The 65,703-nt window shown below is 40.9% G+C and overlaps 2 protein-coding genes across 3 annotated transcripts; one reads left to right on the forward strand and one right to left on the reverse strand.

Moving 5' to 3' along the window:
* Positions 1 to 6,880: 6,880 nt before the first annotated feature.
* LOC124267506 (ankyrin-2-like) lies at positions 6,881 to 15,324 on the forward strand. 2 transcript variants are annotated; one of them, XM_046702428.1, is made up of 4 exons: positions 6,881 to 6,962; positions 10,381 to 10,682; positions 10,851 to 11,431; positions 14,595 to 15,324. In XM_046702428.1, the coding sequence occupies exons 2-4, from the start codon at positions 10,417 to 10,419 to the stop codon at positions 15,176 to 15,178; spliced, it is 1,431 nt and encodes a 476-aa protein (XP_046558384.1). In that variant the 5' UTR covers positions 6,881 to 6,962; positions 10,381 to 10,416; the 3' UTR covers positions 15,179 to 15,324. The 2 variants fall into 2 exon arrangements, with proteins under 2 accessions (XP_046558384.1, XP_046558383.1); XM_046702427.1 differs by having other exon boundaries at positions 10,381 to 11,431.
* Positions 15,325 to 52,268: 36,944 nt separating this feature from the next.
* LOC124267514 lies at positions 52,269 to 60,257 on the reverse strand. The gene is made up of 2 exons (XM_046702437.1): positions 60,207 to 60,257; positions 52,269 to 53,141 (listed from the first exon to the last, which is right to left on the reverse strand). The coding sequence occupies exons 1-2, from the start codon at positions 60,255 to 60,257 to the stop codon at positions 52,269 to 52,271; spliced, it is 924 nt and encodes a 307-aa protein (XP_046558393.1).
* Between the last annotated feature and the right edge of the window lie 5,446 nt (positions 60,258 to 65,703).

Consider the following 65,703-nt stretch of genomic DNA (forward strand, 5'->3'; position numbering starts at 1 on the left):
AATCCAATATGGCCGCCAAGCAATACACATTTTGACATGCACCCAAGAACAAAAATGTTCAACATACCAAGTTACTACGTACTGCTAGATTCTAGCTGCATAGTTGAAATAGTAATGACGCTGCGATTTTTGAAAATACATTTTAGTACAAAATAAACAACAGAAGTAAACATCTAGATATCCGTAACTAATAAAGATATCGCAATATAACCTATGAGCATTAATATTTGAGGTATATTATGTATATCTGCACATTTACAGCGTTCTGCAGTTCATACATTCAGAGTAATGGATTGCGAAAAATGCCTACCCCACAAAATCTGCAAATCTCGATAAACCTCTTCAATCCAATATGGCCGCCGCATCACGTGACTTTTGACATAGGACCAAGAACAGAAAATGTTTAACAACCAAAGGGCCACTTCAGAACAAGCGTCTAAACTGTTGTATGTGCTAAGTTTGGTTTGGCACAAAATGGCAAAGAAGCCCGTGAAAGTTTTTGAAGACAACTTTTGCCCAAAAGTAGCGTCCAATATGGCGGCCATCATATAAAGATAGGCACATTTGACGATGCTACTGTGTAGAAACATGCATAGACACAAAGTATGCAAAGTTTGAAAGCAGTAGCCCTTGTAGTTTTAATGCAGCACATTTTGGGAGGTATGCAGTCAGGATTTTGCTGAAAAACATCTCAAAAACTTCAATCCCAAATAGCGTCCAAACGGTGCATTTTAGCGACTTGAGCCGTCCAGGCGAAATTGTAGGCATTTTGATTGCGCATCTGCTCAAGAACTTTGGTAAACATTGGAGCATTAGTTTTGGAGATTTTTGCATTTGCATTTGAAATTTTTGAATTAATTTTGAATTATCTGCCCTTTGCTATTGGGCCTACAGCCTAGGGATTTTAAAGCGCGATATGTACCCCCTCGGTGGGCATCTGGGTGAATTTTTTCAAGGCATTCTGTCCAGCGGTGCTCTCTGTAGGTCTGGTACAAAATACGGCGGAAGAATAAATAATAATAATAATAAAAACATTAACGATTACAATAGGTCTCCTGCCTAAAGGCAAAGGAGCCCTAATTAGAAATCGTTATTTTTGAGTTTTTCGGGGTTTTGACCCCGGAACTTGATAGTATGTCGAAAATGCTTTGTAATGGTCAAGGTCACCAAGGTCACGGGGGGTCAAGGTCATTTGACCGGTCCGTCACAAGACAAAAACAAGTTTTTTGGCGAGCTAAGACGCCGTTGTTATTACCTCTAGGGTGAAAGGAATTAGTGTTTCTGCTTTGCCCAGACCCGATGTATCATATGCGCAGGTCAGATTTGGTGACAAATATGTCCGCCGTCTGTCCGCAAGTCTGTCCGCCAAATTACTGTATAGCCATTTTCTCCGGAACTATTAAACATACAGAGTTGAGATTTTGCAGACAGCATCCCATTCATTGTGTCTAATGATGCCGTAAAAATCAAGTCATTTGAATTTCAACTTCTGTTCCCATGGCAACCTGAAAATGAAAAAACTTCAATCCAAGATGGCGGCCAAACGGCTAGAGGTATCGATCTGGGACTACCAGACAAAAATGATCGGCATCTCATGACCAACTCACATACCAAATATGGATGCGATTGGGACAATAGTGGTGGAGTTATATGCTGTTTTATGCCGTTTTAGACACATAATGCATTTGTGCAATTTTCAATGCCATATGGCCGACAAACAATCAAATTTTTGATATGCATGTAAGAACACGAAATGTTAAGCATCGTATGTTGATGCATACTGCCAAGTTTTACTGCCTTCTGTGCAGAATCTGACCAGCTATGCTGTTTATAATGTAGTATCATCAGAATCTGACGAAATCCAATATGGCCGCCAAGCAATACACATTTTGACATGCACCCAAGAACAAAAATGTTCAACATACCAAGTTACTACGTACTGCTAGATTCTAGCTGCATAGTTGAAATAGTAATGACGCTGCGATTTTTGAAAATACATTTTAGTACAAAATAAACAACAGAAGTAAACATCTAGATATCCGTAACTAATAAAGATATCGCAATATAACCTATGAGCATTAATATTTGAGGTATATTATGTATATCTGCACATTTACAGCGTTCTGCAGTTCATACATTCAGAGTAATGGATTGCGAAAATGCCTACCCCACAAAATCTGCAAATCTCGATAAACCTCTTCAATCCAATATGGCCGCCGCATCACGTGACTTTTTTTGACATAGGACCAAGAACAGAAAATGTTTAACAACCAAGGGCCACTTCAGAACAAGCGTCTAAACTGTTGTATGTGCTAAGTTTGGTTTGGCACAAAATGGCAAAGAAGCCCGTGAAAGTTTTTGAAGACAACTTTTGCCCAAAAGTAGCGTCCAATATGGCGGCCATCACATAAAGATAGGCACATTTGACGATGCTACTGTGTAGAAACATGCATAGACACAAAGTATGCAAAGTTTGAAAGCAGTAGCCCTTTGTAGTTTTAATGCAGCACATTTTGGGAGGTATGCAGTCAGGATTTTGCTGAAAAACATCACCAAAAACTTCAATCCCAAATAGCGTCCAAACGGTGCATTTTAGCGACTTGAGCCGTCCAGGCGAAATTGTAGGCATTTTGATTGCGCATCTGCTCAAGAACTTTGGTAAACATTGGAGCATTAGTTTTGGAGATTTTGCATTTGCATTTGAAATTTTGAATTAATTTTGAATTATCTGCCCTTTGCTATTGGGCCTACAGCCTAGGGATTTTAAAGCGCGATATGTACCCCTCGGTGGGCATCTGGGTGAATTTTTTCAAGGCATTCTGTCCAGCGGTGCTCTCTGTAGGTCTGGTACAAAATACGGCGGATGAATAAATAATAATAATAATAAAACATTAACGATTACAATAGGTCTCCTGCCTAAAGGCAAAGGAGCCCTAATTAAAAAATCGTTATTTTGAGTTTTTCGGGGTTTTGACCCCGGAACTTGATAGTATGTCGAAAATGCTTTGTAATGGTCAAGGTCACCAAGGTCACGGGGGTCAAGGTCATTTGACCGGTCCGTCACAAGACAAAAACAAGTTTTTTGGCGAGCTAAGACGCCGTTGTTATTACCTCTAGGGTGAAAGGAATTAGTGTTTCTGCTTTGCCCAGACCCGATGTATCATATGCGCAGGTCAGATTTGGTGACAAATATGTCCGCCGTCTGTCCGCAAGTCTGTCCGCCAAATTACTGTATAGCCATTTTCTCCGGAACTATTAAACATACAGAGTTGAGATTTTGCAGACAGCATCCCATTCATTGTGTCTAATGATGCCGTAAAAATCAAGTCATTTGAATTTCAACTTCTGTTCCCATGGCAACCTGAAAATGAAAAACTTCAATCCAAGATGGCGGCCAAACGGCTAGAGGTATCGATCTGGGACTACCAGGCAAAATGATCGGCATCTCATGACCAACTCACATACCAAATATGGATGCGATTGGGACAATAGTGGTGGAGTTATATGCTGTTTTATGCCGTTTTAGACACATAATGCATTTGTGCAATTTTCAATGCCATATGGCCGACAAACAATCAAATTTTTGATATGCATGTAAGAACACGAAATGTTAAGCATCGTATGTTGATGCATACTGCCAAGTTTTACTGCCTTCTGTGCAGAATCTGACCAGCTATGCTGTTTATAATGTAGTATCATCAGAATCTGACGAAATCCAATATGGCCGCCAAGCAATACACATTTTGACATGCACCCAAGAACAAAATGTTCAACATACCAAGTTACTACGTACTGCTAGATTCTAGCTGCATAGTTGAAATAGTAATGACGCTGCGATTTTTGAAAATACATTTTAGTACAAAATAAACAACAGAAGTAAACATCTAGATATCCGTAACTAATAAAGATATCGCAATATAACCTATGAGCATTAATATTTGAGGTATATTATGTATATCTGCACATTTACAGCGTTCTGCAGTTCATACATTCAGAGTAATGGATTGCGAAAATGCCTACCCCACAAAATCTGCAAATCTCGATAAACCTCTTCAATCCAATATGGCCGCCGCATCTGCGTGACTTTTGACATAGGACCAAGAACAGAAAATGTTTCAACAACCAAGGGCCACTTCAGAACAAGCGTCTAAACTGTTGTATGTGCTAAGTTTGGTTTGGCACAAAATGGCAAAGAAGCCCGTGAAAGTTTTTGAAGACAACTTTTGCCCAAAAGTAGCGTCCAATATGGCGGCCATCACATAAAGATAGGCACATTTGACGATGCTACTGTGTAGAAACATGCATAGACACAAAGTATGCAAAGTTTGAAAGCAGTAGCCCTTGTAGTTTTAATGCAGCACATTTTGGGAGGTATGCAGTCAGGATTTTGCTGAAAAACATCTCCAAAACTTCAATCCCAAATAGCGTCCAAACGGTGCATTTTAGCGACTTGAGCCGTCCAGGCGAAATTGTAGGCATTTTGATTGCGCATCTGCTCAAGAACTTTGGTAAACATTGGAGCATTAGTTTTTGGAGATATTTGCATTTGCATTTGAAATTTTTGAATTAATTTTGAATTATCTGCCCTTTGCTATTGGGCCTACAGCCTAGGGATTTTAAAGCGCGATATGTACCCCTCGGTGGGCATCTGGGTGAATTTTTTCAAGGCATTCTGTCCAGCGGTGCTCTCTGTAGGTCTGGTACAAAATACGGCGGATGAATAAATAATAATAATAATAAAAACATTAACGATTACAATAGGTCTCCTGCCTAAAGGCAAAGAGGCAAAGGTCTCCTGCCTAATTAAAATCGTTATTTTTGAGTTTTCGGGGTTTTGACCCCGGAACTTGATAGTATGTCGAAAAATGCTTTGTAATGGTCAAGGTCACCAAGGTCACGGGGGGTCAAAGGTCATTTGACCGGTCCGTCACAAGACAAAAACAAGTTTTTGGCGAGCTAAGACGCCGTTGTTATTACCTCTAGGGTGAAAGGAATTAGTGTTTCTGCTTTGCCCAGACCCGATGTATCATATGCGCAGGTCAGATTTGGTGACAAATATGTCCGCCGTCTGTCCGCATGTCTGTCCGCCAAAATACTGTATAGCCATTTTCTCCGGAACTATTAAACATACAGAGTTGAGATTTTGCACACAGCATCCCATTCAACTGTGTCTAATGATGCTGTAAAAATCAAGTCATTTGAATTTCAACTTCTGTTCCCCATGGCAACCTGAAAATGAAAAACTTCAATCCAAGATGGCGGCCAAACGGCTAGAGGTATCGATCTGGGACTACCAGGCAAAAATGATCGGCATCTCATGACCAAGTCACATACCAAATATGGAAGCGATTGGGACAATAGTGAGTGGAGTTATATGCTGTTTTATGCCGTTTTGGACACATAATGCATTTGTGCAATTTTCAATGCCATATGGCCGCCAAACAATCAAACTTTTGATATGCATGTAAGAACACGAAATGTTAAGCATCGTATGTTGATGCATACTGCCAAGTTTTACTGCCTTCTGTGCAGAATCTGACCAGCTATGCTGTTTATAATGTAGTATCATCAGAATCTGACGAAATCCAATATGGCCGCCAAACAATTCACATTTTGACATGCACCCAAGAACAAAAATGTTCAACATACCAAGTTACTACGTACTGCCAGATTCTAGCTGCATAGTTGAAATAGTAATGACGCTGCGATTTTTGAAAATACATTTTAGTACAAAATAAACAACAGAAGCAAACATCTAGATATCCGTAACTAATAAAGATATCGCAACGCATAACCTATGAGTTGTACATATTTGAGGTATATTATGTATATCTGCACATTTACAGCGTTCTGCAGTTCATACATTCAGAGTTATGGATTGCGAAAAATGCCTACCCCACAAAATCTGCAATTTCCGATAAACATCTTCAATCCAATATGGCCGCCGCATCACGTGACTTTGACATAGGACCAAGAACAGAAAATGTTCAACAACCAAAAGGCCACTTCAGAACAAGCGTTTAAACTGTTGTATGTGCTAAGTTTGGTTTGGCACAAAATGGCAAAGAAGCCCGTGAAAGTTTTTGAAGACAAGTTTTTGCCAGAAGTAGCGTCCAATATGGCGGCCATCAGCATAAAGATATAGCCACATTTGACGATGCTGTGTAGAAACATGCATAGACACAAAGTATGCAAAGTTTGAAAGCCGTAGCCCTTGTAGTTTCAGTGCAGCACATTTTGGGAGGTAAGCATATTGAACTAGACACTGTGTCTATTTCATCATTCATCAATTTGAAAATATCAGTCCTCAAAGCAAAAGAATGGCTTGACTACCCTAGGAAATAGATTTCATTTGGAGAGACTGAAATACAGCTGTGGAAATCATATGAATGGACCACCAATGGGGACACCAGGTGTTTGAAAAAACTGTAAGCATGTCCTGCCCCGATATAGCACTTGCTAGACACCATATTTGTTTCAGAAAGGTGAATATTGAAGGTCTAGCCCCACACAGAAGTACTCCGGCCATACCACAGTGGCCCATAAACAAACAAGATAATAGAGAGAGCGAGAAACAGAAAATCGTGAAGCCCAGAGATACGGCTGCTTACACCAAAGGAAAAATAATTTGGAGTGAGATCTGTTTTACAACAGTTTAAATGTATTGAATCAATCGTTTTCTTTCTGGGAAATGTCTGTCAAACAAATTAATTGTTGCCTGGAAAACTTCCTCAACTCGATCTATTTACTTCCTCAACTAGATCTATTTACACGACTTTACAATGAAGTTGTCCGGAGTGAAACAGGGAAAACCCGCCCCTTAAATATAGAATGATATGCGTTACGAGAACTATTTATAGCCGTATATGAACAAGCTAAGCGTTGTATTTCATCACTTTCAGAGTCTCCCTGGACAGAAGAACACCCTCGCACTCTCATTTCCGATGCGACGTTTTCACAAGGTAGGATAATTCTATATTATCGACATTGTCTTGTCAAAAAGGGCAAGATATTATTATGGATAACTTCTGTATTCTATTTTTCATCAACAACGTTCTGTTTTCATAATACTGATGTGGACTCGATTATTGTCACTGTTTTGTTTGTTTGTTTGTTTGTTTGTTTGTTGTTTGAGGGGCGGTGGGGTAGCCTAATGGTTAAAGCGTTGGCTCATCACGCCGAAGACCCGGGTTCGAATCCCCACATGGGCACAATGTGTGAAGCCCATTTCTGGTGTCCCCGCCGTGATGTTGCTGGAATATTGCTAAAAGCGGCGTAAAACCAAACTCAGTCAGTAAGTCAGTTGTTTGTTGTTTAACATTTCACTAACATTAATACTCCATATATATGACGGTGTCTGTGAATAATTGAGCCTTGGCCAGTCAACCAGCCTGACCACCCGATCTCGTCAGTCGCCTCTTATGACAAGCAGGGGTGGTGGGATAGCCTAGTGGTTAAAGCGTTGGCTCGTCACGCCGAAGACCCGGGTTCGAATCCCCACATGGGTACAATGTGTGAAGCCCATTTCTGGTGTCCCCCGCCGTGATGTTGCTGGAATATTGCTAAAAGCGGCGTAAAACCAAACTCAGTCGTCAGTCAGTCTTATGATAAGCATTGTAACCCATGTGTAGTCCTATAGTACACGGTTTATGTGTGTTAAACAAATAGTTTATTTCATTGTCTTTATCGTCTTTATCGCTTTTACAGCACAACAATAAAGAAGTTGTTCATCCATATATTGTTATCCTCCCTTTAATGTTACATACGCCCCAAATTCCAATAAAACAGTTTATTATCTTGTCAAATTATTCTTGTGGGTACAGTTGTATGTCCCTGTGGTTGTACCGATGTACAACACGACCGATGGCTATCATTTTGTACAACCATAGTTACTGCTCGCCTTGTTTCAGGTCAGTGATATCGACTGGCCTCACAATAGAGAGGACAAAATTGAGTTGACGGTTAGGTTACATTTTGACAGGATCGGATTTAAGTACAGCGAAAACTAAATACATAAGTGGATTATATAACCATAACATAAGTGTTGATTTTGTGAAACAGATCGGCTGACCTTGGAGACAGTATACAGCTTAAGTCTCACCTTCCATACCGCAAATATACACACGTTGGAGTGAGTGAGTTTATGTTTACGCCGCACTCAGCGGCGGTCTGTAAACAATCGAGTCTGGACCAGACAATCCAGTGATCAACAGCATGAACACACGTTGGAAAATATTATAGAAATTACTGAGTGCGGGATTAAAAAACAATTACACAATCCTAAAAATAAAATATGATCACGGATGTTGGGTTATCGGCTTTTCCCGGAGTTGAGCCGAGGGCGCTGTGAAACGCTACAATGAGATTCAGTGAAGTGTGACAGTTTCCACACATGCTGGAGTCGAATCACAAATGAAGCCACGCCTAATGGATAGTCCATCAGCATCGTACAGATACTCTTTACAGTTGCAGTGTATCGGAATCTGACAGTTGCTGTTTAACAGTATCATACAATTGCTGTTTATTAATATCATACATTTGCTTTATCGGTATCATACAATTGATTTTTTTTCTCGGCACCATACATTTGCATTTTATCGGTATCATACAATTGATGTTTATCGGCTCCATACATTTGCTGTTTATGGGAATCATATATTTGCTGTTTATCGGTATCATACAATTGATGCTTAACGGCACCAATACATTGGCTGATGAACGGCACCGTACATTTGCTGTTTATCGGTATCATACAATTGCTGTTTATTGGTATCATAGTTTGCTTTTTATTGGTATCATACAATTGCTGTTTATCGGCACCATACATTTGCTGTTTATCGGCTCCATACATTTGCTGTTTATTGGCACCATACATTTGATGTTTAACGGCACCATACATATGCTGTTTATCGGCACCATACAATTGATGTTTAACGGCACCATACATTTGCAGTTTATTGGCACCATACATTTGATGTTTATCGGCACCATACATTTGCTGTTTATCCGCACCATACATTTGCTGTTTATCGGCACCATACAATTGATGTTTAACGGCACCATACATTCGCTGTTTATCGGCACCATACAATTGATGTTTAACGGCACCATACATTTGCTGTTTATCGGCACCATACAATTGATGTTTAACGGCACCATACATTCGCTGATGGAGGGCACCGTACATTCGCTGTTGATCGGTATCATACGTTTCCTGTTTTTCTTACACACCCGTGGGTGAGAAACCCATGTGAGAAAACTGTTATCCCACATATGTGTGAGATCGATTTCTAATCCCGTGATTGGCTAATCCATGGTGATGACCTGTTTTATGACGGTACTATTTTGCTGATTAATCGGTATTCATAAGTTTCTCGTTTCAATCGGTATGCCAAACATCTGTATTCGCCTGTATTTGTGCGATCTTGGTATATGCTTATAGTATTTGCATTTATGAAATAAATCGAACTTAATTTAGATAGTAACATGTACATATTTTGCTTTGTCGTCTGCTACCGTAGTTGCTGCAGATTATGCATAGTCACGACTTCAAAATGGCTTCAGCAATAAGTAACATATGTGTAAACGATTACGAAAAGATCGATGGTAACGACAAAGGGCGTGTTAACTGCGGCTTTCCTTTGAACATATTTACAACATTAGTTTATACGGAGATGCGACACGTTTCAAGGTATCGCCTTACGAAATTACCTGACACGGTAACGTCAGTGCCATTTACCTACTGACTTAATTGATGAACTGATGAAGGATGAATTTTTTACGGATGAACTTAGTGATTGTAACAATACGGATCGATCCCCAAGGCGTTTGCAAGGGTTCATGATTGTAACAACAACATTTCGAAACAACTCGTTGTAAGGTAAATGGTATCTGACAGACACTCGTTTAGTAATCTCTATATCAGTGTCATACATTTGCTTTTTATCGGTGTCATACATTTGCTGTTTATGGGAATCATACATTTGCTGTTTATCGGTGTCATACAATTGATGTTTAACGACACCATACATTCACTCTTTATTGGTATCGTACAATTGCTGTTTGTCAGTATCATGCAATTGACGTTTATCGGTATCATACAATTGATGTTTAACGGCACCAATACATTCGCTGATGAACGGCACCATACATTCGTTGATGAACGGCACCATACATTTGCTGTTTATCGGTATCATACAATCGCTGTTTATCGGCACCGTACATTTGCTGTTCATCGGCAACATACACATTATTGAGGTCAGGAAATATACTGAAACAAATCATACGATATTTAGGATACTACAGGATATATGCAATGTTTTAAAAAGGAAATTTCATGGAAACTTAACACAATAAACGTATGTTATCTTGTTCTTTCAGGACGTGACTATTTGAGGAGGAAACACCGCGACAGTCATGGCGAGTACTGGCGACTACAGGGGAACTATTGCCATTCACATACATAGCGATGCCACAAATATTAACGCGGCAGGAATTGTCTACGGGGGTGTAGGCCACAGGACAGAAAATGAGATAATAATTAGAAAAGAAGTTGCTCCCAGGGTTGGGAGTTTACAAGGCACTGGATATATAACTACGGGCGGATCAGGCAGTGCCCAAAGTATTACAAATGAAACGAGGTCTCAAGTAATCAGTGCACAAAGTATTGAAAGTGAAACGAGGTCTCAAGTAAGGAGTGCACAAAGTATTGAAAGTGGAACGACGTCTCAAGTAATCAGTGCACAAGGAACTGAAAGTGAAACGAGGTCTCAAGTAAGGAGTGCACAAGGTATTGAAAGTAAAACGAGGTATCAAGTAAGGAGTGCACAAAGTATTGAAAGTGAAACAAGGTCTCAAGTAAGGAGTGCACAATGTCTAACAAGAGAGACTTCTTCAGAAGCAGGATGTGCACATGATGATGTGCAAACGTCTTGGGTGGAAAGTGAGCTAAAGATTGAACCAGAAACCGCTAAATTAGGAACTGTAGAAGGCGGCGGGCAGGAACCTCCTGCTAGAGAAGAAACTGGACTCCCCTCAAGGACTGCCGCTGCTGCTGGAGAAGAGACTGGACTCCCCTCGAGGACTGCCGCTGCTGCTGGAGAAGAGAATGGACTCCCCTCGAGGACTGCCGCTGCTGCTGGAGAAGAGACTGGACTCCCCTCGAGGACTGCCGCTGCTGCTGGAGAAGAGACTGGACTCCCCTCGAGGACTGCCGCTGCTGCTGGAGAAGAGACTGGACTCCCCTCGAGGACTGCCGCTGCTGCTGGAGAAGAGAATGGACTCCCCTCGAGGACTGCCGCTGCTGCTGGAGAAGGGAGAGGATGCGGACATGATATTCTACATGTCAAAGTTAGAGGAACAGAGGCTCTACATTGTCCAAGTACAGAAGGATGTAGGACGCAAACCAGAGGTGCAGTAGGATATCAGCAAGGTAATTAACACTATTTTCGGCTGCATAAATAGGGTGCATGTTTCTTGAGCACAGTTTTACAAATGTGAGGAGGTAAGTTACTATATAGACTCTTGTTTTTCATATTTTCTTGAAACATAATAGTAACAAACACAAGTGGGTACACGTTGCAGCTCTTTAACGCAATGCCGGTCGTAAAATACATCTTATAATGCTTCGTAAACCTTTACTGGAAAAACCTTTTACAAAAAGTCACACCTTGACAGCACCTTGCATTGCTGGTCTGCTTTCAATCAAATTTTCGCTAACCATAACGTTTGATCAAACTATAGCATGTGACAATGTAATGGGACCTGGGGATGGTGAGGTAACCTAATGGTTAACGCGTTCGCTCGTCACGCCGAATGTCCGGGTTTCATTCCCCACATTGATACAATCTGTGAAGCCAATTTCTGGTGTCCCCGGCAATGATTTTACAGGAATAATGTTAAAAGCGGAATAATTACCCATCTCACTGTTATCGACCATGAGACGTTTGTGTGTTTCTAATAATAATATTTTTCTTTATCTTTGACCATTTTGATAATATTTAACAGGATCGACAGGTATATTTATCACCACGAGTACACACAATAAATACAATGATTTAAAGAATCTCCACCGCGTCTTTCCATATTGCATACGTCAACGCGAGTCGATGAGAGCGTGTGCAAAAGGTATTAAAATGGAAACGAGTCCTCAAGTAAGGGGTGAGGAATGTGTTGTAAGCGAAACGAGTACTCCCGTTTCAAATGTTGATATTTTTGAAATCAAGAGACACAAGGATTTATCTTACCTTTATGTAAAATATTTCATTGGTCAATGACGCTTTACCACATTTCCGTGTCACCCCTCCAAGGAGGGTGACAACTGGAAAAAATATCACCCGCTGCGACGGTAACCGCGAAGCTCTCCGCCGAGAAGCTGTATCGCTAACAACCGTGTGACGTCATAATATGACGTATGCAGTGCACGGAGTTCGAAAACCGTTCGATAAGCTGTTTTTTAGTTCGCTGTCTACACATTTATTTTACCGACTTTCCCTTCTTTATTTAAACTATTTTATACATTGAATCGTTTGGAGACACAACTAAAACATAATTAACCATTTTTGTAACATCTTTTAGCTTTTAAGAATATGTTTCACTGGTTTTAAAAATACAGTCGAGCGGCAGACGCCATTTTGTTTACATGTCATATAGTCGGTAGCGAGCTTATCAATCTTCAAAACAAAATAAAAGATATTTTGTAAATTCAACATGGCGGTAAGGTAAATATGTTGTAGACATCTCCCTCGGGTAGTACGGTCTGATGTACCCCTTTTTGTAGCAAAGTTATTCCTCGCCAACCGGCTCGAGTGACACGTGACACTGCTGCAAAGAGGCATACATCAGACCGTACTACCCTCGAGAGAAGCATACACATGTAGATTATCTTCCAGAATAGTTTTTCAAATGCTTTTACAATTTCTAAACAGCGATAACCAATGTCTCGAAAACACAAGATATACAACTAAACAGCTGATTATTGACGTCATATGATAGTGACGCCATACGACGACTTCACAGTGGTCTACAAAGAGTGAAATTGCACACATAACAAAAGATGGAAGCAAATATTTGATGATAAGTACACATTGTATTTATTTGTGTTTCGCACTGAACGCCTCGAGCCTCATTTTAGGTCATAAATCTGACACCAAATCAGTATTATACTTGATTAACCATGGAAGAGTTTCCCGCAAGCCTAAATATATGACATAAATTCGACCTCGTTGTATCACGGCATTCATCGTATCGCGGCACGGCAAACCGAAACATGAGTCTCATTAACCACTTCAGACAATGACCTACTTTTCAGCCGATCCCACCGCTTCCGTGGTGTAGTGGCTAGAGCGTCCGTCCGGAGTGCGGAAGGTCGCGCGGGTTCGATCCCCGACTGCGTCATACCAAAAGACGTTAAAATATGGTACTTGTTGATCCCTGCCTGGCGCTCGGCATTAATGGGTACATCAAGGACTGGCCGGCTCGGAGTCAGTATAATGTGTCTGAGTGGCGTATTCATGCTTCACTGCGGCATGGTATCACAGTGGGCTAGCACTATAACACCAGCTTCAGTCTGGGCTAGTAAAGCAACCGCACATACACATACACACTCATGTACGTCGTCATATGAGCGAAATATTCTCACCGCTCTTAAAAGGTGATTTATTTCATTGGAGTGTCATGTCAAAGGTTAAGGATGGTTTTACTAATCGTAGAAATATTTAACTAGTCGTCTTTGCAGTAACTTCTGGAACATTTTGAAACTGCGATGGCATTACCGCCATTGGATCTATCATGAATCAAAACTTACTTCGTCAAGAGCAATCCTGCGACTACTGTAAGGTCATTTGCACATTTTCCGACCTAAAACTATAAGGGGAAGTGACGTATCGTGCAACTTGACCCTGCAAACGACAGCAATTGTATGGCGTTTTAAGGCGGCAAAGAAATATTTTCTTACGTTATTGTTACCTTGTATAAAAATGAATACAAGTTTCAGATGTTTTGGTTAAAAACATGATGATATGACCAATCACAATGAATTTCATAAATGATTTTTAATATTAAAACTATTTACATTCGTTCCTTGTCGTAAGTAAACGTTTGACAGTGCCATTTGCTTGTACCGCGTGCCATAGTAAGAAAATAGTTCTCTCGATGGAGTTCTCTCCCTTGGCAAACATTAACCGGCTTCGTTCGTCTAATGGCTCTCGCTGAAAAACTATCAAAGTTAAAATAATATGTTTTTCACAAAAATGTTGATTAAATGTCACGTTAATCAGATTTCATAATAAAAAGGGCCTAATAAGTTGACAATTTCATTTCCGATTACGATATATCAAGTGCCGTGATACAATGAGGTCACAGGCTATATATACTCGAGTCTGGACCAGACAATCCAGTGATTTAAGTTATGAGTTTCCATATACGCAACTGACGTGCATCAACCATTTCCGCCAGACTTACGATCTGGTACCGTTAGTTGCCTTATTACGACAAGCATGGGTTGCTAACGACTAAAGTTCACCCTGATCTTTACGGGTTGGCGCTCGAAAATGATACTATTAATCGCATTTTACCAGTAATTGTTTCTGTTTCAGCGATGAAGAACTCGGACAAACGTCAAAAAGACAATGATTTCCACAGAGCATGCAAACTGGGAGATTTGGACCGAGTTGTTCGAATTTTGTCAGAAGATCTGGACAACCTCAACCGGAAGGACAGTCACGGAAGAACAGGTCTAATGGTGGCTGCCTACCAAGGACATAGAGATGTGGTGGAGCTTCTCGTGACCAAAGGCGCAGATCTGACGTCAGTGGACAAAGGTGGCGACACAGTTCTTCACGCAGCTTGTCGTGCAGGCGACATAAGTATCGTCAAGTTTGTCCTCTCCAAGGATGAGTTGGACGTCAACAGTTCCGATAAATCAGGGATGACACCGGCGATGTCTGCAGCACGCTGGGGGTATTTGGATGTCGTGAAGCTGCTCCTCCGTAGGGGGGCAAAGATGCAATTAGTTGATGATGAGGGTGACACTATTCTGCATTACGCCTGTCGTGGAGGTCACGAGGACGTCGTTGAATGCATCGTCTCATCAGACGCTGCTCTTCGTCAAAGCCAAGAACAGGAATGGAAAGACAGCAGTAAAGGTTGCCAAAGAAGAAGGTCATCATGTCCTACGTGAACGTCTCAAGTCTGTCGACTCTGGATGTTACCTTATGTGAGTGTTTGTGCATCCGTGTTGTTGATGATGACGATGCTGGTTTAATGCCGCACTCAGCAATATTCCAGCTATATGGAGGCGGTCTGTAAATAATTGAGTCTGGACCAGACAATCCAGTAATCAACAGCATGAGAATCGATCTACGAACCGGGATACGATGGCATGTGTCAACCAAGTCAGCGAGCCTGACCACCCGATCCCGTTAGTCGCCTCTTACGACAAGCATGGGTTGCTGAAGACCAAATCTTCACGGGGTTTTGTGGCTGTGACATGACTTCCTCATACATATGGTAACAGATGGAACTGTACACAATGGATGCGCGTCCATTCCTCATCATCCGGGTGATTCGCTGTGCAGTTGTGTCTCTTTGGCTCAATCCAGCTAGGGTCCATGCAGGTAGCAAACGTACTGTAAGTCCCCATGGTCCCTAGTATGGTGATCTACCTTCTGTTGTTGGCGATCTCTAGCCTGTTTTTATATTGTATTGTCCCAATAGTGCTATTAGTTTTAAACTTTCCACGCTATTTTTGATTCAAATTGTGATATTCTAGTTGTTTTACTGTCCTCGTTTTTATAATATACATATATTCCACTTCAAAATCAAATATGTTCTCGTCACGATATGGCTGCAAAATTGCCGATGTGACGTTAAATAATAACTCACTCACTCACTCTTTGGCTCACCAGAGTCCTGTGACTGTTGGTTCTAATAACTGTTTTTCACCAACATAACAGTACATGTGAAAGTCTTTCGTCACACCGTGGTACGACTGGTATACTCTCAAAGCGGCGTAAAACAAAATTCACTCATTCATCATCATCGACCATATCCAACCGCCTCCGTGGTGTAGTGGTTAGAGCGTTCGCTCGGAGAGCGGAAGGTCGCGGGTTCGATCCCCGACCGCGTCATACCAAAAGACGTTAAAGTATGGTACTTGTTGGTCCCGGCCTGGCGCTCGGCAGTAATGGGTACAATAAGGACTGGTCGGCTCGGAGTCAGTATAATGTGTCTGAGTGGGGTATTCATGCTTCACTGCGGCGCGGTATCACAGTGGGCTAGCACTATAAAACCAGCTTCAGTCTGGGCTAGTACAAGCAGCCGCACATACACATACACACGCATGCACGTCGTCATATGAGCGAAATATTCTCAAGCACGACGTTAAACCCAATTTCACCTCACCTCATTGACCACCCAGTGTATTATAAAAGTACCCAATCCAGTTTCATTAATAACCATCACGCAATTGCCATCATACATTCGTTTTGGAAGTGACGTCACAGGCGCTATTGCTCCTGTCCCCGTGGAACGTCACTGGGTTTCAACTTGTTCCATTGTGCTATCTGAAACAAAGAAAGCCAAAGAAAAAAGAAATCTGTCGTAGCGTTTCACGTAGCCATATAAAAACACTTTATGTAACTTTACCAAAAATTGATACGATTTTATTCATTTCTGTACGTGTAATCGAGAATTAAACCGTGTAACGTTTTTTCTGTGTTTCCCATTTCCACCCCGCCCTGAATGTTCATTCCTACAGAAAATACCCGTGAAGATCCGGGTTAGAATATTGATCTTCAGTAACCCATGCTTGTCGTAAGAGGCGACAAACGGGATCGGGTGGTCAGGCTCGCTGACTTGGTTGACACATGTCATCGGTTCCCCATTGCGCAGATCGATGCTCATGTTGTTGATCACTGGATTGTCTGGTCCAGAATCGATTATTAACGACTGGTATACTCTCAAAGCGGCGTAAAATAAAATTCACTCATTCATCATCATCGACCATATCCAACCGCCTCCGTGGTGTAGTGGTTAGAGCGTTCGCCCGGAGAGCGGAAGGTAGCGGGTTCGATCCCCGACCGCGTCATACCAAAAAAAGTTAAAATATGGTACTTGTTGGTCCCTGCCTGGCGCTCGGCATTAATGGGTACAATAAGGACTGGTCGGCTCGGAGTCAGTATAATGTGTCTGAGTGGGGTATTCATGCTTCACTGCGGCATGATATCTCAGTGGGCTAGCACTATAAAACCAGCTTAAGTCTGGGCTAGTACAAGCAGACGCCCATACACATACACACGCATGCACGTCGTCATATGAGCGAAATATTCTCAAGCACGACGTTAAACCCAATTTCACTTCACCTCACACACTGAGGTTACAAAGGAAACGTAATTTCCAACTTGTAGGAAATGTTGTAAGTGTAACTAACAATTCCTCTAAGTTGAAGGGGCGGCGGGGTAGCCTAGTGGTTAAAGGGTTCGCTCGTCACGCCGAAGAATCGGGTTCGATTCCCCACATGGGTACAATGTGTGCATCCCGCTTCTAGTGTCCCCCGCCGCGATGTTGCTGGAATATTGCTAAAAGCGGCGTAAAACTAAACTCACTCACTCATTGTCACATGTCCCGACAAAGGGATATCGGGCACACCAGGGTTCGCACGTGCTTGAAAAAACCTGAAATTTGAACAGTTTACCCCCAAAAGGCCCTTAATTCCTTTTTGCGTTGTAAAAAGCCCTAAGAGCCTGTGATTTTCCATGAAAGGCGCTATATTTAGCAAAGCATGCCAAGTTATGATTCTCAGTAAACTAAAACCTAAAACTGCCTTGCCAGACAGTGGGTGTTAAGTACTCTCCGTCACGAAGCCAATCTTTTCCAGTGCAGCGATGTAGCTAAGAGTTATGTCCTCTGATGGTCAATTCCCTATTTGACCAACTTCGTGTGTATTTATTTATTTACGTGTTTATGTGTTTCAATGGTTGAATTTACCTTGAAAAGATTCCTTAAATTTGATGGCTGATAATTTGTAGGAACCCTTCACAGAGATACTTCATGTTTGCCTCGTGACCGGAGAATTACTGGAAATTACTTTTATCTATTTTGATCAACGTGAACTAATAAGCTGACTGTTTTATGCAGTCTGTTTCTCGCGATTAATGTCTTCCAGCTTCCTGATGTATTATAAGACAGCGACAACACCGACCCAAATGCATTTCAGTGATGCATTTTTATCCAATAATAGTACGCCATCAGTTTGATAAATGGAATGTTATAAATGTGGCTAAACATTCTGCTCATAAACACACTCATTCAGTTTTTAAAAATCTTTCTATTCATTCATTACCGTGACAAAAATAAGAAAGACAAACACTGACGTACTCATTTATCAAAAGCGTTAAACTCTTCTCTTTTTTTAGTCCACAAGTGTACATTAAATAGGCTCGATATGATCCACTGAAATCTGTTAAATGTGGCTGTTTACATCATTACAATCTATAAAAATACACATGTTAAATTAGAAATGTACCAAACAAATTGCATATTCGTTGAGGTAAGGGTCGGTGGGGTATCCTAGTGGCTAAAGCGTTCGCTCGTCACGCCTAAGACCCGGGTTCGATTCCCCACTTGGGTACAATGTGTGAAGCCCATTTCTGGTGTCCCCCGCTGGAAATATTGCCGGAATATTGCTAAAAGCGGCGTAAAATTATACTCACTCACAATGAACAGATAATTAGCAAGTGTATCTGTTGAACATAAATAATTTACTGGATTTCATCTTCTTTTAAAAGAAGGGTACGGGTTAAAGTTGATCTTCAGCAACCCATGCTTGTCGTAAGAGGCGACTAACGGGATCGGGTGGTCAGGCTCGCTGACTTGGTTCATCGGTTCCCAGTTGCTTAGATCGATGCTCATGATCACTGGATTGTCTGGTTCAGACTCGATTATTTACAGACGGCCGCCATATAGCTGGAAAATTGCTGAGTGTGGCGTAAAACTAAACACACTCACTCACTCTTTTGAAAGAATAAAAGAAGATGAAATCCAGAAAATTCTTTATGTTCATCAAATAGCATCTTCTAAAATAGCAATCAATCATCTAGGTGTATCTGTAGCATCGACTATGTTTATCATTCATCCTTACCAAGTCACGTGCAACACGTGTCCAAACGGTGACCACTAACTGAGCAGGTTGTTTAGTTCATGCTGAACTTCACCCGTAAACATCGTTACCATCTTTACTTTCATCATTTATTATATCAATCTGTCAGACACAGAGACTAAAGTTCACAATAACAACCTTATCGCCAGATAATAGGATTATCTGAAGGAGAAAGAAATAGAATATGTGTATATATAAAAAAAATTACACGAGCAAGTGTGTCATACGACCTATGGGCCGTGGGGTAGCCTAGTGGTAAAGCGTCCGATCGTCCCGCCGAGGACCCGGGTTCGATTCCCCATATGGGTACAATGTGTGAAGTCGATTTCTGGTGTCCCCGCTGTGGTGGGCGAGCAGGCTAAGGCGCCAGGCTGGTGATCCAGCGGGCATGAGGTGCCAGGATCGAGCCCACCTGTGACCGGGTGTAAAAACCTTGGAGTCAACTTTGTGTACTGACTCTTTCAGTGTTGTCACAACCTCTAGTGTACAGTACACAACCCTCTGCACTTAAAAGAACCCACGGATCCGTTGGTATATGACCAGATGGTGGCCACATGAATACGTGCAAACACATAGTTGCGGGTACAGCAACGTGCAATAAACTTGGACAAAGTACTGTGACTATGTGTCCCAGTCCACCCAGCTGTGAATGGGTACCTCGTAAGGATGGGAAAGCCGCAATAGCTCGGTGCGCCTTGTGGCAGCAAGAGTTGTATGATCCCCAGGGAGCTGAGATAAGATGTACCGTTGAGATCGACATCCAAAGATCAAGGGGAAAATACCAGCGCCTTGAACATGCACTAGTGCGTGGATATGTGCGCTATATAAATATCCATAAATAATAAAAATAAAATATTGCTGGAATTTTGCTAAAAGCGGCGTGAAACCTCACTCACTCATACAACTTATAGGAAAGGAGTGTGAAATTTTGTATTGCCCGAGCAAGAGAACATATCACTGTTGCCTAGCAACCATTGTTTCTGTATTTCGTCACATACGTATATGGTCGACATCACTCTGGGACTGACTATTATATGATGTAAGCGGCTGAGTTAGGTTAGACTTTGCGCTGGCGATGAGATTGCTGACTCTAAGCGTGTTCGTTCGAATCTCGGATGGGACTCAAGCCAACAAATGTACTAGAATTTGTACTTTACTGACTGACTGACTGAGTTTGGTTTTACGCCGCTTTTTAGCAATATTCCAGGAATATAACGGCGGGGGACACCAGAAATGGGCTTCACTCATTGTACCCATGTGGGCGTACTTTACTGAGAAAGTGTAATCCCAAATATAACGTACTATTTGTTATATAAAACTAGTTATTTATTTATTCAGACAATAAACTTTGCTGTATAACACTTTCTTAAATCTTAACTGTAGTGAGTGAGTGAGTTAATATTTAACGTCACATCGGCAATATCTCAGCCATATCGTGACGAAAACAATTTATACAATAAATAGTGAACATACTTTGAATATTTAAAACCTGTCAACGATGGACAGTAAATATACTAGAGAATCACAGATATGAATATTAAACTAGCGAGCAAAGCTAAAACATTTCAATTAAAGAAGACAATACAGTATAAGAGACGGGCTATAGATCGCCAACAACTGAAGGTAGATCACCACACTATACTAGGAACCATTGGGACTTACATAACTTTTGCTACCTGCATGGAGCCTAGCTGGATTTACACCATCCCTTCAGCCGCTGGCGATTGTAGGAAAATTTAGCCGGCAGTTAAAAGAACAAAGATACTACGTTTAAGATTTGGTGAAGTTACATTTAACTTTAAAAGTTATGGGACTTACGTACTCTCTCAGGAGGACAATCATTTTACAGTACTTTAACACCCTTTGAGGGTACAGCCACTAACTAATCTAAGTTACTAATCTAAATTACCAATCTTTAAAATACTAGTATATCTATTTACAAAACACATTAATCAGAATTCATCAAACAAATCAATTTCTTTAAAAAAACAATAATTAAATGATAATTAGCATTTGTATAAAAAGATCCTTCATTGTTTTTACAATGACTTAACTGTATGATAGTTACCTTGACAACATGAAATTATACTTTGACTATATGATATCATTATACCTTGACTGTATGAGACTATATGAGATTATACCTTGACTATAGAAGACTATACCTTGACTATATGATATTATACTTTGACTATATGAGATTATACCTTAACTATATGATATTATACTTTGACTATATGAGATTATACTTGGCAATATAAGATTATACTTTCAGTATATGATATCGTTATAACTTGACTATATGATATTATACCTTGACAACATGAACTTATACTTTTACTACATGATATCATTATACCTTTATGAGATTATATCTTGACTATATGAAATTATATCTTGAGTATATGAAATTATATCTTGACTATATGAAATTATACCTTGACTGTATGAAATTATATCTTGACTATATGAAATTATATCTTGACTATATGAAATTATACCTTGACTACATGACATTATATCTTGACTATATGAGATTATTCCTTGACTATATGAGATTATGCTTTGACTATATGAGATTATACCTTGACAGTATGAGGTTATACCTTGACTATATGATATCATTATTCCCTTCCCTGACTATATGAAATTATATCTTGACTATATGAGATTATACTTTGACTATATGAGATTATACCTTGACTATAATAAACTAACGGGCAAAAGAAACGATACCAAGTCGAAATCACTGATATTACAAAACGACAAACCACCATTGTGAAAAAAGAAAGTGAATTTTAATAACAGGTGTATGGGCAACATACAACCGTTATTAAAATTCACTTTCCTGTTTCACAATGGTGGTTTGTCGTTTTGTACTCTCAGTTTCTTTACCCCGTTAGTTTATATTATCCTCAGTAATGCAGGCACGTTTAAAAATGCGGAACATGTCATGCAATGTTCTCATTTTACTACTGCTGATAATTATGGAATCCTGGAAGGGACATTGTCGCGTTGTCGCCCTCTCAAATACAAGCAAAATGAGGCAAAATTAACCAAAGCGCGACAATGCAAAAGACGCGACATTTCGGCCATTTGTCGCATTGTCGCGATGTGAATAATATTTTTCTATTCCTCCAAAGGGCGACAATGCGACATAGCGACAATTTTCAAGGTCTAAATATGTCGCGTTGTCGCATTGTCGCCCTATCTAAGATGTGTAAAAAAAGCCTAAAAATTGACTAAAATGCGACACGCGACAATGCAACAAACGGCCAAAATGTCGCGTTGTCGCATTGTCGCGCTTTGGTAAATTTTGCCTCATTTTGCTTGTTTTTTGAGAGGGCGACAACGCGACAATGTCCCTTCTCGGATTCCATACATAATAGATTACATCAAATCTGTTATGTTCTTTGAAATATATTTAGAAGTGGTACACTTGAAGGGGAAAAATTATGGATGGTAACTTCTGTAATCTGTTAATTAAATACGTATTGTGATTATTAATGCGGTGAATGAGTATAGTTTTACGCCGCTTATATTGCAGCCATAAAATGTGGGGGTACACCACAAATAGGATCGTCACGCTGAAGGCCGGGGTTCGATTCCCCACATGGATACAATGTGTGAAGCCCGTTTCTGGTATGTCCCGCTAACAGATTTTGCTGGAATATTATTAAAAGTGGCGTAAAATAGAACTCACTCACTCTCTGATACTGTTGTTACCCCAGGACTGAGAATATCATCATCATCATCATCATCATCATCATCATCATCATCATCATCATCATCATCTCATCATCATCATCACACAAGAATGACTTTAACATATATCTGAATCCTATCGTGATGGCTACGAGCTGTATGAACGTGTTTGTAGTCTTGCTGCCATAGTCCCTGAGGAATTATAAAATGAATATGTATAAAAGAATTTTAAAATTAAAAATTAAAATGTCCCCAGAAACGTCAGACTAAAATATCCCCAATGAAGTCAAATATAAGCACAATGATTATCTGTTTAAGATTAAAGTCGATAAGTTATATATAATCATATTGTTTTGAAGATATTTACAAAACCCGCCGTGATATTGCTGGAATATTGCTTAAAGCGGCGTAAAACCATACTCACTCAATCACTCACTCACTCAATCACTCACTCACTATAACTACATTACTGAAACATGTTTGTCTCTCTTTAATCATCAAAACGGAAATAAACTTGGAAGACCGAATTAAAGAGATCGTCAGAACGCGCTAAATACGCATCATGTCGGAAAGCGCACGTAAAATCAAGCAAGCGCGAAGGCTGGCCAGAGGAAACGCTCTCTTGGAGTGAATGAGCACTCAGAGAGTGAGTGAGTTTAGTTTTACGCCGCACTGAGCAATATTCCAGCTATATGGCGGCGGTCTGTAAATAATCGAATCTGGACCAGACAATCCAGTGATCAACAGCATGAGCATCGATCTGCGCAATTGGGAACCGATGACATATGTCAACCAAGTCAGCGAGCCTGACCAACCGATCCCGTTTGTCGCCTCCAACGACAAGCATGGGTTACTGAAGATCAATATTCTAACCCGGACCTTCACGGGTTGTGTATTTACAGATCACCGTCATATAGATGGGATTTTGTGGCGTTAAACATCAATCAACAGTGAATGGAACCAAGTAATTTCGGGCGTGAAGTAGCCTAGTGCGTAAAGCGTTCGCTCGTCACGCAGAAGAAACGGGTTCGATTCCCCCTATGGGTACAATGTGTGAAGCCCATTTTTGGTATCCGACGCCGTGATTTTGCCGCAATATTGCTAAAAGCGGCGTAAAAGTAGACTCACCCTCTCACTCACTCGCAGTAATTGCAGCTTGACAACATCTGACCTTGTCCCTGCCTTCGATTGCCTACATCCACAAATGAGGCCAGGTCGATAGTATTAGCTTTTGTATGAACGACTTAAAAGATGTTCATTGCTGTTACCTATTGAGATGAGTACTTGTCACGTGCGCAGATAGATCATATTTCTATTTATATGTCCGTAGAGAGGTTTCACACATTAAACATGTTTCGGGGGCGGTGGGGTAGCCTAGTGGTTAAAGCGTTCGCTCGTCACGCCAAAGAACCGGGTTCGATTCCCCACATGAGTACAATATGTAAAGCCCATTTCTGTTGTCGCCCGCCTTGATATTGCTGGAATATTGCTAAAAGCGGCGTGAAACTAAACTCACTCACTCACTCACTAAAACCCGAGACCATATAATATTATCTATTATATGGTCTCTGCTAAAACATGTTTCATTTCTAGTGCTTAAAGCTGAGTGACTGGGGTCAGATCGTACACACTACTGATCAATTCTGGAAGAAAAACAATGTCAAATTTGTGCCGATAACACATGTCAAAACATTGGCAAAAGCGATATTTGAAATACTACCTGCAGAACTAAATATAACGTCAGATGTTAACTGAGGGATGTATCTGCCCACACAACACATTAGCAGTAGCAACATTAAACTCGAGTCTTAATTGCCTGGAAGACATTTATACCCTCCTTGCACTGGATTAGACTAGCTCCATACAAATATACTCTCCCAAAAAAGAAACGCATATAGGAATTTCAACTGTATTTTTATGTTTATTTTGAAACATCTTGTAGGCTTTATGAGTCAATGAAATATATCGAAATTGCACACTGGGAATGCAGACTTGGCACCAACTCGAGGAAAGTCAGTTTGAGTGTCACATGGAGACGTGTGGTGGCGCTGAAGTCAATACCTCGTGTGACCACCGTGGGCATCCAGAACTGCACGGCATCGCCTCGGCATCGAAGGAATAAGTCTCAGAATCTCGTGTTGCCCAATCGCAGCCCACTCTGCCTGTAGTGCCTGTGCGAGTTGCTGAAGTGTCTGGGGCTGAAGGTTACGGCGTCGCACCCTTTCTGTCCAGGGCATCCCACAGATGTTCGATCGGGTTTAATTCCGGTGATCTTGAGGGCCAGGGGAGCACATTGATGTTGTGGTACTGGAGGAAATCTCTTGTGTGACGTGCTGTGTCGGGCCTGGCATTGTCCTGTTGAAACAACTCCCTCTGGCGATCAATGATTGGAAGGAGGTGTGGGCGTAGGATTTCGTCACAGTACCGTTGAGCTGTCAGGTTGCCCTGGATCATCACCAAATCACTTCTCCTACGGCAGGTGATCTCTCCCCACATCATAATACAGCCCCGGCCGAATCTGTCCATCTGGGGAACGCAAGCGTTGGCGAAACGTTCACGTCGACGTCTGTACACCGCATTCTTCCATCGCGTCGTTCCAATAGAAATGGTGATTCATCACCGAACCAGATTCTACGTCAATTCGGTAGGTTCCAGGCCTGAACGTTGGTGCATCTTTGAACTCGATGTCGACGATATCGTTGTCGAAGCACAGGGCCAAAATAAGGTCTTCTGGCACGTAAACCAGCCTCTCTCAACCTGTTCCTGACGGTCTGTGCAGAAAGCCTCCTCAATCCGGGTATTTGTCGAGCGGTACTGGTCGCGTAGCTGTTCGATGACGCAGGTGACGTACCCGGATGTAGCGATCCTGCGCCGCAGTGGTCGCTCGAGGTCGCCCACTACGAGGGGCACCTGCTACCGCATTCTGTCGGCGATATCTCTCCCAGAGCCGTGAAATGGTGCTTTGGTGAACATTCATGCGTCGGGCAACTGCACGTTGAGACTGGCCAGCTTCAAGCAAACCACTGACGATTTGAGGGTTGGCTTCACTTAGACGTGTCATTTTGCGTTCGTCAACAATATTCCAAATACAGTGAATAATCGACAGACAGCGATCAACCTTTTATACCCATCATTGAGACTATCTGATCCCCAACTTTCACGTGCATTGCATGTGAATTGTGTATTCTGTGACACTACACGCCGAAATTGAAAATCATGCTGTTAAATACGGGTATTTTACGGATGGTGCGTTTTGTTGTGATGTTTCAAAACATAAACACCATAGGACTCATAAACAGAGCAAAACTTTTGTAAAATGAATCACGTCTTAATTCATTGCTACATGAAATTGCTATTTTCGTGATGCGTTTCTTTTTTGGGAGAGTATACTTCCAAAAAGTGAGTGAGTGAGTTCAGTTTGTGCCGCTTTTAGAAATAACCCAGCAATATCACGGCGGGGGACACCAGAAATGGGCTTCACACATTGTACCCATGTGACTCGAACGGTCACGGTCTTTGGCGTGACGAAGATTTCAATACAAAGAGCGATATATTGAAGGAACCAAAATCATATACTGATGACCAAAAGAAACGTTTCCACTTTAAAACGGAAATTTGCTAAATATTAATGACACAAGTTCACCCTTAATCAATGCAAAATACATCATCCATATATAACAATGCCCAATGCTATGATGACCGATAAGGGTCTTCGTTTTTCTTAAAATGGGGGCGCGAGAAAGCGATGGCACGAGACTAAAAAGCGATGGCACGAGTTCGCGTGAGATAGCGCGAGACGAGAAAGCGATGGCACGAGAGAAGAAAGCGCTGAGGCGAGAGCGCATGAGATGGCGCGAGACGAGAGAGCGATGGCACGAGAGGAGAAAGCGATATCATTTCGGAAGAAAGTGATATTACCCAACATTCAGTCCTGTCTGCGCATGATCGTCTTCAAACGGAAGTTCAGTCGCCATTCGCAGTTTCTGAATAGTATTTTATGTTTTTCAGTAATGTACTTGTCCAAGAGTGTCGTTGTGTGACTTGACTTCAAGAGAATATCTTACACACATGTAGACTATCCTTTAGCATTGTATCTACGCGCCTACCTACCCATACTCTTTACATCACGTGCTTGATAACGGCGTTAGAACCTGCACCTACATTAACGTGTTCATTCGTAATTACTCGTCCCTTTCCGTAACCTGAAAGTAGACTCGTACCCTTCTCGTAGCTATTTTATTGAACGTGGCTCTGTCTGAGCGCAAAAGCGCAGAGAGAAAGAACTAGTCTAGTCGCCGAACTATTTTCAAGGGCACGTAACTCTAGTTTACTTGGAAAACACACATGGCATCCACGCCAAGGAAATTACCTCAAAGGGTATGTTTAACATGCTTAAATACTTTCCTACGCCATAATATATCCTGGTTATACAAATTCAGGAAACCCAGGAGGACTATGCAATAATTAGAATATATGCTACCCATCAAAAGTTTAGACTCACTAGTGTAAATGTAGCCACTTACTTCAGTCAACTGTTCTAAACTAGATTTTGCAAAATATTCCATACTGTTTAAAGGTACTGTTTACACATGAACTGATGTATTGTAAAACAAATTCGTAATGTTGAAAAGATTATTGTCATGAGTTCAATAAATGATGAAACTCAGTGAAAATTGGAGAATTCTTAACAAAACTTTCACCAAAACGCAGCTGTTCACATGCAAGATATTTGCACATGCTTTTCAGCAATTTGATGCATGATCCTCATGCAATTAATCTGCATAAGGTTTGCAGTTGGTTCCCCCCAAGTTAGTGGAGAAATTCATCTTCTGTGTAACCACATACTAGTGTATATATATATATATATACATAACATATAGTGAGATCTTCAAGTGAGTCTAAACTTTCGATGGGTAGTATACTTTAAGTGTCTGGGGGAAAATTATGCAAGCCGAAATGAAAAATATTTCAAAGACCTATTTTGACCCAATTTCTTCTCTATCTTCTCTATATACGTGCATTCTGATTGGCTGGGGGAATCTTTCTCCCGGACAGGGCTACGAGAGGGGTACGAGTCTACTTTCAGGTTACGGAAAAGGGGACGAGTCGTTACGAATGTAACCTGTTGTAATAATTGACCCGTGAAGATCCGGGTTAGAATATTGATCTTCAGCAACCCGTGCTTGTTGTAAGAGGCGACTAACGGGATTGGGTGGTCAGGCTTGCTGACTGGGTTGACACATGTATCGTAGGCAGTTTGGAACAGGGTTTATCGGGGATATCTATAATATTCCTTGAGTAATGTAAATTGAATATCTCTCTAAGTAATGACCATGCTGTCAGTGGAAATGAATCAACACAACATGACCATTGTCAGTGTGGCCACCACCATAGAGTCCTTAGCTGACTATATTCAAAGTTAGACAAAGGCTGGATGGCCACTGAAGCATGTCAATGTGGATGAGGTGCGGGATACTACAGGCTGACCCGACATCTGTCGTCAATGCGACACGTGGCAGTCTGATCAGAGCCTTAGGGATAAATTGAGAATGCTTTGTGTTAGTCGGGACTTGACCCAGAGACAGCGACGTGGCAGGTTGGCTGACCATCGCCTCCGACATGCCGCCTAGTCATTGTTGTAACATCATGTAGTTATACACATTGAATCACGAATAAAAGTGTTGTGGACCCACTGATGGAATCTGTCATTGAAAGACACAGATATCCCTCCTAAACAGCCCGGGATACATGTCATCGTGTCCCAACTGCGTAGATCAATGCCCATGCTGTTGATCACTGGATTGTCTGGTCCATACTCGATCATTTACAGACCGCCGCCATATAGCTGGAGTATTGCCGAGTGCGGCGTAAAACTAAACTCACTCATAATGTGGTCAACTCATGTCAGAACGATTCAAATCCAAGGAGAGCAATAAGTGGCATTCACTCGGTTGCAGACAAACAAACATCTCCAAACAAACAAACATCTCCCAAAACATTTATAATGTCGACACTGGACTGCCCATTTGATTCGAATCAGGGGCGGTGGGGTAGCCTAATGGTTAAAGCGTTGGCTCGTCACGCCGAGGACCCGGGTTCGATTCCCCAGATGGGCACAATGTGTGAAGCCCATTTCTGGTGTCTCCCGCCGTGATGTTGCTGGGATATTGCTAAAAGCGGCGTAAAACCAAACTCAGTCAGTCAGTCAGTCGATTCGAATCGATTCTTGACAGTGACGTGATCGCCGACCATTGTCTTTGGGAATACGGTCAGTGGCCAGGCGGAGTGCGGCTTTAAACAACAAACCAACAAACAAATCATCATGTACGACCAAGCATGCTGCTTCCAGGAAGATTTCAAAGAGAATCGTGCGACTCTCCAATTTCCAGACCGTGGTAATAAGGCTAATAATATTGCTTTGCGCGGCGTTAAAAAACCATGCTTCGATCTGTAAAGTGAGTGAGTGAGTTGTTTTGACACCGCTTTCTAAGAAAACCAATTCTGACAAAACACTCACCACGAAGCTGTTACACTTTCACAGACTGTAAGGTAAATCACTGTACTGTCTGGCACAGACGTGATCATTTATTGATCGTGCGACTCTTTTCTTAAAATTTGTTTCACAAACAGCTGGGCTTTTCATTCGTTTCCATCCAGTCCTTGTTGTAGGGCTCTTCGGAATGGATCCTCCATTCCGTTGTTTCATTCCAGGTGCAGATTCACTGTTGATCCACTGAATTGTCCGGTCAGGGCTTTCCTGCCTCCATATTCCGGTGTTCACGGCTCCATCTTCCCAGTTGATTCCACTGTTGGGAATGCTGATGATCATCTCAAATCCTGTCCGGTCGTTACTCCGTTCTATTTTCCGTTAAGATAACGGCCTTTCCGCTCCTTCCCTTCCATTTATTCCGTTCATTTCTCTCCTCCATTCCTCTCCCTCCATGTCCTCTTTCTCTCCTCCATCCTCCTATCCTGTTTCCTCCTCTCCTCTATTCCTCTCTCCTCTCTCTCTCTCTTTCTCTCTCTCCATTCCTCCTCTCCTCCTCCTCTCCTCTCCCTCTCTTCCTCTCTTCCTCTCTCCTTCCTCCTCTATTCTCTCTCATTCTCTCTCCTCCTCTCATTCTCTCTCTCTCTCTCTCTCTGTTCCTCTCTCTCCTTCCTCTCTCCTCTCTTTTCTCTCTCTCTCTCTCTCCTCTCCTCTGTTCTCTCTCTCTCCTCTCACTCTCTCTCTGTTACTCTCTCTGTTATTCTCTCTCTCTGTTACTCTCTCTCTCTGTTACACTCTCTCTCTGTTCCTCTCTCTCTCTCTACTCTCTCTCTCTCTCTCTCTCTCTCTCTCTCTCTCTCTCTGTTACTCTCTCTCTCTCTCTCTCTCTCTTACTCTCTCTCTCTCTGTCTCTCTCTGTCTCTCTCTCTCTCTCTCTGTTACTCTCCTCTCTCTCTGTTACACCTCTCTCTCTCTCTCTACACTCCTCTCTCCTCTGTTATCTCCTCTCTCTCTCTCTCTCTCTCTCTCTCTCTCTGTTACTCTCTCTCCTCTCCCTCTCTCTCTGTTCTCTCTCTCTCTCCTCTCTCTGTCTCTGTTACTCTCTCTCTCTCCTCTCCCTCCTCTCTCTCTGTTACTCTCTCTCTCTCTCTCTCCTCTCTCTCATTCCTCTCTCTCTGTTACACTCTCTCCTCTCTCTCTCTCTCTCCTCTCTCTCTCTCTCTCTCTGTTACTCTCTCTCTCTCTCTCTCTCTCTCTTACTCTCTCTCTCTCTCTGTTACACACTCTCCCTCTCTCTCTCTCTCTCTCTCTCTCTTACTCTCTCTCTGTTACACTCTCTGTTCTCTCTCTCTCTGTTACACACTCTCTCTCTGTTACTCTCTCTCCCCCTATCTCTCTCTTTCAATCATTGGCTTTTAAGGTACAGACTCGAATATTTACTGACCGCCGTCAAATTTAACTGGAATTTTTCTGCATTAAAGAACACGCACGCACGCACGCACGCACGCACGTACAGATGCATGGAATAATCATTCCTACGTCACATCAACCTTAAATATTACAATTTAACTTAATACCAAACGTCGCTGCTATACTGAAGACGTAAGCGTGGGCAACAACAGGCTGACTTACATCTGGCAACAGTTTGTCTGTGACTTGCCTCATGTCGCTTGGAAGCCATATAAATCTACATCCTTGACAAAGCAATTTGCGCGGTTGTTGGTTTTATATATGGTACTTGGGGGAAGTATTCTTCCGTCGTTAAATTAGTCTGAAAGGTATTCTGTGTCACAAATAATATGCTTATGAAACGAGTGAGTGCGTTTAGGTTTACGCCGGTTTTAGCAATATTCCAGCAACATCGCGGGCTTATGCCGGGCGTAAATTCTAGTCAGGGCGTAAGTAAAATGGGCGCCCGGGCGTAACGTTAAACCGGCATGCATATCATAGACGTAGCTAAAGTTACCCCAGGCGTAGCGCTCTATATTTACGTCACCTACCCAGCAGGCGTAAGCCAGGCGTAGCCCTGTAATGGCGGCTATCGTATACCAATATCGCAGACGACAGTTCTACAGAAACCGTATATTTGGAGAGAGGTCAAACCCTTTAGAAATATACGACGACCTTGATCTGCACAGAAGATTTAGATTGAGGAGAATTGACATTTTCAAGATAGTGGCTACAATCAGAGGTGATATTGATTATGGCTCCTACCGCAGTTCGACCCTTATCCCGGAAATGCAAGTACTTGTAGACTTACGGCTCAGGGGCGGATACAGCTTTTTGAGAAAGGGGGCACACTATTGAGAAAGGGAGGGTGCACATTTCATTTTCACCCGAGTTTCAATGGTCATTTAATAAACTTTCAGGACAAAAGGGGGGTGGGGTGCGCACCCCCCCCCACCCCTCTGGATCCGCCTATGCGGTTGTATGCCACGGGATCATTTCAAAATGAAGCTGGGGATTATATCAACAGTAAAGGGTACCACTTGATAAATGTTCAAGGTGTATGTGATGCAAGTCTTAGAGTGTTAAACTGTGTTGTAAAGTGGCCCGGTTCTGTTCATGACTCCCGGGGGCGGTGGGGTAGCCTAATGGTTAAAGCGTTGGCTCGTCACGCCGAAGACCCGGGTTCGAATCCCCACATGGGCACAATGTGTGAAGCCCATTTCTGGTGTCCCCCGCCGTGATGTTGCTGGAATATTGCTAAAAGCGGCGTAAAACCAAACTCAGTCAGTCAGTCAGTCAGTCAGTCAGTCATGACTCCCGGATACTAAGGGAGAGTCAAATGTTTGTTGATTTTGAAAACATACAAATAGACGGCATTATTCTCGGGGACAGTGCCTACCCTCTTCGCACCTGGCTGATGACACCAGTCAGGAATCCCCGATCAAGACGGGGGGAACTATGCACATGCAGCGGCAAGGAACAAGCGCCGGCTCCATTGCTTTAACGATGTTGCGCTATTAAAGTGCAGTGTTTGTGCTACACAACATGGCTATTGAGTCCTGGACGCCACTCGAAGACGACTATGAAGGCGATGGCGATGGTGACAATGTTATTCACAACGTAGCCGAACCCAACAACGCCAAGTTAAAAAAGGGACAGGATAATTCAGAGATTTTTTGGACAGTAACGCCATCAAAGTTTTCAAACAACATCAGAGATATACATTCTGAGTGTTCAATGTCCTATTTTCAAAACATTTCCATGTGTTATTTTCTCCCAAACGTCTTGTTTACGCCGATTAGTTACATTATTTGAAAGTTGGGAGCTGTTAAGATCCTTATCATCTTCAAAAGACATATTATTCCCCATCGGTAAAACTGGGTTTTCTCGGTTTTCTTTCGCTTTCCATGATTACGGCTGAAACGGATGTGCCGCGAAGTTGTTTTCGCGCCTTTTCCGGTGGTTTAAAAACGTTCCAAAATCTAAAAACAGCACACTGCGCCTCGACGTTAGTCGGGCGTAGTAACGCCTAGGCTTAACCGACGTTGTGCATGACATGTAAGAGCAGGGCGCTGCTAAGCCCGACGTAGTGTGTTACGCCTGACGTTAGCTTCGCCCGACATGTGCATACGGTCACAGAAATGGGCTTCACACATTGTACAGGTGTTCGGAATCGAACCCGGACCTTCGGCGTGACGAGTATTGCTAAAAGCGGCGTTAAACTAAACTGACTCACTCACAGTTATCAGTCTTGACCGTCTTACTTTTAGAGATAGTATCTTGACTTTTACAGATAGTATCTTGACTTTTAGAGATAGTATCTTGACTTTTAGATATAGTGTCTTGACCTTTTTACTTTTAGATATAGTGTCTTGACCTTTTTACTTTTAGACATCGTGTCTTGACATTTTCACTTTTAGATATAGTGTCTGGACTTTTAGACCCAGTGTCTTGAACTGCCAACATAGTATTTCAAATTGGTGCGGTTAATGTTCAACATATTATCTTGAATTATTCACGGAAAAAATATTAGTGTCTATTTGTAATCCGTAGAATTGCTTTCGAAAGTGGGCTAAATGCGTATAACGTACTTCTGTTATAACGAACTAAATTAGGTGTTTCTTTTGAGTTCGGAGTGTGTAGTTTACATTCAAACAAATCCGAAGCATTGTCTATGCAGGACTCTAGCGACACGCCATTTTCCAATGGTGCCACGATGCAGCTTTGGCTACCGGTGAGGTGATGAACGACAATAAGTATTGATTACTGCTGGTTATGTACGTACCTAGCGTGGAACCATTCATTCACTGGTCTCGTGAGTCGATGCAGGATCGATGAAGACTGATTAATGTGGATCAGCACGTTCTGCCATTTTTTAACACAAGAAGTCACGTGTCCAGAGAGATACAACGCTCCATCCAGTATGTTGAATGTGAAGATTGTCTTTACGTAATGCAATCTAATTAAGAAGGGAAAATAAATAGTTACACAAGACACAGTTCAGTTTCTAGGCACAGACAACATTGTTTTTTACAGATGTAATTCGCACCATGAGTTTCGTTATTTGCTTTGTTCAGTGTGTGAGTGAGGTGAGTGAGGAAGGGGCAAAAGAAGGAAGGGTGCTAAGCACCAAATCAGAATTTTGCAGCATCGCGTCGAGATTCTGTTCAGAGCTACTGTGATAACGCATTAATGATTCTGATCAGAGTTATTATGATAACGCATTTATGATCCTGATCAGAGTTATTGTGATAACGAATTTATGACTCTGACCCGAGCTATTGTGATAACGAATTTATGACTCTGACCAGAGTTATTGTGAGAACGCATTAATGATTCTGATCAGAGTTATTATGGTAACGCATTTATGACTCTGTTCAGAGTAATTATGATAACGCATTTATGACTCTGATCAGAGTTATTGTAATAACGAATTTATTATCCTGATCAGAGTTATTGTGATAAGGAATTTATGAATCTGATCAGAGTTACTGTAATAACACGTTGACGATGCATGCAACTGGACGAGTATTCTGATGTACACAGTGGCCACAGGACTCTGCTATTTGTCCGTTTGTTACTGGCCTTTATGAGTTATCACGACTTATTTTAAGCTATCGATCATGCTCTTTCTGGAAGGATTTCCATGTCACACGGCTCTTGCTCAAACGTTTTATCAGGTGTACGTACAACATTAAATACCTCAGTGGGGTAGCCTTGTGGTTAAAGCGTTCGCTTGTCACGGGCCCGGGTTCGATTCCCTACATGGGTACAATGTGTGAAGCCCATTTCTGCTGTCCCCTGCCGTGATATTGCTGGAATATTGCGATAAGCGGCGTAAAAGTCAAGTCAACTCAAACTCACTCACTCAGAAACAGCTTGTTATGTAGCCATGTGGAGGCCGTTTCCAAATCGGACTTGTCACCAATTACAGTTATATCAGATTCAATACACTATTTTGAAACAGTACCTTAATGTTTCAAACCTATTTTCCCTTAAGGTTTTTCAGATGAATAATTGACTCGCTTTGCATGTGTTTGTAACGCTTACCACTTCCTGGGCACTCTTTTTGCAAATGGTATCATCATTATTTGAAAGTGATTCATAAACACCTGCTTTTGATGTTGTCGGAAATTACAATAAACTCTTTCTTCAAATATATCCAATAAGTGGACAGTATGTTGTTGTGTTTAGAATTCTTTCTGTTTCTGTTCCACAATTTTGCGATTTTGTCGCTTGTGGCATTCTTTCCCTGTTCAAAGTTTCATGTTAATATTAATACATATAGAATGTTTCAGGTCACAGACTTGGTATTTCAGTTGCCCATCATGCATTGATGGCAGTCTATAAACGTCTTCCCACTTCATACCTACAACGCTGTAAGACCATATACGCCTTGCCTTCATCAGGTTGATGCTGGACACGTGTCTCACAGTCACATGTTGACCATGAATGACCTTCAGCCTTGCCGTGTAGGTCGCGTGCGTTGAGATTACCCTTTAAGTATACTAGTTGCTATGTGTGCTCGGTAAGGGCGTCACTTACCGACATCCATGCCCCTGATATGGATATTTCTAAGGAATGTTACTCCTACGTTATATATACCGATATCGAGTTATGTTCTTGGAGAGTGACTGTCTATATGAAGACTTGCAATATGATTATGTACGTAAATAACACGAACGATATTCGGCCATTTAATGAAAACTATGCTTTTATGTGTCAACATAAGATCGTCTTACAATGCGAATAGTAATATAATGATGGTGCCAGATTCCGATTGGTCTAAATGTTCTTGTATCTAAAAACCTACTTGCCTTTTCACACCAGAACAAGATGATGCATATAACACTGTTATCCGATAGTCCATTGTTCACGTTCGATATCGGAACACTATCGTAATTTGACAATGACACAATGCGCAGTTCACGGTAACAGCTCATCAAATATTTCTGAAAACGCCTTACAAAATTTAAGGAGAAATGTCTTGATAGTAAGGCTTGAGGAATTGTTTCCCAAATTTATTTCCGCGTTCACTTTTCGTTCTCTGTGCAAGACACGAGATATCCACGAGACCCACTGCCCGGCCTAATAGACCCAAACTGATAGTCATTACCTACCATATTCGCTTATTTTAATTTGATTTTTTTTTTTTTTTTTTTTTTTTTTATGAAGATTAATTTTGATTTTCTTTCTTATAGAGCACAGTTCCACCGTTATTCGATGCCGCCGATTCCAAATGCATTCCCGTGCTTCAAATACTCAATAACACCCGGAAATTAGCCAACACATGATGTTTATCTTTTATATCTGTATTATATATATATTTCATTTATCAAGTATCAGTAGTTAAATGATCCAGGCGTAATAGCTTACCGCATAAAGTTATTTTATTTATTTATATATTTTTCATTTTTAAAACGGATACATTTTGATTTTCTTTCTCAAAGAGTGTTCAACCGAATTCTCCCGTCACTCCGTTGGACAATGAGAATGAATGGACTGAATTTTTGAATTTTCATATTTAAATATCTGAATATATATTTTTGCATTTATCAAATATCAGTAGTTTAATGATCCAGGCATATATGACATGAACTGATTGACATTTCCTACCATATTAGGTTATTTTGATTTAATTTCCTTTTCTTTTTTCTTTTTTAGAACAGAAACATTTTATCTTTTTCTCAAAGAATTCTGCTGTTATTCGATTGGACAATGAAAATGAATGGATTCAATTTTCATTCTTTTATATCTGTATATAATTGTTGCAGTGTCAGTAGTTTAATTATCTCGGCATATAAGACCCGAATTGATGGACATTGCCTACAATATTTTATTATTTTAATTTAATTTAAGGATTTAATTTAATTTTTTTCATCTTTAAACCAGATAAATTTTTGCTTTCTTTTTCAAAAAGCAGAATTCTTCCGTTATTCGGTTGGACAAAGAAAATGAATGGATTGAATTTTCATTCTTTTATATCTGTATATATTTGTTGCATTTATAAGTGCCAGTAGTTTAATGATCCAAGTCTATTAGTCCCGAACTGATTATTGAGTGGACATTGAGACTGAATGGATTGAATTTTCATTATTATATATCTGCACACACGTTTTTCGCTTATCCAGTATCAGTCAAGCCGAAGGCCCGGGTTCGATTCCCTACAGGGGCACAATGTGTGAAGCCCATTTCTGGTGTTCCCCTGCCGTGATATTGATCGAATATTGCTCAAGGCGGCGTACTCACTCACCCAGCCGTGTATTACTCATTCCTGCAATTGTTGCAGGAATGAGTGATCTTAAAACGGACTTTATCATAACAGTTCTCCCCACAGCATAACTGAGTATACTTTCTCTTTACCCTTAGTTTTCTCCAGCGTTCAAACAAACGCTTTGAATGGTAAGTATTAGCCATTTCTTCGCTAGTTGTTTGCTAACTGTTCGTCTCCAAAAGAGAGGATTATCCCAAATCAGTGGATGAGAGAGTATGGTTTTACGCCACTCTTAGTAATATTCCAGCAATATCACTGCGGGGGACACCAGAAATTGGCTTCACACATTGTGCCCATGTGGGGAATCGAACCCGGGTCTTCGGCGTGACGAGCCAACGCTTTAACCACTAGGCTACCCACCGCCCCTATCTCAAATGAAGAAACGGAGATGGGAAATACGGCTATAATGAACATGCTTATATCGAACTGAAGGATATAACGATCTGTTCTTATGTCCTGACCTTTTGCTGTATATTGTTGTCGAAATGCGTCTAATCTACTACGGTTATAACGAATTAGGGGGTCACTAGGGTTTATTGAGGCATGGCCATCTCTCTGTGAGAGATGCGTGTGTGTGTGCGTACGCACGCGAGCATGTGCGTGTTACTGTGTGTAAACAGACAAGGGATTGGAGAGTGAGAGAGTGGGTTAAGTTTTACGCCGCTTTTTTTTAGCAATATTCCAGCAATATCACGGCGGGGGACACCAGAAATGGGCTTCACACATTACACCCATGTGGGGAACCAAACCTTGGCATTCGGCGTGACGAGCCAACGCTTTGACCACTAGGCTACCCCAGCGCCCCTGAACCAAATGAATTTGTTTCTTTGCAATAAAGTATGTCTAAATAAATAATCGCTTCCACAGAAACACAAGTTCCTCTTCTGATCTATCTGTCTATATAACCACTAGGATACCCCATCGCCCCAGAGGGGGCGGGAGAGGAACGGCATACATAACCGCTGTTACATATAACCCGTCAAGGTTACCACCGTATGTGGCAATTGCATTTTTTACTCTATCAATGGGAGAGAGTTCAAGGGCAGTACGTTAATAGAACCCTTAGTATATATAAGATCTAATCCTCGCGAGCTGGCTGTACGACTCGGCGACAACATTCGCTAGGCACAGATCCATTAAGTGGCATATCGATCGGCACCGAGAACCAGAAAGCTGACATTTACATAAGGAGGAAGACATACAAACTAGATGTGGTATCAAAGTTCATTTGGCCAAGAGCACGAAGAATATAGCACACATTTAATAAATGAGAGAGTTTAGTTTTACGCCGCTCTTTGGCAATATTGCAGCAATATCACAACGGGGGGACACCAGAAATGGGCTTCAGACATTGGAACCAATTTTAAAGATGGACAGTGGGACAAATATGAGATATGTGGTCTCACCTCAGGCAAATTTGTTAAAATTGTCTCTGTTCAACCAGTAGAAAGTGGGTACCCGGTGGGATAAGTCATGTAACCACTAACCTTCCAACACCTCACATGCAGGTTAGGTTATCACATTGTTTGGGCGCTTTCAGCATGCATTGTGCATGAAGAAATACGCATGATAAACGGACTATTATTATTATTATTATTATTATTATATTAAATATTTATATTCAGAATAAAAACACGTTTCTTCGTGTTTCTGTTAGTCCATATGAGCCACCTTTGGAGCCCCCTTTCTTGCAGTATATTTCTTGACAGCCTTTTATTTCTCTTTTCCATTAGAAGGCTGCTTCTCCGCTGTCTTATATAGGGAATCGTACGTGCTACCCGTATTTGTCTCACCGCCAAAATCACGGGCTTCTACACCTGTGACGTATGACAATTTGAATTCAAGTAAAACCATACTTACTCACTCACTCACTCACTCACTCACTCACTCACTCACTCACTATCTGTATCGCGTGCATAATGTATACGGGTGTAAATACATGTGTATATGCATTTAGGTAAATATGTATATATTGTACATGTTTATACATGTGATTGTACATCTAAATACAGTGAGACGGTGGCAGTGTAGGGATTGGCAGCGCCTGGTCTTAACGGACGAAAGCAGGTTCTGCTTGTTTAGAAGTGATGGCAGACAGCGTGTTTACCGTCGCAGAGGTGAACGGACAGCTGCTTGCTGCGTACAAGTAGGTGTTCCATACGGTGGAGGTGGCGTTATGGTTTGGGGAGCCATTTGAGGAGAACAGACAACGCCACTCGTAGCCATCAATGGAAACCTCAATGCGCAACGCTATAGAGATAACATCCTCCGTCCAGTAGTGGTGCCCTTCCTTCAGCAACAACCCCGAGGTGTTCTGTATCAACACGACAACGCCAGGCCCCACACAGCTGGTATCGTAGTGGACTTCCTTGCCACCAACAACGTCGAGGTTACAAACCACCAAATGTTTTCCCATAGACTTCTATAGTAACCTTATTATTTTTTTTAAATATCCAGGCTATCAACAGCCATTCCATGTACACATGGGTACACTCTGGCCTTTAAATTACCATAAAACAAAATATCAGGCCAACTTGTCCGGCTCGTTTTGCGAGCACAGGAAGCGGAACACATCAACCTAAGTTCCGCACCAAATGTCACCTACTGGAAAATATCGGTACACACAATAAGCATAAGTGATGGTGATAAAAATGACAGCACTAAATACTTAAAATTGTGGTCAGTTTTAATTACTGGTTGGATGTGCTTTTAAAAAACAAACATCTTACACTATTTCATCCAATCACAGCTGTCACGTCTCTGTCTCTCTTCACTTGTTTACATACGGCTCTCGCGCAGGGAGCACTGATTTAGTGTAGTGGAACCTCGACGTCTTACCGTGGCCGCCATATTCTCCTGACTTATCACCCATAGAACACTTCTGAAACGTCTTGGACAGGCGAGGTAGAGACCGACCACACCCTCCCGCCAACAGACAAGACTTGATCCAAGTTCTACAAGTTGAATGGAACCGCCTGCCACGTGCCATTATCAGACGTTTGACGTTTTCCGTCCGACGCAGAGTCTTTGCATGTATGGAGGCACGTGGTGGCCATATTCGGTATTAGGGTGACAAATTTTGTGTCTGTGACCACTTTCCATGTCTGTATGCATTGCAGTGAACATGTAGACAACTGAGGTTTCAACCCCAACTGACTTTGTTTGTCTGGTGTACAATATTTAACCATAAGATGTCAAGTTTGAGTTGTTGACTTCTTTGTGGAATTGTTGGTTAATTAAATATACTTTATCTGAAACTTTTGTTATTTTTAGTTTATTAATTACAGTCACTTCAATCTGGTGCAAAGTTTCTTTTGCAGTTCAGTTTATGTATACGTGTATGTTTTGTATGTGGGTACAATGTATGAATCCAATTTCTGGTGTCCCCCGTCATGATTGCCGGAATATTGTTAAAAGAGGCGTAAAGCACTGTATTCATTCACTTTCCGCATTGTAAATACATCTTGTACTATCATTACCCATGTATCACAATATGATTAAATGTATATTGAAGAAAGTCTCGTTAGTGTGTCACCTGACCCTAATGACTGACTGAGTGTGGTTTTACGCCGCTTTTAGCAATATTCCAGCAATATCACGGCGGGGGACACCAGAAATGGGCTTCACACATTGTACCCATGTGGGGATTCGAACCCGGGTCTTCGGCGTGACGAGCCAACGCTTTGACTACTAGGCTACCCCAGCGCCCCTGAACCAAATGAATTTGTTTCTTTGCAATAAAGTATGTCTAAATAAATAATCGCTTCCACAGAAACACAACTTCCTCTTCTGATATATATGTCCAAACTGGACATTATCTTTTACACCAATCCCTTTTTGTCAACCATGAAAACAAAGGTTTAATCTCAATTCGTTGGTATTAAGGAAGTTTTTATTTCTTTTTTTGATACTGAATGAAATCAGCCTTCATTAAAAGCTTCAAGTTATATGTGGGCAACCTGTTGCGCCATCACAGTACTTGTTTGGAATTAGAAAATTTAATATTATTCTCACAAAGTTGAGATATATGACTTGTCAGCTAAACTATGACCTGTACCGTTTCAACATTAACGATTCTTACCGCGGTAATGTTTGTGAAAGTACTAGTCACTTCCTGTTACAATGTAAACTGTATAACATTTAAATTAACATTTCAAGTTTGAAAAGTATTGTAAAATGTGACCCTCCAGTCACATTGTCCTTAATGATACTTGGAAGTCCAGACATGGCTGTTCAATAGAGTGAATACATTTTAAATGTGAACTTTCATTTATCCATCATAACGTTTTTGAGTGATCATATATGTCGTCTTCCTTCCTCTCTAACATTCCTATACTTTCTCTCTATCCCTTTTTTGGATGTATAATATTGAAATTGTAATAAGAAAAGTATAGGTGATATTGATTTTTGAAATTTCAAATAGTTTTCAACATTAGAGTTTCATTGTTACAATTTTGCCATAATAATATTCGTGTTTGTACATGAAACGAGTGAGTGAGTGAGCGAGTATGGTTTTACGCCTCTTTTAGCAATATTCCAGCAGTACGACACCAGAAATGGGCTTCACACATTGTGCCCATGTGAGGATTCGGACCCGGGTCTTCGGCGTGACGAGCGAACGTTTTAACCACCAGGCTATCCCACCGGCCCTGTACATGAAACGAATGCACAGCACATTACGTGTGAGCAGGACTATGCCTATGCAAAGTCATTTTGGGGGCGGTGGGGTAGCCTAGTGGTTAAAGCGTTTGCCCGTCACGCCGAAGTCCCGGGTTCGATTCCCCACGTGGGCACAGTGTGTGACGCCCATTTCTGGCGTTCCCCCGCCGTGATATTGCTGGAATATTGCTAAAGGTGGCGTAAAACCATACTCACTCACTCACTCAAAGTCATTTTGCTTTTAGACGGTCATTGGCATTTTGTACTTAAATGCAAGAATATCGTTATGCCGCGACTCACTGCTGTAAATCGAACCTCTAGATGTTGGGGAGTCTCAACCTCCCCCCTGCACGTCACCTCAATGTGGCCCTGTGTTGCGACGACTACATCGGCGTCGATGGGTCCAGTGGTGCAATAATGTTCGATTCTGGAATCTACAAAACTGGCGACATGTATGGTTCAGTGACGACTCACGCTTTCTGTTTCTGTGCCGTGACGGAAGAGTACGTGTTTATCAATGTCGACATGAACGTTTTGCCCAGAATTGTGTCGCCCAGTTTGACCGATATGGTATTGGGAGCGTCATGATGTGGGGTGGATTATCCTACACGCAGAAATCTAACTTTGTGCGCCTTCAGGGCAATTTAACTGCCATTTGCAGGGGCATGGTGGGCGAGCTGTCTGAGGCACCAGACTAGTGATCGAACGAGCTTGAGGTGCCGGGATCGAGCCAACCTGTGACCGGGTGTAAAAACCTTGGAGTCAACTTTGTGTGCAGACTCTTTCAGTGTTGTCACAACCCCTAGTGTACAGTACACAACCCTGTGCACTTACAACAACCCACGAATCCGTTGGTATATGACCAGATGGTGGCCACATGAATACGTGCAAACACCTAGTTACGGGTACAGCAACGTGCAGTAAACTTGGACAAAGTATTGTGACGATGTGTCCTAGTCCATCCAGCTGTGAATGGGTACCTCGTAAGGATGGGGAAGCCACATTAACTCGGTGCGCCTTGTGGCTGCAAAAGTTGTATGATCCCCAGGGAGTTGAGATTGATAATATGATATGCCGTTTGAGTTTGAGATCGAGGGAAAATCAAAGCGCCTTTGAGCAGCTGAGCTGGATATTGGTGCTATACAGATGTTAGTACGACGACGACGACGACGACGATGATGATGATGATGATGATTTGGTAGAGGCGGCTCATGGTGGCCACAACAGATATTGACGACAACACCCAACTGGGAACTGACGCCAACAGTGAAATATGGCTGCAACCGATCCAGAATTACATGTGTGATCTCACTTAAAGTTTGCAGATTAAATTAGTGAAGAAGAGTATATCAGGGAGAGGGTATATACTCCTCACAAAAAATTAAGCAACAAGTATTTTCAGTGTCATATCTTTATCAATCGCGACAGCGATATTTTTCCGACATGTTACTGAAAGGTAAATATTCAAAGAATACATAACTGTCAAATTGATTTATATGATAACATTGACAACATCACCCGAACACAACCACCCTCAGAATCAACATGCAAAATTAGTGGCATGAACGTGCTCCACTCTTCACACATGCACCCTGATCGGTGTAAACCTACCTGTAATCATTCCTCTGCTACAACAAGCGGGTCCTAACTTCATCTTTATGGATGATAATGCCCCTCCATGGATGATGATGCCCGAGAAAGAGTTGTTAACGATGTTGTTTAGATCAACAACATCACACATATGGACTGGCCTGCAAGGTCACTTGATCTTAATCCCATTGAACATGCTTGGGGCATTATTGAAAGTCGTGTTTACGGTCTTCATGTTCACCCTCAGGCTCTGGATGACCTTGAGCAGGCGTTACAGGGAGAATGGCAGAACATTCCACAACAGCAACTTTAAGGGCTCATTTGATCAATGCCAAGACGTGTAGAACCTTGCATTTGTGCTCATGGTGGTCATACGCGTTACTGAACACTGCTTCACTGTCCAAAACTGACTTGAACCTTAATGTTAACATTTTGCTCCATCAATGTAGCACATTTTGGACGACTGTTTCACAGGTACATGCTTTTGATTCTTTGTAAATCTATTATTGCTCAATACCATTTCATTTCATTTTGTTAATCGTGTTTACATATGTTTCACCTTTCAATTGCATCATTCCATGTTTTGAAATTTCAATAAATGAAAATGTAATGAGACTCAAAATTTGTGTTGCTTAACTTTTTGTGAGGAGTATATTTTAAGTTGTATTTTAAGTATAACTTGTCCCCAATGAATTTCACGTTTTGTGAATACAATTTGTTTAAATCAATGATGAAGTTTCTATTTCTGAACTTAAGTTTAAATTTGAATTATACTGAGCGATTGTAAATATCACAATAGAGTCTTTCATATCCATTCGAGACAATAACAGCTTACAACTGCGAGTCTAGCCTCAGATTTCATAAACATTTACCGGCTAGTGCTGATACAATTGTGTACTTGATTTTTATTAAAAAAGCACAGTGATGACATTTTTTATGTTCCAAATAATTCAGTCAACGTCTCCGGCTCGTAAACAATAATAACACTCTTGGGTGTAAAAAATATATTGCGTTAGCACAGACGCGTCTACGATGATTACATTATGTTTTATTCAGTTATTATATAACATGTCATAACGCGCACCGCTGTCACCTTCCCTGACGTCAATGGTTATATTTGGAAACTTATTGATTCCTGATAAATATGATTCGTCACGCAACCTGACAGATTGCATAATATTGACATCAAACAAAGTGGACAACTACGGCTGTGACGGACGCAGAGGCTTGATCGAGGAAGAGTGTTTCAGTCTATATTTATAGCCAGGAAAATAACAGAGTTGTAAGTATGATTAGAGAGGCTCTTTAAAGGAGTGTGTGTAAAACGTGAAACAACCTCATCATTTGACGTTGTGCCATTTTTTAATGCAACAAGACAACATGATTTGTGCTGTTTCCCTAAATCACTGTTTAACTGTTGACAGGATAATATCGAAATATGTATGATTTGACACTAGGCATCGTGTCACGCACTTGAAGAGATGTGGTGCCAAAAGTCATTTCACAAATTCAGTATCGTGCGCGTCCACCAATGGCGTTGCAGGCTTGACGACGATGGCGCAGTCAACACTAAGCGATTGAAGAAAGCTTGGGGAATGTTGTTCCATGTCTGAACCCACGCTTGTCCCAATTCAGCTAACATCAATGGCTGATTCTCGGCTTGACGTAAACGTCTCTCCATTTCATCCCAAGCGTGCTTGATAAGGGACAGGTCCAGAGAAACAGCTGGCCATTGAAGTACCGGAAATCTGTCACAACACGGGAGACACGTGGACGGGCATTATCTTGCTGGAGCGTGAATTACGTCTCTGTCCTTGAATGAATGGCTGTACATGAGGCCCAATGATCTCATCCCTGTATCGCAGACCTGTCAGATTGCCATTGACAATGACAAGTTATGTCCAACCATGAGCTGTGATGTTCCCCCATACCATAACGCCTTCACCACCAAACTGTCGCACGCGTCAGCATACCGTTCACCTTTCCGTCTGTACACCCTTGTCCTGCCATCTGAGCTGTCCAGATGAAATTTCTACTCGTCAGTGAACAAAACACCATCCCAGTCTTGTCTCCTGTACTGTAGATGCTGACGTGATGTCACGCGTGGACGGCCGTATTCCCATTATGTTGAAAACGTTTTCATAGAGATGAGATCGTGTTTCGATGGACACCAAAATGTCTGATCACTTCATTTTGGGCCATTCCCGTTTCAAACATACCCACGGCGCGGAGACGCTGATTTTCGGTATGACGTCGCATGAACTACGCGCAGTTTATGTTAAAATTAACGTGTTTTCCACAACATTTCAGAGGCGAGAGAATAATAACCTTTCTTCTGATTTCAATATCAGGTGTGTAAACATCAGGTGTGAAAAGTGAGTGCCACAAAGTGCACCTGCCACACGTGACACATGACCTCTGCTTTGCTGCATGGTTATTTATATATGGTTATTTTTATAACTTTTCAAATAACTTTAACTTCATGCAATTTTATTTTATGCACAGTTATTTTTTCCGTTAGTATATATTCATTTCCCGTGAAGTTCCTGTTTAGAATATTATTGATCTTCAGCAACCCATGCAACTAACGGGATCGGGTGGTCAGGCCCGCTGACTTGATTGACTAATGTCATCGTATCCCAGTTGCGTAGATCGATGCTCACTGGGTTGTCTGGTCCAGACCGCCGCAATATAACTGGAATATTGCTTAGAATATTGCGTTAAACACTATTTAAAAAACTGCTGAGGTATTTATAAAGGCAGGTATTGCTTTTTAACGGTCTGTATCGTTTAGTTTATCTGTATCTTTTATCAACTTAAATACCACTATATTGTATTAACTTAAATACCACTTTACAATTTCAAAGACCCGGGTTCTATTCCCTACATGGTTACAATGTGTGAAGCCGATTTCTGATGTCCCAAGCAGTGATGTTGCTGGAATATTGCGGCGTAAGACTAACGTCACTTACTCACTCACTTTAAAAATTCACATTCAACCCACATTAAGCTACGTAGAATTGCTTTAGAAATGTACAACAACCCATGATTAACGTTTAAGAAAGAACATGCTGGTATTCAGAGTTTACAGACGTATCTTACATTATTTTTGGAACACCCGAAATTCCCCCCTGAACTGTTGTTGATATAAAACACGATGACTTCCTTCTCCTATTATTTTTAAAAATATCCCAGTGCAATTAAACTGCCGGTACCGTCCTCTTTAAATAGCATGACATATTATTTGGAAAATTGAAACTAGTTAGATGAGACTCCATCCCGTCCAAGTTATTGAGGTAGAATTTTCGGCATTGTTTCAGCCATATAGGTACCAATTCAATACAAAATATAACCCTCTTCCTCATTCAAAGTATTTACAAAGTTGTTTGAGGACTTTGAGTGTTGATTTAGAAAAAGGAGTACCCAAGTTTTCAATACTAAAGTATTTAATAGTTCAATTTATTATCCATATAATACTTAAATATTGAATATTGGGGTAGTCCTTAACTTTATTTATTGAGTTTATTATGCAGGCAGTCGTGAAATATCTGGAAAACTGTGCGGCGCTAAAAACAAGCAAAATTTAAATAGGAAACAAAATACAGTAATCTCGAGGTGTGTGGATGTTATTGAATTAATCGATATTTCCCTTCGTTGCATCTCTGTCTATGTGTGGGTAGCGTACAGTAGGAAGCTGTCATCTGATGATTCATCGCTGAGGAAACTGCGATCAATATTGGCAAGGACAAACGGCTGGTCTCGTGAGTGTTCCAAACCATTTGTCCAACTCAACTCCGGGTTGTTGACGTTCGGCCAACTACAGCTCTTCGATCAATCAATGTAACTTGCAGCTTTAGAGATAGGAAGAAGTTCCGCTGGTCAGTGAATCCCGTTAGTAGTAGTATGATGGGGGTTCTGCCGAAGTTTGTGTTGTTAGGGTTATTTGTGTCTGAATCCGCTCCCATCATCCCTATCTAGCGAACGCAGTTCCCGGTAGGGGCGCTGGTGTAGCTATTTTTAGAAAATGACCAGAATTTGGTTCACCGACCCCGTCGCGTTTAAGGGATTCGTTCGAGGAATGTTTAAGAGAAAACGCGGTGATTCCCACCAAACCTGAGCGAGAACGTGTGAGAACATTGTTAGCCAAAACGAAACACGCCAAACTCGTGCTGAAAGCAGGCCAACCCTTGGCTTATGCGGTGTGCTAGCTAAGCAACACTTAGCAAAACTTGGCAAACTGCTTAGCAAAGTCAAGCACTGCTTAGCAAAACTTAGCAAAATCAAGCAACACTTAGCAAACTGCTTAGCAAAATAAAGCAACACTTAGCAAAACTTAGCAAACTGCTTAGCAAAACTTAGCAAAATCAAGCAACACTTAGCAAAACTTAGCAAACTGCTTAGCAAAACTTAGCAAAATCAAGCAACACTTAGCAAAACTTAGCAAACTGCTTAGCAAAATCAAGCAACCTGCTTAGCAAAACTTAGCAAAATCAAGCAACCTGCTTAGCAAATTAAATGCATCACCTTTATATATAAAGACCATGACGACGTTTGAAATTCTCGTGTTGTTTTACCTGACATTCATCTCGTTCTGTTTGGGTTATGCCGGATTTTATTATATTAGATTTAAAATCCGATTGATGTATTATAAGATGGAGTTGGACGAACAGATGATATCCGAGGAGGAGAAGGAGGGTAATGTCAGGGATAAGCGAGAAAGACTCGTGGCCCTCGTCGTGGGTGGGAAGGGGAAAACTGTACACGAGATACGAAGCCCTATTCGGTGCTGAAATGACGAAAACCATAGGGTCGGCTATAACGCAATTCTACACCATTCTAATTGAATGACAGGGCCACCGTGTGCCGTCATTACAATGAATAGTAGCGCTAATAATTTGTCTGGCTGCTAAAACACACTTGATTGGCTAAATACATTTACAATATATAAAATAATAAAGCAGCAATGAAACACTTGCATTAAGTTCAAGAAAAGCAGACCCCATTGCCATGACGAGCACTACTTCATTTTAAAAACCATTGGAGGTAACAAAAGACCAGTGAAGTCTGAGAGAGTGACAACTGGAAAACATATTACTTGATGCCACGGTAACCGCCAAACTCTCCCCCGAGAAGCCCTATCGCTAACAATCGTATGAGGTCATAATACGACGCATGCAGTGCACGGAGTTCGAAAACCGTTAGTTGTTTTGAGCTCACTGTGTACAACTATATTTTCACTGCTTTATTTATACTATTTTATAGTTGAATCGTTTGCACACTCAACTTAACTCGTAATTAACCGTCTTTATAGCAGTTTTAAGCTTGTAAGAATATGTTTCACTGATTTTAAAAATCCAGTCGAGTAACAGACGCCATTTTGTTTGCATGCCATACGGTCGGTAGCGAAAAATAAAATAAAATGATATTTTGTACATTTAACATGTCAGTAATATAAATACGTTGTATGCCTCTCCCTCGGGTAATACAGTCTGGTGTACGCCTTTTTGTAGCAGTGTCATCCCTCGCCTACTGCTTTCGCTCGTTAGATACCAAACCATTCCCTCGTTTCATAAATATGGTATTACACGGGACATCGTTTAGTATTCTCTATATATCAAACCGTATTACCCTCTAGAGAAGCATACAACTTATAGTGTAAAACCGCTGGACGTATGACGTCATAATGGTAATACTGTTATGACGTCACAATGCTAATACCTCTGTCATAATGGTATTAAACCTTGCTTGACTCAACACACTGAGAGTCAACACACTGTAGGCAGTTTCTGTCAATTTATGTTGCAGAGTCATAAACAGAATACTAAACTCGCTTCCGTGAAATATCATTTCGTGAACGATTTAGCAGCCAACTCACTTTCGTTCTTTTGATACCAAATCATTAACTCGTTTAATAGAAATGGTATTACACGGAAGGTCGTTTAGTATCCTCTATGAACAGACTGAGAATTTGTGCTCCGTATTATGTTTGAATTGTTTGACCTTGTTAAGGAATGTGGAATCTTGACTAGCTGGTATCTTCATGCCAATTTACGTAAAGACATGTAGTGTAATATTCTGTCGTGTTTAGGAAAGTTCTTTACAGCAGTTTTAAATCAACGACTCACTAATTTTACATAAAATGATACGATTTTAAGTGCGGCCCGACCTGCGTTCTTGAGAACTACGCAACAACAGATCATATTTAACATATGTTATATTTGGGATCACACTTTCATAGTAAAGTACAGATTCGAATACTTTGGTTGGGTTGAGTCCCGTCCGGGATCCGAACCTACGCCCTCAGAGTCAGGCACCTAATCGCAAGCACACAAACTCAGCCGCCTAGCCTGCTCAGCCACCGCGACTTCCATTTTTCTTATGCTTTTGATGCTCATGTTGTCAGTCGCGGGGCTATCTGGTCCAGACTCGAATACTTACAGACCGCTGCCATATAGCTGGAATATTACACGATGCGGCGTTAAACAACAAACATATTTGTTGAATTAAGATCTTAGACGCCTTACTCTGAGATACTTTCCGTGTATTTTAGCCCATATTTACAATAGTTCATAGTTGGGGCATGTAGATAAAACTTTGTGATTTCCTACCTCCCTCTTCACTTAACCAGCGGCGGTGGGGTAGCCTAGTGGTTAAAGCGTTCGCCCGTCACGCCGAAGGTCCGGGTTCGATTCCCCACATGGGTACAATGTGTGAAGCCTATTTCTGGTGCTCCCCGCCGTGATATTGCTGGAATATTGCTAAAAGCGGCGTGAAACCATATTCACTCACTAACTCACTTCAATGAACCATTTCATGTTTACACAATATTACCCAGTCCGTGATAATATTTTACAAATGTTTGCAATAATGAGTGAGGGTTAAATAATCATACTAAACGCTAACAACATCCCTTCCAGCATTAAACCACATAAAAAACGAACTCGATAAATCTGAGTGAGTGAGTGGTTTGCGCCGCTTTTAGCAATATTCCATCAGTATCACAGCGGGGGACACCAGAAATGGGCTTTACACATTGTACCCATTTTTACACTCTGAGATGCTGAACACACACACGTTGATGACAGTTTTACCACCATCTGGGTTGTTGGTACCACGCTGGTGATATTCACACTTCAAGGAATGGTTGGACACGTGTTTTAATGTCATTACTGACGACAGTGAACGATTTTAGACTATATTTTTATGCCATCTTTAGAATGACATACCTTCAGACACAAATTACACATTAAGTCGAGTTTATTTTGACGTATGTGTTTGAACGGGCTTAATTGCCACTGGTGATTCATCACAGCCTCCAATCGAAAAATAATGAGTGAGAGAGTGGAAATTGTTTGACGCCAATAAAACGTAAAGTTGGTAAAAAAGATGCATGCATGAACTTGGTGTCAGTGTCATATCAAATATCGTGACCCATAAGGTTAAGCAGAATGACTAATATAGAACTGATCACATCTACATGTGTATAATACCGAATTAAATAATTGTAAGTGTAAGAATTTTCTCAAACAGAAGGAGAAAAGGCCGAGAATGCTCTATTGTAACTCCTTATCACATGACTAAAAATACATTAATACAGTAGAACTGTCGAGGTCTTGGAACTCATTTTGATATCTGCTGTAACTCCATAACACATGACTAAGAATACATTAATACAGTAGAACTGCCGAGGTCTTGGGACTTATATATTATTTTGATATCTGCTGTAACTCCATAACACATGACTAAGAATACATTAACACAGTAGAACTGTCGAGGTCTTGGAACTCATTTTGATATCTGCTGTAACTCCATAACACATGACTAAGAATACATTAATACAGTAGAACTGTCGAGGTCTTGGGACTTATATATTATTTTGATATCTGCTGTAACTCCATAACACATGACTAAGAATACATTAACACAGTAGAACTGTCGAGGTTTTGGGACTTATATATTATTTTGATATCTGCTGTAACTCCATAACACATGACTAAGGATATTTTAATACAGTAGAACTGTCGAGGTCTTGGGACTTATATATTATTTTGATATCTGCTGTAACTCCTTATCACATGACTAAGAATACATTAACACAGTAGAACTGTCGAGGTCTTGGAACTCATGTTGATGCGCTGCTGTAACTCCATAACACATGACTAAGAATATATTAATACAGTAGAACTGTCGAGGTCTTGGGACTTATATATTATTTTGATATCTGCTGTAACTCCATAACACATGACTAAGAATACATTAATACAGTAGAACTGTCGAGGTCTTGGGACTTATATATTATTTTGATATCTGCTGTAACTCCTTATCACATTACTAAGAATACATTAATACAGTAGAACTGTCGAGGTCTTGGAACTCATGTTGATGCGCTGCTGTAACTCCATAACACATGACTAAGAATATATTAATACAGTAGAACTGTCGAGGTCTTGGAACTCATTTTGATATCTGCTGTAACTCCATAACACATGACTAAGAATACATTAATACAGTAGAACTGTCGAGGTCTTGGGACTTATATATTATTTTGATATCTGCTGTAACTCCATAACACATGACTAAGAATACATTACTACAGTAGAACTGTCGAGGTCTTGGGACTTATATATTATTTTGATATCTGCTGTAACTCCTTATCTTGGCCAGTAGAGTAGACCAGGTAGGTGTTACCCCTACTGTTGCATTGTCGGACGGAGCATAGTAAAACGTGCTAGGTATACCTATATGAAAATAACCCGTAACAGCATTTCGGTATACATGAAAGCCTATATATAAAATAGAGAACTTAAGTACACCAACGGTACCGCATTTTGGTACACATGAAAAACATATATATATATATAATATAATATACCACCTACGTACAAAAACGCTTGCTAAAATAAAATAACTTTTGTGGGGAGCAGAGCCGAGTGCCACCCAAAAATTGGTTAATACTGACACATAGCGAGTTGAGCAGCTTTCAGTGTATCCAAAGAGGTATGTATGTATCGTGTATATGCCATGGAGGACCACCGACCCAATGTTTGAATGAGATGGTCGTCGACAAAGTTGGCTGCTGCCGTAGTAGCCGCGCCAATACGGAACGAGTGCCCATTAAAGTCACTGCTCCTATAACTGAGCCTGTTTAACAGCACTTGCAGTTTGTGGAGGAAAAATTCTCTTGTGAGAGGGTATCCTTCCTGCGTCACAAACAAAGCGGGGGAGGGACGGGGGATAGAGGCTCTGAGCCTCAGATATTGAGACATAGCGTGTACATGTTGGAATCGTTCATTGTCAAACACGACTATCTTGACTCCTCTCCGATATGGGTCCGTCTTGGAGGACCGGAGGGTACGCTCCATAAAGGAATTGTCCTCCGCTAACACAACATCATTCCTACACAAATTACTGTCACAGTCAAAACTGCCTCTAACCGTGAATTCCCCACAACGGAGGAACCCCAAAAAGGCCAAACAAACTACTGCTAACATCAGGCTATCAACAAAAGGGGTAAAGCATCCTTGATGTAAGGACCTGCACATGTGATCCAGGATGTCGACTGTGATGGGCAATCGTTGTCTGGCCGGGTGTGCTTGCTGCCTTTTGATTCCCTTTAGAATGTACTCTAATCTGGGCAGTGGGACCCCTTCTGGTGACCACAATGGATTGCCCCTACCTGCTCTAATATAAAAGAAACGTATCCCTGTTTTGATTGATGTATAAGCTATACCCAGAACTGAATGGCAGTATGTTACAAAGTCTACAAGCACTGTCTCTGTTAATAAGGGATACCGCCATGGTTCCCCAGCACAAATTATAGGCTGCCAAAAAACGTTTTAAAGCTTGCAATCCCGATCGGTAGACTTGAAGACCTCGACAGTTCTACTGTATTAATATATTCTTAGTCATGTGTTATGGAGTTACAGCAGATATCAAAATAATATATAAGTCCCAAGACTTCGACAGTTCTACTGTATTAATATATTCTTAGTCACATGTGTTAATGTATTCTTAGTCATGTGATAAGGAATTACAGCAGAGCACCAAAATGAGTTCCAAGACCTCGACAGTTCTACTGTGTTAATGTATTCTTAATCATGTGATAAGGGGTTACAGCAGAGCATCAAAATGAGTTCCAAGACCTCGTATTATTTTGATATCTGCTGTAACTCCTTATCACATGACTAAGAATACATTAACACAGTAGAACTGTCGAGGTCTTGGAACTCATGTTGATGCTCTGCTGTAACTCCATAACACATGACTAAGAATATATTAATACAGTAGAACTGTCGAGGTCTTGGGACTTATATATTATTTTGATATCTGCTGTAACTCCTTATCACATGACTAAGAATACATTAATACAGTAGAACTGTCAAGGTCTTGAGACTCATTTTGATGCTCTGCTGTAACTCCATAACACATGACTAAGAATACATTAACACAGTAGAACTGTCGAGGTCTTGGAACTCATTTTGATGCTCTGCTGTAACTTCTTATCACATGACTAAGAATACATTAACACAGTAGAACTGTCGAGGTCTTGGAACTCATTTTGGTGCTCTGCTGTAACTCCATAACACATGACTAAGAATACATTAACACAGTAGAACTGTCGAGGTCTTGGAACTCATTTTGATGCTCTGCTGTAACTCCTTATCACATGACTAAGAATACATTAATACAGTAGAACTGTCGAGGTCTTAGGACTTATATATTATTTTGATATCTGCTGTAACTCCATAACACATGACTAAGAATACAGTACTACAGTAGAACTGTCGAGGTCTTGGGACTTATATATTATTTTGATATCTGCTATAACTCCTTATCACATGACTAAGAATACATTAATACAGTAGAACTGTCGAGGTCTTGAGACTCATTTTGATGCTCTTCTGTAACTCCATAACACATGACTAAGAATACATTAACACAGTAGAACTGTCGAGGTTTTGGAACTCATTTTGATATCTGCTGTAACTCCATAACACATGACTAAGAATACATTAACACAGTAGAACTGTCGAGGTCTTGGAACTCATTTTGGTGCTCTGCTGTAACTCCATAACACATGACTAAGAATACATTAACACAGTAGAACTGTCGAGGTCTTGGAACTCATTTTGATGCTCTGCTGTAACTCCTTATCACATGACTAAGAATACATTAACACAGTAGAACTGTCGAGGTCTTGGAACTCATGTTGATGCTCTGCTGTAACTCCTTATCACATGACTAAGAATACATTAATACAGTAGAACTGTCGAGGTCTTGGGACTTATATATTATTTTGATATCTGCTGTAACTCCTTATCACATGACTAAGAATACATTAATACAGTAGAACTGTCGAGGTCTTGGGACTTATATATTATTTTGATATCTGCTGTAACTCCATAACACATGACTAAGAATACAGTACTACAGTAGAACTGTCGAGGTCTTGGGACTTATATATTATTTTGATATCTGCTGTAACTCCTTATCACATGACTAAGAATACATTAATACAGTAGAACTGTCGAGGTCTTGAGACTCATTTTGATGCTCTTCTGTAACTCCATAACACATGACTAAGAATACATTAACACAGTAGAACTGTCGAGGTCTTGGAACTCATTTTGATATCTGCTGTAACTCCATAACACATGACTAAGAATACATTAACACAGTAGAACTGTCGAGGTCTTGGAACTCATTTTGGTGCTCTGCTGTAACTCCATAACACATGACTAAGAATACATTAACACAGTAGAGCTGTCGAGGTCTTGGAACTCATTTTGATGCTATGCTGTAACTCCTTATCACATGACTAAGAATACATTAATACAGTAGAACTGTCAAGGTCTTGAGACTCATTTTGATGCTCTGCTGTAACTCCATAACACATGACTAAGAATACATTAACACAGTAGAACTGTCGAGGTCTTGGAACTCATTTTGATGCTCTGCTGTAACTTCTTATCACATGACTAAGAATACATTAACACAGTAGAACTGTCGAGGTCTTGGAACTCATTTTGGTGCTCTGCTGTAACTCCATAACACATGACTAAGAATACATTAACACAGTAGAACTGTCGAGGTCTTGGAACTCATGTTGATGCTCTGCTGTAACTCCTTATCACATGACTAAGAATACATTAATACAGTAGAACTGTCGAGGTCTTGGGACTTATATATTATTTTGATATCTGCTGTAACTCCTTATCACATGACTAAGAATACATTAATACAGTAGAACTGTCGAGGTCTTGGGACTTATATATTATTTTGATATCTGCTGTAACTCCATAACACATGACTAAGAATACAGTACTACAGTAGAACTGTCGAGGTCTTGGGACCTATATATTATTTTGATATCTGCTATAACTCCTTATCACATGACTAAGAATACATTAATACAGTAGAACTGTCGAGGTCTTGAGACTCATTTTGATGCTCTTCTGTAACTCCATAACACATGACTAAGAATACATTAACACAGTAGAACTGTCGAGGTCTTGGAACTCATTTTGATATCTGCTGTAACTCCATAACACATGACTAAGAATACATTAACACAGTAGAACTGTCGAGGTCTTGGAACTCATTTTGGTGCTCTGCTGTAACTCCATAACACATGACTAAGAATACATTAACACAGTAGAACTGTCGAGGTCTTGGAACTCATTTTGATGCTCTGCTGTAACTCCTTATCACATGACTAAGAATACATTAACACAGTAGAACTGTCGAGGTCTTGGAACTCATTTTGGTGCTCTGCTGTAACTCCATAACACATGACTAAGAATACATTAACACAGTAGAACTGTCGAGGTCTTGGAACTCATTTTGATGCTCTGCTGTAACTCCTTATCACATGACTAAGAATACATTAATACAGTAGTAGAACTGTCGAGGTCTTGGGACTTATATATTATTTTGATATCTGCTGTAACTCCTTATCACATGACTAAGAATACATTAATACAGTAGAACTGTCGAGGTCTTGGGACTTATATATTATTTTGATATCTGCTGTAACTCCATAACACATGACTAAGAATACAGTACTACAGTAGAACTGTCGAGGTCTTGGGACTTATATATTATTTTGATATCTGCTATAACTCCTTATCACATGACTAAGAATACATTAATACAGTAGAACTGTCGAGGTCTTGAGACTCATTTTGATGCTCTTCTGTAACTCCATAACACATGACTAAGAATACATTAACACAGTAGAACTGTCGAGGTCTTGGAACTCATTTTGATATCTGCTGTAACTCCATAACACATGACTAAGAATACATTAACACAGTAGAACTGTCGAGGTCTTGGAACTCATTTTGGTGCTCTGCTGTAACTCCATAACACATGACTAAGAATACATTAACACAGTAGAACTGTCGAGGTCTTGGAACTCATTTTGATGCTCTGCTGTAACTCCTTATCACATGACTAAGAATACATTAACACAGTAGAACTGTCGAGGTCTTGGAACTCATGTTGATGCTCTGCTGTAACTCCTTATCACATGACTAAAAATACATTAACACAGTAGAACTGTCGAGGTCTTGGAACTCATTTTGATGCTCTGCTGTAACTCCATAACACATGACTAAGAATACATTAACACAGTAGAACTGTCGAGGTCTTGGAACTCATTTTGATATCTGCTGTAACTCCATATCACATGACTAAGAATACATTAACACAGTAGAACTGTCGAGGTCTTGGAACTCATTTTGATGCTCTGCTGTAACTCCTTATCACATGACTAAGAATACATTAACACAGTGGAACTGTCGAGGTCTTGGAACTCATTTTGATATCTGCTGTAACTCCTTATCACATGACTAAGAATACATTAACACAGCAGAACTGTCGAGGTCTTCAAACTTATTATGGTGCCATGAAACTAGAAGTACATGACAACACTTCAATAGCAATCAATCTTTAAGAACCAACTTTAAAAGAAATTGATCAACTGATCTTAAGACAATATATACTTAATAAAAAAATGTATTCTATTTTGGGATGATATTATTTGAATACCAAGTTAATGATTGTATACAGATATAGAAAATGAACATTTCATTCAAAAGGTCTTATGAATTACGTGCAAAGCATTTCTCATGATGTGCATGCGAATATGTTCCACGTAAAGTTCGAAATTTACAGTGAAGTGTGTTAATGTGTACAAAGAAAATTGTTCTAATATTGTTTTAAACTCGGGCGGTTGGGTAGTCTAGTGGTTAAAGTGTTCGCTCGTCACGCCGAAGGCCCGGGTTCGATTCCCCACATGGGTACAATGTGTGAAGCAGATTTCTGGTGTCCCCCGCAGCGATATTGCTGGAATATTGCTAAAAACGGCGTAAAACTAAACTCACTTCCTGTTTTAAACATTTTTTAACATGCGGCGTATGTCACGCAAGGAACAGATACGCAGGAGGCCTTAACAAGGCAGCGTCCTGTCATGAGCGCTTAACGTTTTCCAGAGTACGGCGTTAAGCAACAGACCAACACCAATTTCAAATTTTCGACCTATTTTCTTCACCAGCTGCGTTTGCTAAAAAACTGAAGCACATGGCCAACAATACATTAACTATCTGTAATCTATATCAATTTGAATTTTGGACTGTGAACAATTAACTCCTTCAGATTTTGGATAGCGAGGCTGTTTGCCTCAATATATATCCAACTTATTAACTGACAAGCAGTTTCACGTCCTCATGGGTTCTGCCCTGTATTGCCAATGTGACTATAAACTTTAACTCACTCACTCTATCCTGTCTGATCATGATAATGAGGTGTGAGTTTAGTTTAGGCATTTAAATATTACGTAGTGTCCGTCAGATCTCTTTACACGAGCACATTTGTTGTGTGTGCTGTTAATAATACTCGTACATTGTTCACACACTACTACACGTTGCAGTAACAGGAACTGTCTTTATTTAGACGAGTGATAGCGTCTCTGCTTTGAGCCCTGCTGTGGTTTCAATTACTATATTTATGCATGTTCATGAATGTCCCAACATGCAGAATATGATAAGTTCAGCATTATAGACGGATACTACAATCGAGTCTTTCTTAATTGTTTTGTTTTTGACTATTGACACGTGTGCATTATTCATAGGTAATATTATGCATGTCAGTATTTTGAATTTACCATGAATATCTGACGGTGTCATAATCTCTAAAACAGAATTCATCAAGTGATGCCTTCTTGAAAATATTGTCTTAAAATGGCACACGTTTTTCAACCGTAGATTCAATGAAATGATCATCCCGAGTTATAGAGAAAGACTTCAAATTCAGTAGAGCTGCCCTTGCACTTGAAAGAAATATGGCTTGATGTTGCGGAGGGTCAGTTTGCCATCAGATACTTTCAGATACGGAACCGTTATCTCAGAGATTACACGGTTCTTAGATGCCAATGGACATTTCACTTCAACAGTGGTATCATCTCCAAGAATTGAATCTTTTGAAGCTCCGAGGAATGGATGAACATCGGACACAAACATACCACATGGTGAGGTTTTGAAACTAGACTTTTGAAAAGCTTTAATCGCCACCTTTTCATATGTTCTCCAATGTCATAGTGGTGAACTCTGAATGTCCTCAAACATCTGTCATTGATGAGCAAGTTTATGAGTTTTGTCTGATGCCACACAAATTTTCCCAAAATTGGAAGAAGAAATTATCTTTGTGTGTTCAATTTTCTTCTTCACAGGCTAGATGGAAAACAGCATGTGTCAGTGGAATGAAGGTTTGGCCCCTAGTTGCTTTCGACAGGTCGACAGATTTGTTGGAGGAAGTGGGATATCCAGCACACAAAGATCTGATTTAGTGGTGGCTCAGGGGAATTGGACAGGAAATCGGAACATCAACGAAGTCCTTGGACGTCACATGCTTCCGATTATGGACCGACACAGGGAGTTGTTCCAGCATGACAACGCTACTTCACATACGGTCCGCTACCTTCCCCGTTCTAACGTCAATGTCTTGTCATGCCCTTCCCGACCACCGGATCCAAACCCGATAGAACACCTATGGGATGAACTCGATCGACGTGCACGTCAACGTCAAAATACGCCCCAGACACTTCCACAACTGGTAATCGTATTGCAGGAAAAGTGGGGAAGAATTCCTCAAGAGCGACTTCGTCGACTTATTCAGTCTGTGCCGAGATGGTCCCGAGTAGTAGTTGCTGAAATGGTGGCCATACAAAGTACTGACTTTGACGCCACCTTGTGGACTCAACACAACAATAAAGGATGTCTACAGATGTGTGTATTTTCACCTTTTTACTGATAAATTAAATTATAAAGGATGTCAATAATAACACAAGAATATGTCATGGCACGAGGTAAATACATGCAGTTATCAAGGATTACTTCTGTGTTTGCCTTTGACCGGAAACAAACCGGTCTCCAAAGTCTTTTAGACTAAAATTACATCTAGTTTTCATGTTTAAAATAACACACAAAGCATGAACCCATCCTACTTGTGATAAAAAAGTAAATGTTTGAACCTATACACTTGTGGGGGAAGCAAATGTGTGAACCACCACACTTCTTGAAATAAGGTCAAGCGAGTCCCATATGTTCCCTCGAGTGTTAAATCGGTGATTGTTGCTCCGTAACTACCGCAGCACCCCTAGTGGGCAAGGGGGCACAACTCCAGGAAGGTTCCCCATTGGGACGAACGGGCATAGGTATCTTGATGTCAAAGGATTCATGATTAGGGTAATCCCCTTGGGCCTGACTAACCGTAAGGTCTCTATCTGCATAACTGTATGAACCCTGTTGTCTCAAATCTTCCAGATTCCTATCTCTTCAAGGTCTCACAAATGTGCTTGGGGTTGGAGGCCAATAAGGATCACTCACATTCTGCTTGAATAGAAGTCTATCCTCCTCCTCTAAGTCACTATTTGACATTCTCCAATATGGCAATGCCTCATCTCCCAGACTGTTATTTCGTGTAGCTTGTGCTCAGGAACTGTCTTTGGAGTGGATGTGTTTTCACGTGTACCGCTCCCCTGGGTTAGGTTAAATGGAATTGGTTAAGGGGCCCTTAATTTAACTTGGCCTGTCCCCCTCCGTTCCCTATACCCAGGGGTCAGAGCATGTCTCTGATGGACACTCCCATCAGCACTTTGGAGGACCTGAGAGTCAATCTCCTCGGTACTGGGCTTTGTCCTAGAACTCGGCTATGACACTCCCATACCATGAGGCTCAGCATGTGGATTAAACATGGGTGCCTTGGCACGATGGCCAGATTCAGGATTGTGAGGACCACTAGCTTCCAGGTTGGCAAGGACTTCAGAGGAAACCTCCATTTCCCTGCTGAAATCTTGTGAGGCTGCCTGCCACCGGTCATAGAGAACATTATGACTTAGTTGAGCAAGTCCTCCTCCACAGACCTGCAGGTTGATCTCCGCTTGTTCCAGCTGTTTTCAGCAACTGTATCAGTACTTGAGTCTGGTGTTTTGAACACGTGACTAGCCTCTGTCCATCTACCTGGGGAACCATCAGGGAATGGGGTAAACTGTCCAAAGACTGATTTGGGTGGTCCATGAGGTCGGGAAACGTTTCCTTTCTTAGGGGCTTTGTTTTGGGATGGTGCAGTCTGCCCAGAAGCGTGTGGCCCCATCATCCCGGGAGACCAAGAGCCTGCAGTTGGAATACCAGGATTTTCCACCTGCAACGGAAATGGCACAAAGAGCCTGCTCGGGGTTCCTGATAGAGGGGAGATCACGAAAACCCTCCTCCGTGAGTACTCCTAGGGTTTCTCTGAGATGAATGATTCTTCTAGCAAGGTTCATCCCTATCCCTGGAATAAGCCTAAATCATCCTCAGAGCACATCTTTACTAGATCCCTAGTGTTCATCTTACCTTGTTAGCGTGTTATATGTGTGTTATTTATTGTATGAAAATAGTGTAATCATTTTATCAATGTTTGAGCTCTGTACTTTACACAAGAATTCCCTCACGGGTAATAAAGTATTGTCATTGTCATTCCCATTGTCATTGTAAATGGTTGGCATGCTTGATTATCTGAAATAATCCAACAACCTTACAAAATACATGATAAACAAGTACAAGAATACAGCTGGGAAACGAACATAAGTGTCCGAGCCTTCCCTACAGTATCCTTGCTCTTGTGCTACAACCGAAGGTAAATTCAAGCTGACCTGTAGGTACTTACATGGTAGCTGGGTAACCTTAAACTAACCAAGCTAAAGAGTTGTCAATATTATGGATATGGCGAAGTATTTATGGGTCAAAGGATAGAAGGAGCAGGTTACAACCTGTGCGTCGGGTTTACACCCGCGCAAGACCAAGTCAAACACTCGTTCACTGACAGCCATCTGCATATACATACGTAATATTTCCAGCAATACAAGCCCCTGTGCTTTTGATTGGGTTTGTTTGTTTGTGGTTGAAGGTATATTTGCAGGTATAATGTCCCTGAAAAAATTTCTTTTCTGAGGCAGTTTGTTTTTGGATGGTGCAGTTTGCCCAGAACCATGTTGTCCCACCATCCATCACTGATAGCCATCTACATATGCATACGTAATATTTTCAGCAATAAAAGCCCCTTTTCTTTTGATTGGGTTTGCAGGTATGTTTGCAGGTATGCATACTTCCTGGGTTCAACACTCGTTCACTGATAGCCATCTGCATATGTGGATATGTTGGCAGAATTTATGCTGAACAATAACAAGTAGAGCCCCCTCGGGAAAGACTTCCGCTCGTATCCCCCCTAAAACCTCTCCTAACCCTTACCCTAACCCTAATCCTGATAATTTAATGTCTGTATGCAAAATGTCATTTTTAAACTTTTTTATGGCTTCTAGTCAAATCATATTACCTGAATATATATAAATCTTTTCCCTCATCGTTAAACTTTAGGGGGCTACGGGCGAAAGTCTTACCGAGTTTACAGGAGGGGAAATTGTGCCATTTTTACCCCTTGAAATTTCATTATTAAAGTCAAAATGTATGTTTCAGATGAAAGCGTAATCTCAATAGGTTCGCGTACATAATATACATGTATTTATGAAAAACGTCACATACCATTCATCCTTTATTTCTTTTATCCTAATGTATACCAAATAATTGACTTATGGATTTTCTCATTGCATTTTTCATGTCTGTACTCTTGTTGAAAGTTTACTAATTTTACGAGTTCATTCATAGCTTTGCTTGTCAATTGCACAATCGATATGGCAACGCACGTGAAAATGCATCTTCACTTCTAAACAGTGCTGCAAGTAGTTGTTACCACCCATTGTTGACTGTGACGTAAGTTAAAACATGTTTCTAAATTTGTTGTAATATGCATTTTTTGGTTATTTTTACGTGTAAAATAGTAATTTGGATTATGATTAGAGGACCAAATTAAAAGGCCTAGTTGGGAAAAACATAGTTATTTTAATATTTGTTTAAAATACCTATTTTAATGAAGTAACCATGCAAATAAAGGCGTAAAAAACCATTTTATTTCTGTTTCCGCGAGTACTGTACAACGTTACCAAGCACCCAGCGAAAGTGATTGACAGGTACATGGCAACACTGCAATCAACTCCATGAAATTTACACGTAATGCCAGGAGCGTGGGCATGCAGCTTCCAGCAATCGACATGATAAAGGTCATTCATCAAAAACCTTTGATATTACAATGTATAAACATTAGTTTAGGCCGAATAATGATAATTATAAAACTAACGAGCATTGGGGTATTACTTTATAGCCAGTGAAAAAGCTCAAAACGCTCCAAACAGCGAGTTTTGCTATGAGGGCGTCACGTGACCCAATTATCAATCCTTTCACTTCGTCGTGTGACTTAATTATTTTGTCACAACGTTCACAATTAGGCTTAATCTATAAGCCTTTGTTGTGAAAGTCTAGTGGCATGGAAAGACGATTACCTTGCTTGATTACATGATTACCAGCAGGTGATCGGGGAGATTTGACTTTTTAGGTTCGTTCGGTGAGGTACTTCTGTACGCTTGTCTTGTCACCTGTCAGATTAGTTTATCACGTGCCTCGTTCACACCCGGAAACATACGAGCAGCATCGGATGGTCAGTCCAATGGTACTCAATGTACAAGGGCAGAAGCACCGATCGCTATAGTCTGTTTGCAGTGAAAACGTACCGATGAATTTCACTCTAAACAAAAAAGTAAATCGATTAAAGCGAAATTAAGATTGCGAATCCTCATAATTTTACCTTGCCAATTGAACATTCAAATCTCAGAATTTTATTCAACTTAGGATAAATGTTGTTTAACAAACGATCATGGTTTTCAAATCGCTTTTATTGGTTTGTATTACAAGGGGGTAAGAACCATTAGATGAAACACCGAGAACGAGTAGGGCTGTCTAAGTTAACGCTCATGACGTACCGCACGTGCATTTGTTTCACTGTTCCATCTACTGCGCTTACCCCCTTGTAATACAAACCAATAATAGCGATTTGAATCTATGATCGTTTGTTAAACAACTTTTTATCCTAAGTTGAATAAAATTCTGAGATTTAAATGTTCATTTGGCAAGGTAAAAATTATGAGGATTCGCAATCTTAATTTCACTTATTTTGATTTACTTTTTTGTTTAAGGTCAAATTCATCAGTACGTTTTCACTGCAAACAGACTATAAAAAATCTTTAACAGCGTGTCTGACAGCACGTGTTGCACGAGAAGGTTATTTTGACCCGTTAGTTACGGACATCTGTGACAGGTGTTCTGGTTGTCACCGTAACAAAAATTTAGTGTTAGACCATAAATTAAAAAAACCCACATTTGTGGTAAAAAGAAAAAGAAATCCGACATTGATAAGGAGTGAGTGAGTTCAGTTTTACACGGAGGGGGACACCAAAAAGGGGTTTCACACTTTGTACCCATGTGGGGAATCGAACCCGGGTCACTCACTTCTCCATGACAGTACGTAAAGCCAGAAGTGTGAACCTAAAGTCAAGGAGACTTCAGAAATCAGAAACAAATCAATTGATTTATCAACAGGAATATATTCACTCACGAAACACTCATGGCGTCCACATCTGTATTTACAGATAGAGCTAAGAATGGTGACGCCACAATTAGTTTCGTGCCCTCAGGGTATCAAACATACGCCATGTGACAAAACTGTTTTTTGGAAAACGTGTATGATAAAAATCATCACTTATCACACCACTTGGAATAAGAGTGAGTGAGTTTACTTTTACGCCGCTTTTAGCAATATGTCAGCAATATCCCGGGAGAACCAGAAGTGGGCTTCACACATTGTACCAATGTTGGGAATCGAACCCGGGTCTTCGGCATGACGAGCGAACGCTTTAACCACAAGGCTACCCCAGAGCCCCACTTGGAATACGAATAGAACCTGTCTTTGTGCTCAGATTGACATGCTAGTAATGTCTCCCACTCAGATTCTGTTGTCTCGTGGCAGTATACTTATCCACGGATCGATCTGGCGTTAACCAAACTCAAGAAGTCAAATACGAATCAGTCAAATTTATCACCAAGAATATCATAAATTGAGGAACATTACAATTGATTATGGGGCGGTGGGGTAGCCTAGTGGTTTAAGCGTTCGTCGGTCTTGCCAAAGAACCGGGTTTACTTCCCCCACGTGGGTACAATATGTGATGCCCATTTGTGGTGTCCCCCTCCGTGATATTTCTGGAATATTGCTAAAAGCGACGTAAAACTGAACCCGAAATGGCTGAATTACTAGCCATGTAACTCACTCACTTTAAAAGTTAATTGTTTGTCATAATGGAAACATTTTTGTCCCTTATACCTTAACCAGAGAGTAGGTATGTTATTGCTTAATACGAAGAAATATGCAGAAGTGGCAGACGAAACAATGCGGTGCAAGTGGATGAGCGAGTGAGTTTAGTTTTAGGCCGCACTCAGCAATATTCCAGGTATATGGCGGCAGTCTGTAAATAATCGAGTCTGGACTTGACAATCCAGTGATCAACGGTATGAGCATCGATCTACGCAATTGGGATACGATGACATGTCAACCAAGTCAGCCAGCCTGACCACCCGATCCCGTTAGTCGCCTCTTACGACAAGCATGGGTTACTGAAGATCAATTCTAACGCGGATCTTCACGGGTCAGTTATGTTTTGAAGTACTATCTAAAAGATGTTCACGATGTCTACAAACACGAACAGGGGCTGTTGGGTAGCTCCCTGGTTAAAGCGTTCGCTCGTCACGCAGAAGACCCGGGTTCGATTCCCCACATGGGCATAATGTGTGAAGCCCATTTCTGGTGTCCCCTGCCGTGATATTGCTGGAATATTGCTAAAAGCGGCGTAAAACTAAACCCAGTCAATCAGTCATATCAAAGTAAAAGACCCACATACTA

This window comes from Haliotis rubra, unplaced genomic scaffold (genome assembly GCF_003918875.1).
Source record: "Haliotis rubra isolate DU_JTF1 unplaced genomic scaffold, ASM391887v1 Scf1317, whole genome shotgun sequence".
In the NCBI taxonomy this organism is placed as follows: domain Eukaryota; kingdom Metazoa; phylum Mollusca; class Gastropoda; order Lepetellida; family Haliotidae; genus Haliotis; species Haliotis rubra.

What these genes read in the sequence shown, in the direction of transcription:
- LOC124267514 (XM_046702437.1), bottom strand. Translation starts at nt 60,257, where the DNA reads ATGTCAAATAGTGACTTAGAGGAGGAGGATAGACTTCTATTCAAGCAG. An exon ending in GACTTCTATTCAAGCAGAAT is followed by an intron (nt 53,142 to 60,206) that starts GTGAGTGATCCT and finishes GTTTTTTGGCAG; the next exon opens with CCTATAATTTGTGCTGGGGA.
- LOC124267506 (XM_046702427.1), top strand. Translation starts at nt 10,417, where the DNA reads ATGGCGAGTACTGGCGACTACAGGGGAACTATTGCCATTCACATACAT. An exon ending in TGCAGTAGGATATCAGCAAG is followed by an intron (nt 11,432 to 14,594) that starts GTAATTAACACT and finishes TTTCTGTTTCAG; the next exon opens with CGATGAAGAACTCGGACAAA.